General features: G+C 43.5%; 5 protein-coding genes across 13 annotated transcripts in view; 3 read left to right on the forward strand and 2 right to left on the reverse strand.

Annotated features, from left to right (window-relative positions):
- The first annotated feature begins 281 nt into the window (after positions 1-281).
- On the forward strand, positions 282-17,270 carry LOC112257490 (exportin-7). Its single transcript, XM_024431088.2, has 25 exons — positions 282-470; positions 1,611-1,644; positions 2,967-3,113; positions 3,484-3,577; positions 3,672-3,753; positions 3,882-3,966; positions 4,059-4,127; positions 4,264-4,368; positions 4,466-4,631; positions 5,415-5,488; positions 5,570-5,689; positions 5,841-5,987; positions 6,180-6,352; positions 6,425-6,618; positions 6,744-6,849; positions 11,361-11,496; positions 13,925-13,998; positions 14,079-14,159; positions 14,273-14,336; positions 14,460-14,568; positions 14,938-15,133; positions 15,358-15,465; positions 16,584-16,666; positions 16,791-17,005; positions 17,124-17,270. The coding sequence occupies exons 1-25, from the start codon at positions 439-441 to the stop codon at positions 17,268-17,270; spliced, it is 2,841 nt and encodes a 946-aa protein (XP_024286856.2). The 5' UTR covers positions 282-438.
- Positions 17,271-17,323: 53 nt separating this feature from the next.
- LOC121847145 (exportin-7-like) lies at positions 17,324-25,075 on the forward strand. The gene is made up of 6 exons (XM_042326648.1): positions 17,324-17,329; positions 22,522-22,586; positions 22,678-22,770; positions 22,869-22,973; positions 23,161-23,288; positions 23,363-25,075. Exons 2-6 carry the CDS (start codon positions 22,527-22,529, stop codon positions 23,454-23,456), a joined length of 480 nt encoding a protein of 159 aa, XP_042182582.1. The 5' UTR covers positions 17,324-17,329; positions 22,522-22,526; the 3' UTR covers positions 23,457-25,075.
- A 1,375-nt stretch (positions 25,076-26,450) lies between these two features.
- LOC112257492 (protein PBDC1) lies at positions 26,451-30,024 on the reverse strand. Of its 2 annotated transcripts, XM_024431101.2 has the most exons (6): positions 29,887-30,024; positions 28,251-28,316; positions 28,082-28,141; positions 27,817-27,957; positions 27,594-27,705; positions 26,454-27,451 (listed from the first exon to the last, which is right to left on the reverse strand). In XM_024431101.2, exons 1-6 carry the CDS (start codon positions 29,914-29,916, stop codon positions 27,360-27,362), a joined length of 501 nt encoding a protein of 166 aa, XP_024286869.1. In that variant the 5' UTR covers positions 29,917-30,024; the 3' UTR covers positions 26,454-27,359. The 2 variants fall into 2 exon arrangements, with proteins under 2 accessions (XP_024286870.1, XP_024286869.1); XM_024431102.2 differs by lacking the exon at positions 28,082-28,141 and having other exon boundaries at positions 26,451-27,451.
- A 134-nt stretch (positions 30,025-30,158) lies between these two features.
- On the forward strand, positions 30,159-57,543 carry LOC112257491 (dematin). Of its 6 annotated transcripts, XM_024431098.2 has the most exons (15): positions 30,172-30,290; positions 40,954-40,979; positions 41,932-42,012; positions 42,106-42,150; positions 42,324-42,420; positions 42,525-42,569; positions 42,696-42,830; positions 46,638-46,741; positions 46,889-47,000; positions 47,072-47,112; positions 47,187-47,232; positions 53,158-53,165; positions 53,426-53,491; positions 53,580-53,660; positions 56,476-57,543. In XM_024431098.2, the coding sequence occupies exons 2-15, from the start codon at positions 40,971-40,973 to the stop codon at positions 56,587-56,589; spliced, it is 984 nt and encodes a 327-aa protein (XP_024286866.1). In that variant the 5' UTR covers positions 30,172-30,290; positions 40,954-40,970; the 3' UTR covers positions 56,590-57,543. The 6 variants fall into 6 exon arrangements, 5 of the variants coding, with proteins under 5 accessions (XP_024286864.1, XP_024286865.1, XP_024286866.1 ...); XR_002954584.2 differs by lacking the exon at positions 53,158-53,165; XM_024431096.2 differs by lacking the exon at positions 53,158-53,165 and having other exon boundaries at positions 30,159-30,290; positions 40,948-40,979; positions 47,072-47,232.
- Positions 57,544-64,684: 7,141 nt separating this feature from the next.
- Positions 64,685-70,125, reverse strand: part of LOC112257493 (serine/threonine-protein phosphatase 2B catalytic subunit gamma isoform-like) — a 12,381-nt gene continuing 6,940 nt past the window's right edge. Inside the window, exons 2-13 of one of the 3 annotated variants that reach the window (XM_042326650.1) lie at positions 69,082-69,279; positions 68,857-68,981; positions 68,459-68,570; positions 68,170-68,315; positions 67,771-67,988; positions 67,600-67,694; positions 67,371-67,496; positions 67,188-67,265; positions 66,621-66,705; positions 66,324-66,421; positions 65,459-65,485; positions 64,685-64,958 (exon numbers count right to left, since the gene is read on the reverse strand). In XM_042326650.1, the coding sequence (XP_042182584.1) occupies positions 64,801-64,958; positions 65,459-65,485; positions 66,324-66,421; positions 66,621-66,705; positions 67,188-67,265; positions 67,371-67,496; positions 67,600-67,694; positions 67,771-67,988; positions 68,170-68,315; positions 68,459-68,570; positions 68,857-68,981; positions 69,082-69,279 (1,466 nt within the window). In that variant the 3' untranslated portion in view covers positions 64,685-64,800. Of the gene's footprint in view, positions 64,968-65,458; positions 65,486-66,323; positions 66,422-66,620; positions 66,706-67,187; positions 67,266-67,370; positions 67,497-67,599; positions 67,695-67,770; positions 67,989-68,169; positions 68,316-68,458; positions 68,571-68,856; positions 68,982-69,081; positions 69,280-70,125 lie in introns of all 3 variants that reach the window. The other 2 variants (XM_042326649.1, XM_042326651.1) reach the window with 2 other exon arrangements.

Here is a 70,125-nt window from a genome sequence, read left to right on the forward strand (position 1 = left end):
GACACGTGACATCCTGGCAACTTTGATTTAAAAAAAACACTATATCCGAGTTGTGCAGGTTGTTCACATTACTATCTGCCCTCTCAATGACTAGACTGGTCCCGACTGCATTCCATTTGTTAATACATTTATTTACATTGTTAGAGCGGCCCCTTGAGTATCTGGTCAATATAATGGATAATCTGTTATTAAACCCATTCCAGAACAGAAACTAGCAAAATTAAGCAGTTTCCCTTTAAGAGCCATGTAAACAAAGAGCGGATTTGCTTTATATTAGAGGTATTTTATTTTACGCACTTTTTATTATGTGAAGTTGAGCGGGGTTCTAAAGGGATTTCCAGCGATTGCGCGAGCGTAAATGCTTTCTGAATGTGAAAATCTGCGCTCATTCACTTTGTCAGGGGGAGTGAGATAGTTCAATGGGAGTGAGAGAGGAGCATGAATGGAGCAAAATGGCGGATCATGTGCAGGTAACCACAGCTATATGTTTTTGTAATATATCAATCCTCAATAAGCCTTTGAATGAGCTGTAATATATATTTCGATGCGTTATTTAATATATAGAGAGTGAATACATCCATAAAGCGGTCATGGTACAGGTTATGTGCGATATGTGTAGCTAGGATGCGAGCTGCAGTGTTGACTTGTGGCCTGTCATCGTGTAGCTTTCGCCGTTTAAAGATGCGGACCGAAAACAAAACATTGGTGTTTATGAAACATGGCTAACTGCTAACTAGCTAGGACTGTTTCTACTGGGCGAATGTATTGATTGTAGCAGCTATCCACATTGTCATTGTGTTTTATCTCATGCCTTTTATACGAAGTAAAGAACACCTTTAACATATATGTTCAATTTTGTCGGCCTATCTGTTAGCTAGGAGAGGATGGGGAAAATGCAAGCCAGTTAGTTGACAGTAGCTAACTAGCTAGCACTAATTAATTGGTTAGCAACTCTCATACTTCATCCTTCGCGTCCTGAACGAAATCCGGTCTAATGTCAAATGTAATGATTGATTATGCTTTGCTTGCTTGATCAGACCTTTCAAATGCACCGCTAATTGTAATTTACCACGCCAGGTTAGCTCTTGCTAGTTTACAGGTATAGCAACACGACATTCTCCCGCGCGACCCTCTTAGTTTTTTGTGTGAGCTGACATGTAGTTAGCTTGGAACCTGGCTCGTGGACGGTGTTATTATCCTTATTATACACCACCGTGCATATTTTGCAACGAAAACAAGAATGTGCCACTCCGAAACGGACACGCCTAGCAAGTTAACTAGATAACGTTATCTGGCATGGAGCATAACACATTTATAACTAGGTATCATTCTATCTGAGAATATAGCTACCATTAGCTAGCTAATCAGCTGACAATTAACTTTGCCAAACAACTAGCTTCGTCTTTCCAGCCAATGTGCTAAAGTAAGATAGCTTAGCTGGGATGCTGGCTGTCACGTGTGCACATTTTTGTACAACTGACTGACATTAGCTAGCTACTGTTAACTAGCTAGCACTTGCAGCTAACTGTCATATCAAGCAGACGATAGATTAACAGTAACTATATCTGCCTCAAGCTTTCTGTAACTAACGTTACTGTTTGTGTTTATAGCAACTTGGCACTGAAAGTGTCGGCGTCTGCTGATGTGAGTAGGTAGCTGGCTAATTGTTATTTTGCTAAGTTGATTAAATGAAGCCTTCACCCCACCCAGGTGGCTAATTCTGTGCATTATATACATTATTTTAGAGATGCTTGGTGTCAGTATTTTTTATTTTTTACGTTAGCTCAGCAGGCTGGTGATGAGAGAGCCAGTTAGATATTTAGTTTATTAATAATAACTACAGATGTACGCGCACTGAGGCAGCGCTTCCTGGTCAGGGTGCCTGACCGTGTGACGTAACTGTCTGTTATTGCAAAGTCATCATGGACAGTACGGGACACACACAACAGGCTCCAGACACACACATTCTGTGCTGGTCTGCTCAGAACATTCGTTCTTGCCAATGTTCTCATCAACCATCAGCATGACATGATGATCTAGCTAGCTAGCCCACTCAAATCCTTAGTCAGGTGTACTGCACAGCACCAGGACTGTTGTAGTAGTAATATTAGTAGGTGTGTGTGTGTGGGGCACACTGAGTCAGGCTCAGCAGCAGCAGTGTTGGGGTATTGAGCTCTTATCTATGTCTAGCAGTCCTCTTCTCCCTAGCCATGTGCCATCCAACGCCCTCCCTAGACTAGTACATCCTGTACTATATCAGTAGCTAGCATCAGACTGGCTCCGGGATTCTGCTGACTTGTCCTTTAAACAATATGATGTTGGTCAGGCTAGCTGGGGTGTGCATGCATGAGTGGTTATGTAGTTCTTTACAACAATGGTGTTAGTAATGCTAGCTGAGGTGAATAGTCTGCTGCATTGTTACTGGTGGATTTAGTGTCCGTTAGCTGGATGGATTTAGTTTGTGAGTTAGTTAAACCTTATTATGTTAGTGTTGTGTATTGGGGTAAGTTAACTATCTGTGTGGTTTCCGGTCCCACCCACTCCCTAAAGCTGTAAAGGCTGCCTAGGGGAGGGCGGCTCATAATAATGGCTGAATGGCAGTCAATGGAATGGTATGAAACACGTGGTTTCCATACAGCCTCCACTGCCCTATAGCCACTACGTCGGTCTTTGTCTGGCAGGTGTTTAGCCCCGGTGTTTCTATCTAACAAGGGTCATGTTCAATAGGGTGCTACTGAATGTTTATTTTGGTAAACTTTCTTGTCTTTAAAAAAAAATTGCATGAAGCATGTCTATTTTACGAAATAGGCTATAATCTTATTTCTGTCTGAACGCTCTAGAACGTTGTGCCATACTGATTGCTCACAGCCCAATACAACTGTCTACACCTGTATCTTGGCTGTTGATGAGGGATGTTTTTTGCTGCTCTACTCACTTAGGTCTCTCTCTCCTGTATGTGTGAGTAGAGCCTAGCCCAGCTAGAGATCCTGTGTAAGCAGCTGTACGAGACAACAGAGACTGGGGTGAGGTTGCAAGCAGAGAAAGCTCTGGTGGAGTTCACTAACAGCCCCGACTGTCTCAGCAAGTGTCAGCTACTACTGGAGAGAGGCAGCGTGAGTAGTACACACACATACTAACATTATATCAATAAGCTGTTGATATTTACCATATTACCTGATAAAAAAGGGTGGCAGGAAGCCTAGCAGTTGAAAGCTTTGGGCCATTAACCAAAAGGTCGCTGGTTCGAATCCCTGAGCCGACAAGGTGAAAAATCGTTTGATGTGCCCTAGAGCAAGGCACTTAACCCTAACTGCTCCTGTAAGTAGTTCTGGATAAGAGCGTCTGCTAAATGATTAAAATGTAAAAATGACTGACAATGTTTACTGTATGACTTGCTTTTTTAGCTCAGCTGATGTTTTGTCTCTATCTCTGTCTATGCTTGTATTCCCATCTTCCTCTCTTTCTCTCTCTCCCTCTCTCCAGTCTTCCTACTCTCAACTTCTTGCAGCTACCTGTCTGTCTAAACTGGTTTCGCGCACCAACAACCCTCTTCCCTTGGAGCAGCGCATCGATATCCGTAAGACTCACTCACACACATCCCACCAGTCTATATTCATGCTGTACAAGTTAGTTCATAAGGCTCGTGTGTGTGTGTGTGTGCATGCATGCAGGGAACTATGTACTGAACTATCTGGCGACGCGGCCGAAGTTGGCAGAGTTTGTTACCCAGGCTCTGATCCAGCTGTACTCCAGGTAAACCTCTCTCCGCTCCTCTCTCCTCCTCTCTTCATCCCTCTCTCCTCCATGTTAGTGATTCTCTCCCTTGTTTTTGTCTCCTCCAGGATCATCAAGCTATGTGTTTTTGTGTGTGTGTGTTTCAGGATTACCAAGCTTGGCTGGTTCGACTGTCAGAAAGACGACTATGTCTTCAGAAACGTCATCGCAGACGTCACACGCTTCCTACAGGTACAAACGTGTGTGTGTGTAGCCAATATAATTTGTTTTCTTGAAGTAGGTAGTGGACTGATCAAATCTACCTTTCTTTATCTGTCTGTCAGCAGGACAGTGTAGAACATTGCATCATAGGAGTCACCATCCTATCCCAACTGACCAATGAGATCAACCAGGTACTCTACCTCTCCTCCCTCTTTCCTCTACTCCACATCTCCCTCCTCTCCTCTTACATCCCCTTCTCCCCTCTAATCTGAAGTGGTGGTTGTGTTGTTGTGTGTGTTAAATATGTGTTTGATGTTGTGTGTACAGGCAGATACCAGCCATCCTCTGACCAAACACAGGAAGATTGCGTCATCGTTCAGAGACTCGTCCCTCTTTGACATATTCACCCTGTCTTGCAATCTCCTCAAACAGGTTTGTGTGTGTGTGAGAGGGATTGTATTAATGTGTTGACATACCTATTGACATCCATTTCCAGTCGTTCTTGTGAACTTAATGTGTGTGTGTCTAGGCGTCGGGTAAGAACCTCAACCTGAATGATGAGAGTCAGCATGGTCTACTGATGCAGCTACTGAAGCTCAGTCACAACTGTCTGAACTATGACTTCATCGGAACGTCTACAGACGAGTCCTCTGATGACCTCTGCACTGTTCAGATCCCCACTTCCTGGAGATCAGGTAACACATTCTGTCAATTCTGTAAAATATCAGTACTGCGTCACCTATTACTGGTGTTGGGGGTAATGCGTTACGTAATCAGATTCCTTTTATGAGTAGCGGAGTAAAGTAACATATTACCTTTTCAAATCGCAAGCGTTGTTTTCAGAGTCATATCTCTACCGGCTGCGTGTTTTCCATGATCTGATCTCGACTTGTTTCCTCATTTAATTATCGAGCGAACGGAGAAAGGCTGAAGAAATGTAGTAAAGTATTGAGGGAGCACATCTGATCTTTGCCATTTATCATTTCTGGGATAGCAAAGCCTATAGAAGGTTTTCCCATCTAGTGGCGAGTGTGCCCTCTATACATCTCTGTCAGTGTACGTGCGGTCTATAAACAGAACTTGTGGCTCAAGAGCGATTTTGAATGAAAAGATAGGAAATCTGTACAGATGTTTGGCTTACAGTACATATGGCTAATTAAGCAGCTCATATGATAGTGCAGCACTTGTAGACTAGCACAGGAAAGCATCGCCACAGATGAAAGGAGACTCGAGTGATCAAACCTGAGTTAATAAGTAGCCTGTCTTTGGTAGAGCGCACCCGGTTGGCTTTGCTCCCTCCGATATTCAAACAACTGGTGAGAGTTTTTCAATGAAAGTAACTAGTAGTAGAACACATTACTTTCCAAACAAAGTAATATTGTAAAGTAACTAGAAATGTGTATTTATTTTTCAAGTAACTAATCCCAACACTACCTATTACTGTGTACTAACCTAATCTGTCTCTCTCTTTCTCTCAGCGTTTTTGGATTCCTCCACTCTCCAGCTCTTTTTTGATTTGTATCATTCCATCCCTCCCTCCCTCTCCCCGTTGGTGAGTAAAGCTGAGTGTGTGGCTTGTATGTTCACTTCAGTACAGGATGGGTGTAGTGTTTAATGCTCTGTGTGTGTGTAGGTGTTGTCGTGTTTAGTCCAGATTGCATCAGTGAGGAGGTCTCTGTTCAACAACGCAGAGCGAGCCAAGTTCCTCTCTCACCTGGTGGATGGAGTTAAGAGGATACTAGAGAACCCACAGGTAACACACACACACTATTACATGTTACAAGACTCTTAAATTCTGTTATTCCTTCAAATTTGGTCCCCCCTTTATTTTGGGGGAAATCATATTTTATATGGTAACACGTTTTATGCTACAAGTAACTAACAATGCTGTCTTTGTGTTCCAGAGCCTCTCAGACCCTAACAACTACCATGAGTTTTGTCGTCTGTTGGCGCGACTGAAAAGTAACTACCAGCTGGGAGAGCTGGTCAAAGTAGAAAACTACCCAGAAGTCATCAGGCTTATAGCCAACTTCACTGTCACCAGTCTACAGGTACGATGTGTCTGTCTCTGTGTGTAAGACCCTGAAGGCAGATTGGTGCGTGTCTTGGTAAAGAGACATTTCATAAATAGTCCTTCTTAAATCTGCCCTTCTATACCTCTCAATGATCTTGTTAGATGTTAACGTTCTGCCGAAAACCTTGTTCTCCTTACTGAGATAACTTTTATATTATGTGTGTTGCAGCACTGGGAGTTTGCCCCTAACTCTGTCCACTACCTGTTGAGCCTGTGGCAGCGTCTGGCAGCGTCTGTCCCTTACGTTAAAGCCACCGAGCCTCACCTGCTAGAGACATACACACCTGAAGTCACCAAGGCCTACATCACCTCACGCCTCGAGTCTGTCTGCATCATACTCAGGTAACACACACAGACACACACACTCTCACAGATTAATTATGAAACGTTGAAATCATTTTCACGTCTGTGAAGGGATGGGTTAGAGGACCCTCTAGATGATGCAGGGTTAGTCCAGCAGCAGTTAGACCAGCTCTCCACCATCGGTCGCTGTGAATACGAGAAGACCTGTGCCCTATTGGTCCAGCTCTTCGACCAATCAGCACAGACCTACCAGGAACTACTGCAGTCTACCAACTCTAGTACCATCGACATCACTGTCCAGGAGGGTACGTCTCTTTCCCTCTCAATCAATCAATGAAGTACGGCAAAATATAGCTTTTAACAACACATGTTTTTGTTACCAGGGAGGTTGTTATAGTTGGTTTATATAATTACATTTCTATATCTATAGGGAGGTTAACATGGTTGGTGTATATAATCGGGGCGGTCATTGGAGGAAGAGTGTCCTTCGCCTCTACAGATGAACAAGACGCCATGGACGGAGAACTAGTCTGTCGGTAAGTCCACACACAAGTAACCTCACCCTAACCAATACCACTACCTATTAGGCTAGTGGCCAATCCTCAAAAAGGGCTTTAGTTTTTGAGATACACATACCCTAGGTATAACAAAGCACAATGTTTTTCCATATCTCTAATGTCTCCCATACAGGGCATTTGGAAAGTATTCAGACCACTTCACTTTTCCACATTTTGTTACATTTTAGAATAAGGTTATAATGTATTACATTGATGAGAGAATTCTACGCACAATACCCCATAATGACAAAGTGAAAACAGTTTTTTTTAGAAATGTTTGCAAAAAATAAATTAAATACATTGTTTATATACAGTTGAAGTCAGAAGTTTACATACACCATAGCCAAATACATTTAAACTCAGTTTTTCACAATTCCTGACATTTAATCCCAGTAAAAAGTCCCTGTCTTAGGTCAGTTAGGATCACCACTTTATTTTAAGAATGTGAAATGTCAGAATAACAGTAGAGAGAATGATTTATTTCAGCTTTCATTTCTTTCTTCACATTCCCAGTGGGTCAGAAGTTTACATACACTCAATTCCTATTTGGTAGCATTGCCTTTAAATAGTTTGACTTGGGTCAAATATTTCGGGTAGCCTTCCACAAGCTTCCCACAATAAGTCGGGTGAATGTTAGGCCCATTCCTCCAGACAGAGCTGGTGTAATTGAGTCAGGTTTGTGGGCCTCCATTTGCGACCAAGCTTTAACTTCCTGACAGATTTCTTGAGATGTTGCATCTACATAATTTTCATCCCTCATGATGCCATCTATTTTGTGAAGTACACCAGTCCCTCCTGCAGCAAAGCACCCCCACAACATGATGCTGCCACCCCTGTGCTTCACGGTTGGGATGGTGTTCTTCGGCTTGCAAGCCTCCCCCTTTTCCTCCAAACATTACGATGATCATAATGGCCAAACAGTTCTGTTTTTCTTTCATCAGACCAGAGGACATTTCTACAAAAAGTACGATCTTTGTCCCCATGTGCAGTTGCAAACCGTAGTCTGGCTTTTTTATGGCGGTTTTGGAGCAGTGGCTTCTTCCTTGCTGAGCGGCCTTTCAGGTTTCAGAAGAAAGTTATTTGTTTCTGGCCATTTTGAGCCTGTAATCGAACCCACATGCCGATTAGAGGTCGACCGATTATGATTTTTCTATGCCGGTACCGATACCGATTATTGAAGGACCAATATAACATTTTTTTAAATTTTATTTATTTGTAGAAATTACATTTACAACAATACTGAATAAACATTGAACACTTATTTTAATATAATAAATAAATAATCTAACATGTTAAATTTGGTTTAAATAATGCTAAAACAGTGTTTGTAGAAGAAAGTAAAAGTGCAAGATGTGCCATGTAAAAAAAGCTCATGTTTAGGTTCCTTGCTCAGAACCTGAGAACATATGAAAGCTGGTGGTTCCTTTTAACACGAGTCTTCAATATTCCCAGTTAAGAAGTTTTAGGTTGTAGTTATAATTCTTATAATAACTTTCTCTCTATACAGATTGTATTTCATATACCTTTGACTATTGGATGTTCTTATTGGCACTTTAGTATTACCAGCCTAATCTCGGGAGTTGATAGGCTTGAAGTCATAAACAGCACTGTGAATCAAGCATTGTTAAGAACTGCTGGCAAACGCAGTAAAGTACTGTTTGAATGAATGCTTACGAGCCTGCTGCTGCCTACCACTGCTCAGCCAGACTGCTCTATCAAATATCAAATCATAGACTTGATTATAATAAACACACAGAAATACGAGCCTTTGGTCTTTAATATGACGAAACGTTTATTCTTTCAGTGAAATACGGAACCGTTCCGTATTTTATAGAACGGGTGGCAACCATAAGTCTAAATATTGCTGTTACATTGCACAACCTTCAATGTTATGTCATAATTATGGAACATTTTGGCAAATTAATTGCGGCCTTTGTTAGGAAGAAATGGTCTTCAAACGGTTTGCAACGAGCCAGGCGGCCCAAACTGCTGCATATACCCTGACTCTGCTTGCACTGAACGCAGGAGAAGTGACACAATTTCCCTAGTTAATATTGCCTGCTAACATGCATTTATTTGAACTAAATATGCAGGTAAAAAAAAATATACTTCTGTGTATTGATTTTAAGAAAGGCATTGATGTTGATGGTTAGGTACATTTGTGCAACGATTGTGCTTTTTTCCGCGAATGCGCTTTTGTGAAATCATCACCCGTTTGTTGAAGTAGGCTGTAATTCCATGATCAATTAACAGGTACCGTATTGATTTTATGCAACGCAGGAAAAGCTAGGTAACTACACATGGTTGTTGATATTACTAGGTTAACTTGTGATTATGTGAAGATAAGTTTAATGCTAGCTAGCAACTTACCATGGCTCCTTGCAGCCACAAGGTCCTTTTGACACTGCACTCACGTAACAGATGGTCAGCCTGCTACGCAGTTTCCTAGTGGATTCCAATGTAATCGGCCATAATTGGCATCCAAAAAGGGCTGATTACCGATTTGTTATGAAAACTTGAAATCTGCCCTGACTGGCTGTGCCGATAAATCGGTCGACCTCTAGTACCCATGTTCAAAATCAATTACGTAGCCCGCCATTGCAACTGAAATGTCTCCGTTCAAATACGCCTCGTAGGCACAGTTTTTTTTTTTTTGCTCTTTAAGAAACACAGAATCCAGTGTTCTGATCAAAGTTCCCATTCCATCATCCTGGGTCAAATCCTCCACGAATATTTCCAGTGCTGTATGTCTTGCTCTTCCGTCGAGCAATAATACCACTGCAAGTGCTTGCTTTTTCTTGTCCAGATTGGTAACCCGTGTCCAGATTCCAAGTACATTTTTCCAACTCTCATTTATTAGCCATCTTCTGAAAACAATGTGATCTCCAAATGACACAACTAGGTTCCAGTTTAGCAGTTTACTTCACATCATCGCTGTATTACGCTCTGGCCCGGTCCAACAGAGACTAAAACTTCTTCGCAGGTGCACTTCTAACCGGGGGAAAGGACCGTAATAACAGAAATATAGGGCTACTTAAAGCTACTTAACTCATGCATTGGTCTGAGAAGCTGCAATAATCACAAGATGCCTATAAGGACATAAGCCATTTATGGCAAACAAGGCTCCTTAGGATGGTGTAACTTGCTTTATGTGATCATTTATGGTGGCTGGGAATTGAATGTGAGATGGTGGTCTTTGTGCACCAGCTCAGGAATCAACTTCAAAATGAAATGTGTGTGGAGCTGTGCTATGTCCCTCAACCAACGCTTCTTTTTAATAGTCTATGACCTAGCTACACTCTAACGTCTAAGTAACCTGAGGTCACCCTCACAGGTTCTGTCACTCTCCATCTCCTGCTGGGCATGCCCCAGTACATAATCAATGCCAACCACACACTTAATATTGGCCAAATTATCATCCAACCTGACTTCCAATGGAATATAAAGCAATACGTAGGACGTGATCTGCAGGGCTTTTTACCACATTAAGCATAAAGAACAGGCCACCCACAGGCCAGTTAATTGTTGGAAAGCTCTAAAGGTTTTTGACATCCCTTTTACAGACATTACAAGTATAAGTGTTGTACACAATTCTGAAAAAATGCCTCTCATTTACAAAATTTGAATTTATAGGTGATTTTAACATCCATTAAATGTTATAATGGAAGCCATACTGGATTTTGTATGCCATATCAGATTTGAGGCAAAATATAAAGATAATCTGTGATGCCCCCCTGACTTAAATGCAAGACTACTGGCTAAAGATACAAAATTCTTTAAGGATCGTTGGTGGGACCCCCCCCTGTATGTACGGCAGACAATTGACTATTTGTATTCAACATTTTAGCAACTTGCAATATTGGGTTATGTGGCCCAAGTTGACTGAGAACACATTCTCATTTACAGCATCGACCTGGGGAATAGTTACACTCTGAATTTAGAGGGTGTGTTACAATATCTATCCAATTTAACCACTATCACAGTAAAATATTTGGACAAGCATCCATTTCATATATAGTAGACCCTAGAAGTATGGAAAACATGGTTGTGTTTTGTTATACCTCGGGTAGGGGCATCGCCACATTTTTGGGGCCTTGCCACGAGCCTAAGACATTGAGTGCGCAAAACATTATGAACACTGTCCTAATATTGAGTTGTACCCTCAGAACAGCCTCAGTTATTTTCTTGCCCATTCATCCTCTGAATGGCACACATACACAGTCCGTGTCTCAAGTTTAAAAATCATTCTCCCTTTAAACTACACTGATTTGAAGTGTATTTAACAAGGGACATCAATAAAGGATAATAGCTTTCAACTGGTCCGTCTGTCATGGAAAGAGCAGGTGTTCCTAATGTTTTGTACACTCAGTGTACATGTCCCATTGTAAATGTACCTCAGGATACAGCAGCAGATAAGTCAATAGTGTGCCTCGGGACGCTTTAAAAAATATTTTGTGTCAATCGTGTGTGTGTGCATGTGTGTGTGTCAGAGTGCTCCAGTTGATGAACCTAACAGATTCGCGGCTGGCCCAGGCGGGTAATGAGCGGTTGGAGTTGGCCATGCTCAGCTTCTTTGAACAGTTCAGGAAAATTTACATCGGAGACCAGGTGCAAAAGTCCTCCAAGGTAAATACTTTTACCACACACACACAGAGAGAGTTATGTTTCAGACCTCAAACATGATTTAATGTTGATGAGTCCACATGTCATACTGTCTTGTTTAGATCCACAGCTATCTCTATCTCTCTCCGTTCCTCTCTAAGCATGACTGTCTCTCTTTCTCTCACTCTCTATTCCTCTCTTAGCAAGACTAACTGTTAATATCTCAATTCAAAGGGGTTTATTGGCATGAGACACATATGTTTACATTGCCAAAGCAAGTGAAATAGATAATAAACAAAAGTTAAATAAACAATACAAAATGAACAGTAAACATTACACTCACAAAAGTTCCAAAGGAATAGAGACATTTCAAATGTCATATTATGGCTATGTAGTGTTGTAACGATGTGCAAATAGTTAAAGTACAAAAGAGAAAATAAATTAACATAAATATAGGTTGTATTTACCATGGTGTTTTGATTTTTTTCGAATTCTTTGGATCTGTGTAATCTGAGGGAAATATGTGTCTCTAATATGGTCATACATTTGGCAGGAGGTTAGGAAGTGCAGCTCAGTTTCCACATTTTGTGGGCAGTGTGCACAAAGCCTATCTTCTCTTGAGAGCCAGGTCTGCCTACGGCGGCCTTTCTCAATAGCAAGGCTATGCTCTCTTCCTTCCTCTCATGACTGACTCCATCTCTCTCCATTCCGTTCTCTGCCTGTAACTAGTGGGAGTTATGTTATATTTTAACTAGTAGCTCTTCTGTCTGAGGGTGTGTTAGTGCTGACACACAGCCTTGGACTGACTGACTGACTGAGTGTGCTTTCTTTGTGCTGGGCAGAGGCTGCGAAATGTGAACAGCCCAGATAAGTAGTGACAGTCGAGAGCAGCCCTTCCCCAACGTGTCTGTTTGGTTTGGTCTTAAAGTTATCCTCCCCTATCCCTTCTTAGTGACATGGTCAGTTTTACTGTTAACATGGTGAATAATGTAGGCGGAATCATCGCTAACCAAATTCTCCATGGAAGTGGGGTGGAGGCAGGGGAGTACTAGAATAATGAATATAAAGTGGGGTGGAGGCAGGATGAGAACAAGAATAATTAATGTGGGCTGGAGGCAGGGGAGTACTAGAATAATGAATATAAAGTGAGGGGGAGGCAGGATGAGAACAAGAATAATTAATGTGGGCTGGAGGCAGGGGAGTACTAGAATAATGAATATAAAGTGAGGGGAGGCAGGATGAGAACAAGAATAATTAATGTGGGCTGGAGGCAGGGGAGTACTAGAATAATGAATATAAAGTGGGGGAGGCAGGATGAGAACAATAATAATTAATGTGGGGTGGAGGCAGGATGAGAACAAGAATAATTAATGTGGGGTGGAGGCAGGGGAGTACTAGAATAATGAATATAAAGTGGGGTGGAGGCAGGATGAGAACAAGAATAATTAATGTGGGCTGGAGGCAGGGGCGTACTAGAATAATGAATATAAAGTGGGGTGGAGGCAGGATGAGAACAAGAATAATTAATGTGGGCTGGAGGCAGGGGAGTACTAGAATAATGAATATAAAGTGAGGGGGAGGCAGGATGAGAACAATAATAATTAATGTGGAGTGGAGGCAGGATGAGAACAAGAATAATTAATGTGGGCTGGAGGCAGGGGAGTACTAGAATAATGAATATAAAGTGAGGGGGAGGCAGGATGAGAACAATAATAATTAATGTGGGGTGGAGGCAGGGGAGAACAAGAATAATTAATGTGGGGTGGAGGCAGGGGAATACTAGAATAATGAATATAAAGTGAGGGGGAGGCAGGATGAGAACAAGAATAATTAATGTGGGGTGGAGGCAGGGGAGTACTAGAATAATGAATATAAAGTGGGGTGGAGGCGGGAGAAGTTCTAGAATAGTTATTATGAGGAGTTTTGTAGGCGGGAGGAGTTCTAGAATAATTAATATAAAGTGGTGTGGAGGCGGGAGGAGTTCTAGAATAATTCATATGATGAAGGTTCTGGAATGTCTCATTTCAGGTTGTGTATGTGTGAGATGGACCGTATGAGTCTGAGGTGTCAGTATAAATAACACCCCAGACCTGCAGGAGATACACATCCCCCTATGACACCCGCTACCCTAACCCCCCGATACTAAGGCAAACCATCCTCAGCTCTGCTCAACTTAACACTATCACACAGACTCTCTTGATCTCACTCACTCTCTTCCTCACACACTACTTTACCTCAGAGCTCAGGTTTTGGCGGAATGTACAGCCATGTTCGGGAGATGAGAGCAGAGCTGATTGGTGTGTGTTTGTCTTTAACCCTGTGGAGATGACTAGTGCTACGCTGCTGGCAGCTGTTACTGTTTGTGATTATATCATAGTTGTCCTACTGTGTAGTTGCTCTCTCTCCAGGGGATCTTCCAATGGTTAATGGCGTGTGTCTGTGTGTGTCACAGCTGTACCGGCGGCTGTCAGAGGTTCTGGGGCTGAATGATGAGACCATGGTACTCAGCGTCTTCATTGGAAAAATGTGAGTTTCAACACTTCCTGTGTTAGTACTACTGCTGGTTCTATGAACTAACCACTGATTAATACCATTTGTGATTGCAGCATCACCAACCTGAAGTACTGGGGCCAGTGTGAACCAATCACTTCCAAGACACTTCAGTTACTCAATGACCTCTCTATAGGATATCCTTTTGCGTGCGTGCGTGCGTGTGTGAGAGAAGGGGGGGTGTGTATATTTGGTATTCTGTTATATTCCAGCTCCTGTGTTGTCTCTTTGACGGTGTGTGTGTGTGTACGTACAGCAGTGTGAGGAAGTTGGTGAAACTCAGCGCTGTTCAGTTCATGCTGAACAACCACACAGTAAGTACCCTGACCTTTGATTTCTCACCCTGACCACTAAGACTAACCTCCTGAATCTCAATGTATGCTTTTTCATCCAGTTCTTTTCCCATAATGCCCTTATCCTTTCTCCAATGATGTTAGAGCGAGCACTTTTCCTTCCTGGGCGTGAACAACCAATCAAACCTCAGCGACATGAGGTGTCGCACCACGTTCTACACCGCACTGGGACGCCTGCTGATGGTCGACCTAGGTAGACACACACACACACACGTCTACACGATTATCAGTAATGATCTTATTTGGATAATTACAAACTTTTCATTTTTTCACCTAGGGCTATGATGATACCAGTATCATTTTTTTTCCATGGCAAAAATGAAAACACGAAGCATACCAAACTCGTTGGTCCTTTAAAAACCTGTTGTATGTAAAATATTGTGTGCTATAGCTTGGAAAAATGTATCAATGCGACTCTGGATGACAAGATAATGATGTTTGTTTCCAACATTAGGGCTGTTTTCCTAAAGAAATGAAATCCACTTCGTGTGTTGTAACCCTTGCCATGATACTGGTATCGTCCCAGCCCTACTTTAACCTTTTTTTCATCTTGTGTGTGTAGGTGAGGATGAGGACCAGTTTGAACAATTCATGCTTCCCCTAACGGCGGCGTTTGAAGCAGTGGCTCAGATGTTCAGCACCAACACATTCAACGAGCAGGAGGCGAAGAGGACGTTGGTAGGACTGGTCAGAGACCTGAGAGGTATCGCCTTTGCCTTCAACGCCAAGACCAGCTTTATGATGCTCTTCGACTGGATGTATCCTTTACTGACCCCTGATCTCTGACCCCTGACCTTTACGGACCAGGGGCCTGCTTAGGAGATTGAAAGGTTAAAGAACGTTCAGATAGAAATCGTTGTGTAGAAGAGATATGACTGTGTCATAGAATAGGAAATCACTGTAGAGTTGTGAATTGCAAGTAGTGTTGTCCTTCACTTGAAGTCTCATTGGCGCACAGTGTTGTTCTTAACCCCTCCCCCAGCTACCCAGCCTACATGCCCATCCTGCAGAGAGCTATAGAGCTCTGGTACCATGTACCAGCATGCACCACTCCTGTCCTAAAGCTCATGGCCGAGCTAGTCCACAACAGGTACATAAACATGCATACAGTCAGAACCCTGACACTTCTCCCTCGACCTCTAACCCCTGACTTCTAACCCTTTGTAGGGATTAACACCAATTTCCTGAACCAAGTGCCTTCCTGATTACCAAGATACTTTCAAAAAAAAATGTATCTCGAACAATAATATAACATTTCTATACCGCACTAATGCAAAAACAGAAAATATGCAGTGCTAGAAAGCTGCATTATTTAGGCTAGTCCCCAATAGAAAACGTCTACATGGCTTTCTATTATTTACACTGCTACACACGACTTCTCCACGCAGTCATTTCCGTCCCAGGTTTCTCCTCTACAGTTTGTTCATTCAAATTACTTCCCAAACTTCAGCTGTGTTGCCCAACAGAGGATCCAAAATATAAACTACGGCTGCTCACTGCTAACAAAACACCTAATACATTGTGTCTGCAAAATTGCTCAAGGAAATTCACATTCGCAATATTGTTCCAAATTGTTACACTAACAAAAGCAAGGGCACTGGCTTGACTAGAAGGTCAGATTCACATGAAATTGATCGGCAGCTGTCCATGGTGCGGATTCTACACCGTTTGCTCGTCTGTCACAGGGAAAATATCCAATGCTGCGCTAATCAGTCACCACATAAGTGAGTTTTCATAGTAAAAACAGCCATAATCTTTCCAAATTCCCCTGATAGCCAGACAGCTACTCTGCAAGGGGAGAGGAGAGAGCCAACAAGCTGGGTGTCATCTTTCAGTCAATGGTAAAACGACCCTGTCATTTTCACTAGCTATAATAACCTAATTTTATTAGTCAAGCAAACCATTTTTCTTAGGCCTACGTTAACTATAGGTTACATAAACAAAATAGTGTGACGACTTTGAGAGAACTTTGAGTTGATTCCATTACAACAAATACAACAAGAAACCGTTAGATACCTGCAAGTGTTTCTCAATTTATAGTGATAGAATTATAGCCATTCCACACTTGCTGGTATTAAATGCTTTTAGATAGCATTTCTGGTTGGACGGATCTCTGGATACCTGGGAAAGGCTTGCAATTTTATCAGGATGGAAAATTGGTAAATTTGAGGAAAATATGAATCCTTAACTCTGTGTCTGTGTTTCCAGGTCACAGAGGTTACAATTTGACGTGTCATCACCCAACGGAATCCTGCTGTTCAGAGAAACCAGCAAGATGATCACCACCTATGGTACTACACTCAAGTGTCCTATTGCCACAGTTGCTGTGCACTCACTGGAGAATTGTAATTGGTTGGTCAGCCACATATTTTTTTATATATTAATTTCCTTGGTTCTCCCTCTCCCCTTCTCCAGGTAACCGTATCCTGACCATTGGGGAGGTGCCTAAGGACCAGATGTACAGTGTGAAGCTGAAGGGTGTCAGTGTGTGTTTCTCCATGCTCAAGGCTGTGCTCTCTGGGAACTATGTCAACTTCGGGGTGTTCCGTCTCTATGGAGATGACGCACTAGACAACGCACTACAGACCTTCATCAAACTGCTGCTGTCCATACCACACAGCGACCTGCTGGTACACACACTCCTCTCCATCCCTCACAACGAAGTACTTCCCTGAACATTCTAAATATATCTGACAATGGCAGTTTCAGCACACTTAATCTCCTTCTATTTCTCCCTCCTCACTCCAGGACTATCCCAAGTTGAGCCAGTCGTTCTACAGTCTGTTGGAGGTGTTGACTCAGGATCACATGAACTTCATTGCTTCTCTAGAGCCGCATGTCGAGCCGTCATCTATCTGTGCACTGGGTAATGTATATACATGCACCGTGAAATGACATACTGTCATCTATCTCATACACACACTGCACCAGGAAATGACTTTACACTGCACTGGGTAATGTATATACATACACACACTGCACCGTGAAATGATACATTCACAGTATACCACTGCACTGGGTAATGTATATACATACACACACTGCACCAGGAAATGATACATTTACAGTATACCACTGCACTGGGTAATGTATATACATACACACACTGCACCGTGAAATGATACATTCACAGTATACCACTGCACTGGGTAATGTATATACATACACACACTGCACCAGGAAATGATACATTTACAGTATGCCACTGCACTGGGTAATGTATATACATACACACACTGCACCGGGAAATGATACATTCACAGTATACCACTGCACTGGGTAATGTATATACATACACACACTGCACCGGGAAATGATACATTTACAGTATACCACTGCATACACACACTGCACCGGTGATACATTTACAGTATACCACTGCACTGGGTAATGTATATACATACACACACTGCACCGGGAAATGATACATTTACAGTATACCACTGCACTGGGTAATGTATATACATACACACACTGCACTGGGAAATGATACATTCACAGTATACCACTGCACTGGGTAATGTATATACATACACACACTGCACCGGGAAATGATACATACACACACTGCACCGGGAAATGATACATTCACAGTATACCACTGCACTGGGTAATGTATATACGGTTGAAGTCGGGAGTTTACATACACTTAGGTTGGAGTCATTAAAACTCGTTTTTCAACCACTCCACAAATTTCTTGTTAACAAACTATAGTTTTGGCAAGTCGGTTAGGACATCTACTTTGTGCATGACGCAAGTCATTTTTCCAACAATTGTTTATTAACAATAGTTTATTATTTCACTTGTAATTCACTGTATCACAATTCTAGTGGGTCAGAAGTTTACATACACTAAGTTGACTGTGCCTTTAAACAGCTTAAAAAATTCCAGAAAATTATCACCTGGCTTTAGAAGCTTCTGATAGGATAATTGACATAACTTGAGTCAATTGGAGTTGTACCTGTGGATGTATTTCAAGGCCTACCTTCAAACTCAGTGCCTCTTTGCTTGACATCATGGGAAAATCAAAAGAAATCAGCCAAGACCTGGTTCATCCTTGGGAGCAATTTCCAAATGCCTGAAGGTACCACGTTCAGCTGTACAAACAATAGTACGCAAGTATAAATACCATGGGACCACGCAGCCGTCATACCGCTCAGGAAGGAGATGCATTCTGTCTCCTAGAGATGAACGTACTTTGGTGCGAAAAGTGCAAATCAATCCCAGAACAACAGCAAAGGACCATGTGAAGATGCTGGAGGAAAAAGGTACAAAAGTATCTACATCCTCAGTAAAACGAGTCTTATATCAACATAACCTAAAAGGCCGTTCAGCAAGGAGAAGCCACTGCTCCAAAACCTCCATAAAAAAGCCAGATGACGTTTTGCAATTGCACATGGGGACAAAGATCATACTTTTTGGAGAAATGTCCTCTGGTCTGATGAAACAAAAATAGAACTGTTTGGCCATAATGACCATCGTTATGTTTGGAGGAAAAAGGGGGAAGCTTGCAAGCTGAAAAACACCATCCCTACCGTGATGCATGGGGGTGGCAGCATCATGTTGTGGGGGTGCTTTGCTGTAGGAGGGACTGGTGCACTTTACAAAATAGATGGCATCATGAGGGATGAAAATGATGTGGATGCAACATCTCAAGACATCAATCAGGAAGTTAAAGCTTGGTCGCAAATGGGTCTTCCAAATGAACAATGACCCCAAGTATACAAAATGGCTTAAGGACAACAAAGTCAAGGTATTGGAGTGGCCATCGCTAAGCCCTGACCTCAATCCCATAGAAAATCTGTGGGCAGAACTGAAAAAGCATGTGCGAGCAAGGAGGCCTACAAACCTGACTCAGTTACACCAACTCTATCAGGAGGAATGGGCCAACATTCACCTAACTTATTGTGGGAAGCTTGTGGAAGGCTACCCAAAACGTTTGACCCAAGTTAAACAATTTAAAGGCAATGCTACCAAATACTAATTGAGTGTAAACTTCTGACCCACTGGGAATGTGATGAAAGAAATGAAAGCTGAAATAAATCATTCTCTCTACTATTATTCTGACATTTCACATTCTAAAAATAAAGGGGTGATCCTAACTGACCTAAAACAGGGAATTTTTACTAGGATATAATGTCAGGAATTGTGAAAAACTGAGTTTAAATGTATTTGGCTGAGGTGTATGTAAACTTCCAACTTCAGCTGTACATACACACACTGCACCGGGAAATGGTACATATACAGAATACCACTGCACCGGGTGATATATACAGTGACTTCAGAAAATGTTCACACCCCTTGACTTCTGTTGTTACAAAGTGAGATTAAAACGTATTTAATTGTCATTTTTCATCAACGATCTACACACAGGATTCATGTTAGAATTTTTCTTCAACTTTGACATCTACATTTTTTTAATGAAAAGTAAAATGCTGATATATCTTGATTAGGTTCAACCCCCTGAGTTCATACATGTTAGAATCACATTTGGCAGCAATTACAGCTGTGAGGCTTTCTGGGTAAGTCTCTTAAGAGCTTTACACACCTGGATTGTACAGTATTATCACATTTTTATTATTTTAAAATTCTTCCATCTCTTTTTAGTTGGTTGATCATTACCAGACAACCATTTTCAGGCCTTGCCATTAGATTGTCAAGCTGATTTAAGTCAAAGCTGTTACTAGGCCATTCGGGAACATTTAATATCATCTTGGTAAGCAACTCCAGTGTAGATTTGGCTTTGTTTTAGGTTATTGTCCTGCTGAGGTTGAATTTGTTTGAAATTTACTGCTCGACTGAGAAACCTTATAGATAATTGTATGTGTTGCGTATAATCAGCTGTCCTCCAAGGCAAAGGGTGGCTACTTTGAAGAATCTGAAATATAAATATATTTAGATTTAACACTTTGGTTACTACATGATTCTTTCCATATGTGTTATTTCATAGTTTTGATGTCTTCTATTATTCTACAATGTAGAAAATAGTACTAATAAAGAAAAACCCTGGAATCAGTAGGTGTGTCCAGACTTTTGACTGGTACTGTATGTAACATTCTATTGATTTCAAGAATTTTGTATAATTTTAATTAGAACAATTTTAGGTTTTGAATCCGGCGTCGTTTTGCGTATAAGTTCATAAACCATGTAATCGGTACATCGAAATCTCTTAACTATTTTTCAATCTATATGGCACAGCTGTCAATTTCTTTGTCCTTAAATGAAACTGGTATACTTATAAAAAATTTTTTTAAAGTTATTCATCACCATTTTCTTTAACCAATGTTGGTCTTTAATGCAGGGCCGACAGACAAGTTCCTTACTTTTTCCCCCTTCCACTTGCCTCTTCCATTTTTGCAGTAATGCTGCAAATTTGGGTAGAGCAGACATTTCCATATATTTTTGTTAGCTGCATGTTTGACAACTCCACTAGTCCTATTTATGATATAATTTACAAAGATTTGTACTTTTTTGTCAATTAGTGTATTTACGTTTAACCACTGTTGTATTATTTGTTCTGTCTTTTCTGGTGGATTACACTGAAATTGCAACCAACTTTCTATGGCTTGTTTTAAAAATAGCGATGTTTTGGCGATTTTAATTTTCAAATAACTTGAGTGAGAGGTTGTAATCTGAATAAAGGGAAAAAGGCCGTTCTTGAACATGGCGTGAGACATTCTTACTAATCTGCTAGGGAACCAGTTGGAATTTGAGTTTAACTTTTGTATGACTGACACCCTTTAGTGAGAGGTTTGATGCTTTAATATTTAGTCATTTTTGCCCTCCAAATTCATATTAATTATATAAATAAGCCTGTTTAATGTTGTGTGGCTTGCCATTCCAAATACAATGGAATATGTTTTGCTCATATAATTTAAAAAACAGGTCGCTAGGTGTAGGCAAAAACATACGCAAATAGGTAATATGTGATATGACTAAAGAGTTAATCAGCGTGAGTATTCTACAAATAGATAGGTATTTATTTTCCTTTCTATGGCAGCAAGATCTTAACTATTTTTGCTAACTTTCTATTAAAATGTATTGTACCGAGATCATTTATTTCTTTTGGATATGTATACTGAGTATGTACACATCACCATCAGACCATTTTATTGGTAAACTACACAGTAATGTAAAAGTTGTATCTTTTTGTGACCCAATACATAATATAGTACACTTATCAAACTTTGGTTGTAATCCAGAGAGGTTAGAAAAGTATCTTGATCCTCTATTAGGCTGTGGAGTGATCCAAATTGTGGATTTAAAAGAAAACGTGAATCATCGGTGTATAATGACACCTTTTTGTTTTTAAACCCTGTATTTCTAATCCCTTGATATTATTGTTGGATCTGATTTTAATAGCTAACATTTCGATGGCCATAATATATAGATATGCCGATAGTGGACAACGTTGTTTTACTTCTCATGACAGATTAATAATTTCTGAGAAGTAGCCATTATTTACTATTTTACACCTAGGGTTACTATACATAACTAACCCATTTTTATAAGAGATTCTCCAAAATTGAAATATTCTGGGCAATTATATATAAACTCCAGTCGTACTTTCTCAAAAGACTTTTCAAAGTCCGCTATGAAAACCAGGCCTGGTTTCCCTGATATTTCATAGTATTCTATTATTTCCAGTAGTTGTCTTATATTATCTCCAATGTATCGTCCATGTAAAAAACCTGTCTGATTCGGTAATGTATGTGCCAATTATTTGATGGTCCGACTGCATTCTGTCCCCTATCAACACATTTCTTTTGACTTGATGACCTGGGTGGGGGCACCCCACCGACTAGGTACAAGGTCATCAAGGTACTCATTAGCAGCTTTGAGAAATTCTTTGTATATTATGCTCACCCATCAGGGGGCTCTGGCTTTGAAGGACCAATACTGCCAGGCAGGCTCAGAATCTTGAGGGGGCGGTGCTGCTCTAGAAGGTCTTTGACTGCATTTATCTTTCTGTTTTGGCTGCTTATAGGCTACTTACAGTAGGCCCATAAAACAGATAAGGACTTCTCCTTAGTGTATGGGTCTCTCAGGTGGCTGTATAGGGTTGTGGACTGTTCCATCATGATTGGACAATAAATAAACAGACTATATTTAGAATTTATTTTAAAATGACTAACGTGTGTTGTAGATACTATGGTGTGTACTGGGTGTTGTTCCAGTCTGGACCATATCGCCACCTACCTGTTCAAACAGGTAACCTCTCCCTCTGTTCATCTGTAATCTATTCATATCACCTTATACATGTATGTACATATAGTGATGCTAATGTATTGTTTCTGTTTAGCTGTCTCGCTCCACTAAGAAACGGCCTGTTGCTATGGCAACAGACGAACGCTTCCTACACATCATGCAGCAACACCCAGAGATGATCCAACAGGTACACACACACACCGATCTCACTCTCTCTCACACACACGCTCTCGCTCACGCACTCTCACACACACTCACTAATCATTCTGTGTGTTTGTCCTACAGATGCTGTCCACAGTGTTGAACATCATCATCTTTGAGGACTGCAGGAACCAGTGGTCCATGTCCAGACCTCTACTGGGCCTCATCCTGCTCAATGAGAAGGTACAGGTACACAACCACACACCCATTATCCAACCATTCCCTGGAAGACGTGGCAATTGTTGCTGAGTGAACTATCCTGGCTAAAAAATAAATTTAAAAAACACACCAGCCTCGTCCTGTGTGTCTCCATTCCTGCAGTATTTTGCCGATCAGAGAACATTATTTTTTTGTGCGCTTTTGTGTGTGTGTGTAGTATTTTGCAGACCTGAGGAACAGCATTGTGAACAGCCAGCCTCCAGAAAAGCAGCAGGCCATGCATCTGTGCTTTGAGAACCTGATGGAGGGGATAGAACGCAATCTGCTAACCAAGAACAGAGACAGGTACACACAATTCCATTGACTGTGTGTGCGCTCACTTTGTGTGTTTTTTTAACTGTGTATATTCATCTGTGCAGGTTCACCCAGAACCTCTCGGTGTTCCGGAGGGAGGTGAATGACAGCATGAAAAACTCTTCATACGGAGTCAACACCAATGACATGATGAGCTGACATTCCACACACGCACACCTGCTCCACACAGAGCAGCTTCCCAAAACTCAACTCCCTCCACGCCTCCTCTCGCCCCCTCTTCCTCTCCACTCCTCTTCTCACCCCCCTTCCTCTCATCTCTCCCCCCTCTTCCTCTCCCTTGTGGTTCCATCCTCCTTTTTATAGAAGCCTATATAAATATACAGATCTATTTTAAAGCCAGTCTGTAGAGGTCACCCTGCTACTCGCTGGGAGGAGAGGGGAAGTGGAGGATGAGGATGGAGGGAGGGAGGGAGGATATCTCTACACACTTTGGAGGGAGTGAATCTGAGGGGGAGGATGAGTGGGGGGGATGAAGGTGAAAAGGGAGAAGCCGGTAAATGTAGTTCTCTGCTTCTGCCTGCCTTGTATAGAAACACAACAAATCAAGTGTACATTTTTTTTCATAACATTTTGAACAATGTTTATATTGATTGAATTTAAAACACAAAATGAGAAACGTGTGATTGAACTTTTTACAGTGTAGTGAGTCAGTGCACCTGTCTGTGTGTGGGGGAAAAAAACTTTCTACAGGGGATGAGAGGAGCAAGAAAGTAGAGCGCACTAGAGCTGTGATGGGGTAGAGACAAAGAGAGTGAGAAACTGTCCATTTTGCACATTTTCCTCTGGCCCTCTGATTTGAGTGATGTAAATACCCACCACTGTTACTCCCTAGGCACTGCCCCTAGACACCACCTTTAGCCCCTAGACACCACCTTTACTCTCTATGCACTGTCCAAAGCTCCTAGACACCACCTTTACCTCCTAGACACTACCTTTATCCCCTAGACACCACCTTTAGCCCTTAGACATTTTGCCTAGAAAATAATTGCTTGTTCAAATAGAATTGGTTAGGTGTGGGGCAGGGTTATGGGAGTAGATTTGGGTTAAGGTCATGCTCCACTTTACCCTCTGGTAGGCTGGTTGGAGCTGACACTAACCTCAGGGGAGTCTGTTGGGTTAGGGGAGAGTGAAGTGTCTCAGCATGCTAGCTAGTGTGTAGGGGTCACAGATCTGATAACAGAAAGGAGCGTGGCTGCAGTCTATCTCTGGAGTATGTGTGACTCAGAGAGAGAGAGAGTGTGTGTGTGTGTGTGTGTGTGTGTGTGCGTGCGCGTGTGTGGCCTCGTGGTGCTGTAAAGGAGCGGTGCGCTCCAGACAGAACCTTCCAGGACATTCTAGAACGTTCAGCTCTCGTTTTCGAGCTCCCTGAAGGATAGTTTATTTCTAATTGAGAAACTAAAGAAGAATGCAACCTTTGGTAGAACATAGAGCTGTGTATTACAGGGAAATGGGTGGTAAGAAAAAGACAAAACTGTGTATTAAAGAGGAGATGTGGGTTCAGAGTTCATTAGCAACTTGTGCTACTCTACAGGTGTTGCTGCTAACTGTTTGTGACAACTAGCTCATCTCTAACAATGTTGATTTGACTTCCTGGTTTATTGTTTTGGTTCCCTAAAGTGAGTGTGTGTGTTGGATCGGTACCTTGGTTCTCTGATGTGAGTGTGTGTTGGATCGGTAGTTTGGTTGAGTTGTGTGGATGTCTGCTACATATTATAGTGTCAGCATTGTGACTGCAAATAAACGTTATTTGGTTTGTATACCGTGCTGTCACTGTTTTACTGCACAACATGGGTCATGTCTTTAGTGTGTGGTGAAGACTAGCAAGGTATTGTCTTCATAAGGATTTATCTGAAACACAGGCTACAGGTTGATTTGACATCCATTTATTCAGATTCAGGTATAAAAAAAATATATACACATACATACAGTTGAAGTCGAAAGTTTACATACACTTAGGTTGGAGTCATTAAAACTCGTTTTCAACCACTCCACAAATGTATTGTTAATAAACTATAGTTTTGACAAGTCTGTTAGGAAATCTACTTTGTCATTTTTCCAACAATTGATTACAGAAAGATTATTTCACTTATAATTCACTGAATCACAATTCCAGTGGGTCAGAAGTTAACTGTGCCTTTAAACAGCTTGGAGAATTGCAAAAAATTATGTCATGGCTTTAGAAGCTTCTGATACATCAATTGGAGGTGTACCTGTGGATGTATTGCAAGGCCTACCTTCAAACTCAGTGCCTCTGCTTGACATTGTGGGAAAATCAAAAGAAATCAACCAAGATTTAAGAAAAAAAAATTGTGGACCTCCACAAGTCTGGTTCATCCTTGGGCGCTATTTCCAAATGCCTGAAGGTACTATTTTCATCAGTACAAACAATAGTACGCACATAAAAACACCATGGGTCCACGCAGCTGTCATACCGCTCAGGAAGGAGACGTGTTCTGTCTCCTAGAGATGAACGTACTTTGGTGCGAAAAGTAATTAAAACTAGTTTTTCAACCACTCCACACATTTCTTGTTAACAAACTATAATTTTGGCAAGTGGGTTAGGACATCTACTTTGTGCATGACACAAGTAACCTTTCCAACAATTGTTTGCAATTCACTATCACAATTCCAGTGGGTCAGAAGTTTACATACACTAAGTTGACTGTGCCTTTAAACAGCTTGGAAAATTACAGAAAATTATGTCATGGCTTTAGAAGCTTCTGATAGGCTTATTAACATCATTTGAGTCAATTAGAGCTGTACCTGTGGATGTATTTCAAGGTACCATGTTCATCTGTACAAACAATAGTACGCAAGTATAAACACCATGGGACCATGCAGCCGTCATACTGCTCAGGAAGGAGACGTGTTCTGTCTCCTAGAGATTAACGTACTTTGGTGCGAAAAGTGCAACTCACTTTTCGCACCAAAGTACGAAAAATTCACCCAAGCTTGTGGAAGGCTACCCGAAATGTTTGACCCAAGTTAAACAATTTAAAGGCAATGCTACCGAATACTAATTGAGTGTATGTAAACTTCTGACCCACTGGGAATGTGATGAAAGAAATAAAAGCTGAAAGTCATTGTCTACTATTATTCTGACATTTCTCATTCTTAAAATAAAGTGGTGATCCTAACTGACCCAAGACAGGGGATTTTTAATAGGATTAAATGTCAGGAATTGTGAAAAACTGAGTTTAAATGTATTTGGCTAAGGTGTATGTAAACGTCTTTCAAATGGCACCGTATTCTCTATAGTGAACCACTTATGACCAGAGTTCTGACTAGCAGTTGTGCACCAAATTAGAAATAGGGTGTTCTTTCAGATTTACCCAGTGTAACCGACTGCATTTGGTGTCTACCTTCAGACTCGCCTCGTCATATATATATATACCATTTGAAAGACGTTTACAACTGTGTACAAGGACATACGCAATCCCAGAAGTGCTTGGCACAAATAAGAGGAAAGCTAATTACATATAGCTACGATGCTCAGTTTAGACATGAGTACACACACACACTTGTGGGATGTGTGTGTGTGTGGAGGGAGGAGGGGTGGACTTCTGGGCCATGTTCAGTAAGCAAATGTTGCAGATAGAAATACTGTGAATTGTTTGTTGTACATATTTATCTTAACGTGCCCTGGGGTGTATTACACAGATTGTTGCAAAACGTTATTCCAAACGGGAAAAGGGTTTCTATTGTAAAAATTCAGGTAGGTCCCTCCATGTTTAGATTTGGTTCTTAAATGTTTTCTGTTGCAAGACGTAAAGAATATACCCCTGCTGAACATGCCCCTGGTCGAGTTTCCAGTAGACCACCTATTTTGTCAACAAGGTGGGTGACCAGAGGAAAAGTTTGTAAGGAGATGGTGTGTCAAGCATTGGGAATGTTTACACTAGTAACCAGGGCTGTTAAAACCTCTGTGTTAAAGGTGGTGGTGGTAGGGTTTATAAAGGGTGTTTGCCTGGTACACAGGGCTGACAACTTTCTCTGTTACTGGGTTAGAGGTTATAGCAGGTTGGGTAATAGGGTATGGGTTTACGAAGGCTGCTTTTTAGCCTGGAAAACAGGGGTGTTGAATCCTTCTCTGTTCCTAGCGATCTCGATGGCAAAGAACTGGATCCTGGTGGCTGCAGGGACAATAAGGTCATTGTTAAATACGCATGATAACTAAAAATCCTGGAGAATATTCATTTAAAAAAGACAGAAGGCCCGCACACTTATGCTCCTAATTAGTGACAACATTTATTGTGTAATAGTGACTGACGATACCAAATATGGTGTTTTCCTCTGTGTAGTCCTTCACACAGTCAAGTCGTAGCAGAGTCCCGTAGTTAAAGTCCTCCACCACTCCGTCAAACTGGTTACAGAATGGACGCCACTTCTATTGATGCCAATACAGAGATGAGGTTAGTTTCTCTCACACACACACTCACTCACTCTTCCTCTGTCCCTCTTTGTATCTCTGACTCCTGTAACACACGTTGTCCTCTACCTCTTTGGCCTCTGCCGTTTTGAGCATGTCTGGGTCCAAGTTCTTAATGTTGAGGTCTGAGAAGGATTCTTTGAAGGATGTATAGATCCGGTCATCCACCGTGGTCAACTTCAGATTACTGGGGTCTACCGACGAGATCAGCTACAGTACACACACATTATTAGCTAGAGGGGAGAGGACTAGATCAGTGCAAAGTGCAATGTGGCTGCTAGTATTGATAATATGCTCCAACTGGTGCAGGTACTTGTGAGTAAGAGAGACTCACATTGAAGTAGATTTCTGCATGATTGTAAGCCTTCATCGCCCACATCACTTCCAGTTGAGGCTAAGACACATGCACCCACACACAGGTTAGCTAACTGACACTACAATTATACTGTGTTGAGTTTGTCAGAGGATGGAAAACCTCAATAGACCGTGTGTTGGCAACTCACATCGTTCCCATAAGACTCAGCTGGTAGAGACAGAGCCTGTGCGGCTGCTGTAGCTCCCTCGACACCCTGAATAACATGATATAACAGAATCATTATCATTACAGTATTACAATTGCTCCTTTACACTAGCTTTGGGACACAACACAGGAGTCTGTATTGGTTGGAGTCCCTGAGATGTGAATCGTTCTGGTGGGTGGCAATGAAAAATAACCCAACCAAAATATAGCTGGCTACACTAAAAAATAATGTCCTGTCAACGAAAGCATATAATCTCTAGGAACTCGATTTACCAGACGTAAAGTGAAATGTGACCCTCAATATTAAATAAAGGTCTGAATCCAACTTTTGTCCGAACTACACCAAGTATGTGGTTTAATGGCAGCCCGCTGTCTAACAGGAATAAAAGTTTGATTCAGACATTTATTTGATAGCGAGGGACACATTTCACTTTACATCTGGTAAATCGAGTTCCTAGAGATGATATGCGTTTGTTAACAGGCATTTACTTTTTGGTGTAGCTGGCTATATTTTGGTAGGGTTATTTTCCATCGCCACCCACCAGAACGATTCACAACTCAGGGAGTACAACCAATACAGACTCCTGTCATAATACCCATAAAACTTAGCAGTCAAACAAGGACATGGTTCTAATTGTTTTTCCATGATTCATTTTCCCCAGAGGATTTTAGCGTGTTTCGTGTTAGGCTTACCCTAGCGTGATGTTTTGTTAACTGTAAATTGTTCTAGGTAGGACAATATAGTCGCCTGTATTTGACATGCTAATTATCTGCTAATGTGGCTGTTATAAAGAACCATGATCTGGGTGAGACTGCAGATTCGAGGCAGAGGTTAGAATCTCTAGATTAACCATATAATGTTAGCTAAATGTAGTAATTAGATTTGCAATATTTCTTAAAATTGATAATTCTGTAAACTGTCTAGTGCAAGTTTTAATGTGACAATACCTGTTAGCAAAGGTGTCCGCTAGAGATGATATGTAGGAGTTTGCAGAAATGTGTAGTTTTGCATGGTCTACTTCGATGCTAATTAGCGTTTTCGAATAAGAGTAAATAGAGCCATATATATATATATGTGTGTGTGTGTCACCTTGTCCGAGAGATATACATGGTTATCAAAACGTCACGCCAGGGTAAGCCTACACGAAACTCAGCCCTTATTTTAGGTGTTCCCTATAGGAAAAGTGAATGGCGGAAAAACGATTGAAACCATTTCCCTGTTTGACCACTAGGTTTTATGGGTATGATCACACCGCCACTCTATATTGTGGTAGGTATTTTCCATCGCCACGGACCAGAACGATTCACAACTCGGGGTAGTCCTACCAATACAGACTGCTGATGTTGTGTCCCAAAGCTACTTCACAGTTCACATCCTAAATAATACGACGAAATGTTGTCATTGGCATTATCAATTCAATATGACTGTTATAGCTGAAGTCTAATAATGGTATTAAAACATGTTCAATTCAATCAATGTTGTTCCCGTTTTAGGAAGAGGCATTACTACAAATAAAAATGCAGCATATACTTTAAGAATTAATATACAGCTACAATCTACCGGTATATGACATGTACATTAAATTCAAATACAGTTATTCAACCGTATGGATTCTCACCAGAGAAGCAAGTCCATTTCCCGACGCCATAGCTGTAAACCCCTGACCCGATTACGTCATATCGTTCTGCTTAAAGGGCCCACGCCTTGTCTCCTTTCCTACATCTGCTGTGACATCTGGGACTGTTTAAAGCTGTTAACCCATGTTGCTTCTTATCCACTTGTTGTCAGTTAGGCTAGGAGAGGGAAGGAGCTGGGGGGAGAGGAGAGTAAAAGAGAGGAGGAGAAGAGAGAGAAGAGAGGACGCACTCACACCCTCCCACCAGTCTCCTCGATATCTAGGAGCGCGCTTAAACTGACAGGCTCACGCCCATGGCACAGGACTGATGGGATTTCGGAATGCTCGATCTGTTCGCGCCACTAGCTGGAGTGTTATTTCGTTGATGACGGCGGATTGATTGGCAGGTAAGATTAGATCATTTGATTCCATTGTATTATTAGTTACGTTTATAAAGACATTACACTTGACTAAGGACTGTTGTAGTCTAGGTGGGTCTGAGTGGTAAGGTCGTCTGGGAAGGGTTAATAATAACCTATATCATTTTGTCATGGGGTCTATTCAGCACCTTTCATGTAAACAATTCAATATATTGTCTTCCAGACCGCCTCTCATTCCCCGTCGTGCGAATTTATCGATGAAAGGCCGCATGGCGTGCTTATTATAAGCCTACTGGATAGGGAGGATATAATATGATAGGCCATTACAGTATGTGACGTAGTACTAATAGTCTATAGCCGATATGAGATTATGTTCATCTGTTGCGTCGATGTTTATCTATTATGAGGCTATATTGTAACAAAAAAGTTTTATCATAACAATAAAGCAAATATGACTCCATGAAAGCCACACCAATAACCGTTAGCCAGACAAGCCAAGGTGCATAGGCCATCAGGCAATTCTGACAAAAGCCAGATGGGCTGCACCATTATTTTGGTGTGGGCTGATCAGAAATTGACACACACACACATTTTTTAAATATTCAGTACTCATTCTAGGGTTTTTCTTTATTTGTACTATTTTCTACATTGCAGAATAATAGTGAAGCCATCAAAACTATGAAATATCAAATATGGAATCATGTAGCAACCAAAAAAGTGTTAAACAAATCTAAATATATTTTATACTTGAGATTCTTAAAACTAGCCTCTCTTTGCCTTGATGACAGCTTTGCACACTCTTGGCAGTCTCAATCAGCTTCATGAGGTAGGCACCTGGAATGCATTTCAATTAACAGGTGTGCGTTGTTAATTGGTGCTATTTCTTTCCTTAATGCGTTTGAGCCAATCAGTTGTGTTGTGAAAAAGTAGGGGTGGTAAACAGAAGATAGCTCTATTTGATAAAAGACCAAGTCCATATTATGGCAAGAACAGCTCAAATAAGAGAAGACAGTCATTACTTTAAGACATAAAGGTCAGCCAATGCAGAACTTTGAAAGTTTCATCAAGTGCAGTCGCAAAAACCAAAAAGCGCTATGATGAAACTGGCTCTCATGAGGACCGCCACAGGAAAGGAAAGACCCAGAGTTATATCTGCTGCAGAGAATAAGTTCATTAGAGTTACCAGCCTCAGAAATTGCAGCCCAAATAAATGATTCACAGAGTTAAAGTAACAGACACATCTCAACATCAACTGTTCAGAGGAGACTGCGTTCATGGTCAAATTGCTGCAAAGAAACCCCACCAAAGGACACCAATAAGATGAAGAGACTTGCTTGCGCCAAGAAACGCAAGCAATGGACTTTAGACTGGTGGAAATCTATCCTTTGGTCTGATGAGTCCAAATTTGAGATTTTTGGTTCTAACCGCCGTGTCTTTGTGAGACGCAGAGTAGGTGAGGGGATGATCTCCGCATGGGGGTGTTTTTTTGGTGATTTATTTAGAATTCAAGGCACACTTAACCAGCATGGTTACCACAGCATTCTGCAGCAGTACGCCATCCCACCTGGTTTGAGCTTAGTGGGACTATCATTTGTTTTTCAAAAGGACAATGACCCAACACACCTCCAGGCTGTGTAAGGGCTATTTGACCAAGAAGGAGAGTGATGGAGTGCTGCATCAGATGACCTGGCCTTCACAATCATCCAACTTCAACCCAATTGAGATGGTTTGGGATGAGTTGGACCGCAGAGTGAAGGAAAAGCAGCCAACAAGCGTATGTGGGAAATCCTTCAAGACTGTTGGAAAAGAATTCCAGGTGAAGCTGGTTGAGAGAATGCCAAGAGTGTGCAAAGCTGTCATCAAGGCAAAGGTTGGCTACTTTGAAGAATCTAAAATATCTACAAGTTGTTTTTTTTAGGACATTCAATTTACTGTTGGATGGCTACTAGCAGTGGGTATTATATTTAAGGTTAGCGATCTAGTTGATGTGTTTTAAGTTTCCACTCCCTCATGTGTTGAACTCCAAATTAATTAGCCTATGAAATTAGTGAACATAAAGATGTATGTAATTAATCTCTCTGGAGTCCTATTTCTACAGTAAAATATAACAAGTATAGTCTAATTGTCAACCCTAACAGAATTCATGTCAATCACTGGATTAGGTTGAACAAAATAGAGAAAGAGAGAGAGACCGCATTAACTGCCGTGGGATATGTGCCAAAAGCAACCTTGGGAAAATCCTCTGCATTATCATTAACAGCAGACTCATACATTTCCACAGTGAAAACAATGTATTGAGCAAATGTCAAATTGGCTTTTTACCAAATTCCCGTACAAAAGGCCATGTATTCACCTTGCACACCCTAATTGACAAAGAAACAAATCAAAACAAAGGCAAAGTCTTCTCATGCTTTTGTTGATTTCCAAAAAAGCTTTTAACTCAGTTTGGCATGAGGGTCTGCTATCCAAATTGATTTAAAGCTGTGTTTGGTGAAAAACATATCACATTGTAAAATCCATGTGCACAAACAATAAGTGTGTGGTTAAAATTGGCAAAAAACACATTTCTTTCCATCGGGCTGTGGGGTGAGACAGGGATGCAGCTTGAGTCCCACCCTCTTCAACATGTATATCAACGAAGTGGCGAGGGCACTAGAACGGTCTGCAGGACCCAGCCTCACCCTACTAGAATCTGAAGTCAAATGTCTGCCGTTTGCTGATGATCTGGTGCTGTCCCAAAGGCCTACAGCAGCACCTAGAGCTTTTGCACAGATTCTGTCATCTATGCCATCAAAACTAACATAAAATTTGACATACCAATTAGGATCTGGCTAAAAATACTTCAGTTATCAGAATCAGTTATAGAACCCATTGCCCTTTATGGTTGTGAGGGCTGGGGTCTGCTCACCAACCAAGAATTAACTAAAAGGGACAAACACCAAATTGAGACCTCATGCAGAATTATGCAAAAATATATTCTGTGTACAACGTAAAACACCCAAAAATTGCATGAAGAGCAGAATTGGTCCGATACCCGCTAATTGTCATAATCCAGAAAAGAGCTGTTAAATTCTAAAAACACCTAAAAGGAAGCGATGCCCAAACCTTCCAGAATAAAGCCATCACCTACAGCGAGATTATCCTGGACAAGAGTCCCAAAAGCAATGCAAACACAATGCATATAGTCCGGGTAACCATTTGGTTACCCGTTCAGGAGACTTATGGCTTGGGGGTAAAAACTGTTGAGAAGCCTTTTTGTACTAGACTTGGCACTCTGGTGTCGCTTGCCATGCGGTAGTAGAGAGAACAGTCTATGACTGGGGTGGCTGGGGGTTTGACCATTTTTAGGGCCTTCCTCTGACACCGCCTGGTGTGGAGGTCCTGGATGTACTGCCTGGTGTAGAGGTCCTGGATTGCCCCAGTGATGTACTGGGCCGTACGCACTACCCTCTGAAGTGCCTTGTGGTCGGAGGCCGAGCAATTGCCGTACCAGGCAGTGATGCAACCAGTCAGGATGCTCTCGATGTTGCAGCTGTAGAACCTTTTGAGGATCTCAGGACTCATGCCAAATCTTTTTAGTTTCCTGAGAGGGAATAGGCTTTATCGTGCCCTCTTCACGACTGTCTTGGTGTGTTTGGACCATTCTAGTTTGTTGTTGATGTGGACACCAAGGAACTTGAAGCTCTCAACCTGCTCCACTACAGCCCTGTCGATGAGAATGGGGGCATGCTCTGTGCTCCTTTTCCTGTAGTCCACAATCATGTCCTTAGTCTTGGTTACGTTGAGGGATAGGTTGTTATTCTGGCACCACCCGGCCAGTTCTCTGAACCTCTCCCTATAGGCTGTCTCATCATTGTCGGTGATCAGGCCTATCACTGTTGTGTCGTCTGCAAACTTAATGATAGTGTTGGAGTCGTTCCTGGCCATGCAGTCGTGGGTGAACAGAGAGTACAGGAGGGGACTGAGCACGCACCCCTGAGGAGCTCCAGTGTTGAGGATCAGCGTGGCAGATGTGTTGTTACCTACCCTCACTACCTGGGGGTGGCCCGTCAGGAAGTCCAGGATCCAGTTGCAGAGGGAGGTGTTTAGTCCCAGGTTCCTTAGCTTAGTGATGAGCTTTGAGGTTACTATGGTGTTGAATGCTGAGCTGTAGTCAATGAATAGCATTCTCACATAAGTGTTCCTTTTGTCCAGGTGGGAAAGGGCAGTGTGGAGTGCAATAGAGATTGCATCATCTGTGGATCTGTTTGGGCGGTATGCAAATTGGAGTGGGTCTAGGGTTTCTGGGTTAATAGTGTTGATGTGAGCCCTGACCAACCTTTCAAAGCACTTCATGGCTACGGATGTGAGTGCTACAGGTCTAGTCATTTAGTCAGGTTGTCTTTGTGTTCCACATAATCTGCCATGGTTCACCACCCCAACAGGGCAGAAAACACACACACACACCCTGCGCTCTCACGGCCACTGCAACTGGGCCTTTTGCCCTCTCGTCACAGTTTTAGCAGGGAACCAATCCCTCCCAGAATTGATCCCCTAGGACTTACCCGTCGCAGGTTCCAGCCTGCGCGGGCTTACCTTCCGGGACTCACCCTATTCTTATAGTAGTCACATGAACTATCCCAACCAGAATTTAACCCATAGGACTTACCACACAGGTACTAGCCTGCTCGAGTTTACCTTCCGGGACTTACCCTATACTTATAGTACTAGCAGGAACCAACCTACTAGGGATTTACCCCCTAGGACTTACCCTACAGGTACCAGCCTGTACGAGTTTACCTTCCGGTATTTACCATTTACCATAAAGCTACGACCGGTCGTTATACAATGGGCCAACTGAATTAAACTCAGGCTCTCTACATATCCTACAATGTTCAGCCTACGATTCTCATCTCCCCAAGATGTCAAAATGAGTAGAAACAGATATAGGAACTAGCCTACCTTGTTTGTTGCCAGCTCTGCTCCACTGATCTGGACTCTTTGGTTTGACTACAAATCATGGTGAATCATGCCTACAACGCCAACTGTTAGGTTCTTATTTTTCAGAGTAAATAACTCACAGACACTAGAGAAGCTTTTTTTTTTAATAAAAAAAATAAAAAATGTATACCCCTTTTTCTCCCCAATTTCGTGGTGTCCAATTGTTAGTAGCTACTATCTTGTCTCATCGCTACAACTCCCGTACGGGCTCGGGAGAGACGAAGGTTGAAAGTCATGCGTACTCCGATACACAACCCAACCAAGCCGCACTGCTTCTTAACACAGCGCGCATCCAACCCGGAAGCCAGCCGCAACAATGTGTCGGAGGAAACACTGTACATCTGGCAACCATTGGTTAGCGCGCACTGCGCCCGGCCCACAGAAGTCACTGGTGCACGATGAGACAAGGACATCCCTACCGACCAAGCCCTCCCTAACCCGGACGACGCTAGGCCAATTGTGCGTCGCCCCATGGACCTCCCGGTCGCGGTCGGTTACAACAGAGCCTGGTCGCGAACCCAGAGTCTCTGATGGCACAGCTGGCGCTGCAGTACAGCGCCCTTAGCCACTGCGCCACCCGGGAGGCCAACACTAGAGAAGCTTAACCAAGTTTAATTCTTCCCAAAGGGTCGACACAGCTGTATTCAGACAAAAAACATTACTCACCATCACAAGTATGTATACCCCACTTGGGACACTCCTCCTTCTCTCCAATCCTTACATCTTATGGTTCCACAGGAAGAGGGTAATAAGGTAATAAACCCCTATTACTCCCTTCAGGGGATCTGACCTGACCTGACCTCAACCCCTTCTTCGCCTAATCCATAGATGTCCATCCGCTCCCCTCTAGCAATCCTGTGATCTCCTCCCGTCCACCAATCACATTCCAAAGCCATCTGTCTTTCTACAGAAAACCATTAACTTCTGACATAAAACCCAGTCTTTTTCACTCCTTATATTCTATGCTTCTGATCTATAATTTATTTAATATCTAAATGTTCAATGTTTATCTTGAATCCAACAGTATCAAAATGTGGAAAAAGTCCAGGGGTCTGAATACTTTCCGAATACACACCACCACATTCCACCACACACACACACACACACACACACACACCATACACACACTAACTACCTTACAGACACTAATCACCACACACACACACAACCACACACTTCCACCAACCACCATATACACACACACACAGACTCACCACCGCACACACACTCACCACCACACACACACACACACACACCACACGCACCACTCACACCACACACTAACCACCACCACACACACTAACCACCACACACACACATACACACTAACCACCACACACACACACACACACACTAATCACCACACACACACACTAACCACACACTAACCACCACCTACACACACTAACCACCATATACGCACGCACGCACACACAGACTCACCACCGCACACACACTCACCACCACACACACGCACACACACTCACCACCATACACGCACACACTCACCACCACACACACACACACTAACCACCACCACACACACTAACCACCACACACACACATACACACTAACCACCACACACACACACACACACACTAACCACCACACACACACACACACACACACTAACCACCACACACACACACACACACACACTGACCAACACACACTAACCACCACACACACTAACCAGCATACACCCACCCACCACTTATGCTGCTGCCATACTGTTTACTACTACTATTATTATTATTATTATTTATCCTGCTACCAGTCACTTTCTCCAAATCCCAGCCTACATGAACATATCTACCTCAAATACTCCAGTATTTCTGCACACTGTAAATTAATCCTGTATATAGCTTCCTCTATTATTTCTAATTTCTTGTGTTTTTAAATTCCTTTATTTTCTTAGTCAGGGCAGGCTAGTTAAGCATTTCACTGTACTTGTGCATGTGACAAATAACATTTGAACAGATTTCTATAGGTATAAGCAAGGTGGAGCTATTAGCCTTCTATTACACTCTAGACTAGACCCCATCTATATTTTACTCTAGCGTCTGTGTCCTGTCTGCTACCGATAGATCACCTAACCCAGGAACTTCTTTCAGAGAAACAGATCCCAGTAGATCAATATGAATCGACTCACACTGCTGGCAGAGAGCTCAGAGCTGCCACACGCTGCTGGTTATACACTGTAACTGTGTGTGTCGCTATGCTCTGGATAATGTAAATTACAAACATGTGTGTGTGTGTCTTAGAACGGCGAAAGGAGGGACTGGGTGCGAAAGACGGACACAGAGAAAGAGAGAAGGCCTCTCCAAGGGGATGTTCCCTAGTGGGGGGACTGTAACCGTGGTGATGGCTGGCTGGGCGTCAGCCTGACAGGCTGGACTGATAAACAATTCAGTTAGAGAGAAAAATAGATGGGGAGGAGGCAGGAGAGGGGAGGGAGGTCGGCGCCTGGGAGGGCTACTGAATCATTATGGAATGGACTGGTTTACGAAATCTGGCAAACGAGTGCACTTTAGGGAGAAGGTGGGGAGAAGCAACCTAGCCAGGGGGAGGGGAGAGGAAGAGAGGGAGGGTAAGAGGGGGGAGGAAGAGAGAAGAAAGGGAGGAAGTGGGAAGAGGGAGCAAGGAGGGGAGGAAGAAGAGGGAGGAGGGAGAGAAAGAGAGGACAGGGAGGGGGAAGAGGGAGCAGGGAGAGGAAGAAAGGGAGGAGGGGGAAGGGGGAAGAAAGGGAGGAGGAAGGGGGAGGCAGAAGAGGGAGGTTGGAGGGAGAGGGAGGAAGAGAGGAAGAAGGGGAGAGGAGGAGGGGAGGAAGTGAAGAAGGGGGAGGAAGGGAGGAAGTGAAGAGGGAGAGGGGAAAGGGAGGATGGGGAAGGAGGAAGAGTGAGAGGAAGGGGGAGGGAGAGGAAGGAGGAGGGGAAGGAAGAGGAGAGGAGGGAGGGGGAGGCAGAAGAGGGAGGGGGAGGGGGAGGAAAAAGAGGGTGGGGGAGGAAGAGAGGGGGAGAGAGAAGGAAGAGGAGAAGGGGGGCAGAAGAGAGAGGCAGGGAGGGAGAGGGAGGGGAGTGAGGGAGAGGAAGAGAGGGAGGAGAGAGGAGGAGAGGGATGAGAGAGGAGAGGAGAGAGAGGGGGGGGGAGAGGAAGAGGGGGGGGGAGAGGAAAAAGAGGGGGAGGAAGTAGAGGGTGGTGGAGGAAGAGAGAGGCAGGGAGGAAGAGAGGGGGAGGAAGAAGAGCGAGGAGGAGAAGGGAGGGGGCAGAAGAGAGAGGCAGGGAGGAGAGAGGGAGGGGGAGAGGAGGGGGAGAGGAAGAGAGAAGAGGGGGAGGGAGAAGAGGAAAAAGAGGGTGGGGAGAGGAAGAGGGAGAAGGAGGAGAGGAGGGAGGGAGGGAGGAAGAGGGGGAGGGAGGGGGAGAGGAAAAAGAGGGGGAGGGAGAAGAGGAAGAAGAGGGGGAGGTAGAAGAGGGGAGAGGAAGAGAGGGATGAGGGAGGGAGGGGGAGGTAGAAGAAGGAGGCAGGAGAGGAAGAGGGGAAGGAAGAAAAGGGAGGGAGAGGAGAGGAGGGGAGGGGAGGGGAGGAAGAAAATAGAGGGGAAAAGGAGTCAGAGAGAGGAAGAGGGGGAGAGGAAAAAGAGGGTGGGGAGAGGAAGAAGAGGGACGAGGGAGAAGGAAGAAGAAGGAAGTGAGGGAGGCCTCTGACTTCATGGGGACTCCTTTAACCCTCCTCTATTCTCTCTCCCTTTCTCTCTTTCTTTAAAACCCTAATGATAGTCTTAACTCTCACTTGTTTAAAGACTTTCTTTTCATCACATGTTGTGATTTATTAGGATCCCCATTAGCCGACGCAAATAGCGACAGCTAGTCTTAGTGTGGTCCGACACAACAAAAAAGACATTAAAGATAAGCTCACATGCTTTATTTGTTTTTTGAAATCAGGTTTGCTGTTCACTTGCCTTATATAAGATAGAAGGGAGTTCCGTGCATTCGTGTATGTGTGTCACACACCATGTAGGGTGACTATTGAAGCTGTTTTTATATTATTATTTGTTGTACTTTTTTACCCCGCTTTCTCCCGATATCCAATTGGTAGTTTGTCTTGTCCCATCACTGCAACACCCGCATGGACTCGGGAGAGATCGAAGGTCGAGAGCCATGCATCCTCCAAAACACCACCATCCCCAAACCGCACTGCACCAATGTGTCAGAGGAAACACCGTACAGCTGGCAACCAAAGTCAGTGTGCACTGTGCACGGCCCGACACAAGGAGTCGCTAGTGCGCGATGGGACAAGGACATCCCTGCCAGCCAAACCCTCCCCTAACCCAGATGATGCTGGTCCAATTGTGCACTGGCTCATGGGTCTCCCGGTCGCGGCCGGCTGCGACACAGCCTGGGATCGAACCCGGGTCTGTAGTGATGCAGTGCCTTAGACCACTGCGCCACTTGGTAGGCCCTGAAGGCAGTGTTTTTGTGCTGTGTGACATGAGCTCGGTTTCCATCCAATTGGTTACAAATTTTCATGCAAATATTTTTAAATCCACAAAGAAAATCTGCGCATTTTCCCACCAGTGGTGTTTCCACCAAACTGACTTGTTGCGGAGACCAATCAGTGCGTGATGACGTAGTGCACACAAAATGTTCTTTATCGCTTAAGTTTTCATGTACCGAATAAAAATCTTGTTTCCGTCACATTTTCAACTATACCGGTAGTTTTGTCACAAAAGCTGTTGTGTTAAATAGCAAATGTGCCTTGTCTGGTCTTGGCACTTGTGCTCTAGCCAACAGCTCACAGATACAGTGTGGGTAGGCTAGTCTTCATAATAAGATTATTATGGATGAGAGTGAGAATATATTTATTTGTCAAATGGCAGTCAAGCATCGATCATGTCACCGGAGTAAGACCCTCAATATTTATTGGAAAGGAGCATCAAGCTCATCACCTTGCACTTTCACCACCATTGAAAGTTCATAAATGATTTAATCTGTAGCCTCATAAACTGCATGGTTTCCTGAGTTGTAGTGGGAGGACCACACACCATATCATTGCGTAACTCCAAGTTTACTTGGATATGATGGTTTTTATATCAATATTTGCGCTTAAAGTCCTTTCCACCGCCATGTCTCGCATAATTAATTTTACAGACAAAAAAAATCCCACCGTGTTGAACGAACAAATTATCTTTCGGCATTTATAAAAAAGTTTCCTTCACAGCTGTCCTGATTTCTTTTTAATCTGTGACTTTACCCTCATAAAAACTGTGGATGGAAACGTGGTTATTGTGAGTTGGTTAGTGTCAGTGTGATGTTGTGAGGAGCATGTGGACACAGTTTAGTGGCAACAATATCCTCCGTCAGAAAGACAGGCTTTATGAACCTTGTTCCTTATCTACATCACTGTTCTACTTCTGAGTTGTTTCTCTCTCTCTCTCTCTCTCTCTCTCTCTCTCGCTCTGCCTCTCTCTGCCCCTCTCTCTCTCTCTCTCTCTCTCTCTCTCTCTCTCTCTCCTCCTCTCTCTCTCTCTCTCACTGCCTCTCTCTGCCTCTCTCTCTCTCTCTCTCTCTGCCTCTCTCTGCCTCTCTCTCTCTCTCTCACTCTCTCTGCCTCTCTCTGCCTCTCTCTTTCCCTCTCTCTCTCTCTCTCTCTCTCTCTCTCTCTCTCTCTCTCTCTCTGCCTCTCTCTCTGCCATCTGGTTTAAGCCACAGGAAGGATTTCCACCATCATGCAGAAGGTAAAACACACAAACATACATACAGGGCCTTCAGAAAGTATTCACACCCCTTGACCTTTTCCACATTTTGTTGTGTTACCTGAAATTAAAATGGATGAAATTGAGATTTTGTGTCACTGGCCTACACACGATACCCCATAATGTCAAAGTAGAATTTTTACAAGTTAATTAAAGTCTAAATATGTTCAGGAGTAAACATGTGAGAATAACATAATAAGTTGCATGGACTCACTCTGTGTGCAATAATAGTTTTTATCATGATTTTTGAATGACTACCTCATCTCTGTACCCCACACATACACTTATCTGTAAGGTCCCTCAGTCGAGCAGTGAATATCAAACACAGATTCAACCACAAAGACCAGGGAGGTTTTCAAATTCCTCACAAATGAGGGCACCTATTGGTAGATGGGTAAACATTTTAAAAAGCAGACATTGAATATCCCTTTGAGCAAGGTGAAGTTATTAATTACACTTTGGATGGTGTATCAATACACCCAGTCACTACAAAGATACAGGCGTCCTTCCTAAGTTAGTTGCCGGAGAGGAAGGCCAATGGTGACTTTAAAACAGATTTGAATGGCTGTGATAGGAGAAAACTGAGGATGGATCAACAACATTGTAGTTACTCCACAATACTAACCCAATTGACAGAGTGAAAAGAAGAAAGCTTGTACAGAATAAAAATATTCCAAAACATGTAATACAGCAAAAAATACTGGGTACCACCCTCCATATTTTCAAGCATGGTGGTAGCTGCATCATGTTATGGGTATGCTTGTAATCATTAAGGACTGGGAGTTTTTCAGAATAAAAAAGAGCTAAGCACATGCAAAATCCTAGAGAGAAAATCAAGTGCACCTATAAGCCTACCGCTGGCCAATCAGATAGCTCAGATGTGTATGTGGAGCGTGCTTGCTTGTGATTCACCACAGGCTGTGCTATTCTGTAGGTGGAGAGACCAGATCTCATGACCTACCAACCTCACCTCACCTACTCACCACTAGACGCAGTGCGTACGCCCCGTAGAGAGGTACACACACAATTCATGTTACAGTAAGTAACTCATAAAGGCTGTTTAGGAAGAGAATTGTGATGTGACTGCGTTCTCCTCTTCTATCCCCAGAGATCCCTCTCTCCTCCCTCCATCTCTCCTCCTCCCTCTCCTGAGGTAAGACACTTCTTCAGACCTCTCTCCTTTCCTGATATCCCCTGTCTCCCCCTCCCTTTATTTCTCTGTGTTGCGCTGTGTAGGTGTTTCTCTTCATCCAGTTACCCAGCAGCACTAACTCTCTCCCTTTCTCTCCATATATTTCTCTCTCCTCTCTCTATTCTCTCTCTCAGCTGAAGGTGTGTAGGGAGGATGGAGGGTCTCCAGGAGGCTCCACAATGCAGCTCCGAAAGACATCCATTCCCCTACAGCAGCATTTCCACAGGCCAGGTACACACACATGCATGTATGCACACACAAACACACACACACACGTGCACCAACACACACACACACACACACACACACTTTTCTAATTCTGTGTTTTATTTCAGATAATGGTGCCAACATCTACATGAAGCTGCCTAATTTTAAACAGGGTACTGTATATTTGTGTGTGGGTTTGGCTTTGAGGCTTTGAGATTTGTGTAAGCCTGTGTGTGTGTGTGTGTGTGTGTGTGTGTGTGTGTGTGTGTGTGTGTAATTCTTTCTCTCCCTGTCTGTAGAGGTCAGCAAGCAGAAGGTAATGGGCAGCATTATCCAGTCGTCTAAGTTCCCAGCAGCTCAGAAACCAGACCCCAACCTGCCCTCAAAGATAGAGACAGAGTACTGGCCCTGTCCTCCCTCACTGGCTGCTATGGGTAAGATCCACGCACCCACATACATGTTTGTTTTACTATCCTTGTGGGGACCAGACAATTGATTCCTATTCAAAATCATATTTTTCCTAACTTCTAACCCTTAACCTATACCTAACCCCAAACACCTAACCCTATGGAATGAGTTTACCACCCCTGATGTCAATTGAAGATTTATACTCAGTTGTTACTCACACAGTTTTCAAGATTCTGCCCTCAATGCATAGTCTCCAATAAAGTAACATCCTATGATGCTCCTCACCACCACAGATCTGTCAGGTGGGGTGGGGTGTGTGTTATCCCTGAGTAATACCTGTGTGATTAATTCAAACCAAGTACTGCTGCAAAACCTGTTGATAAAAGTTGTGTATTGCATTTAATGCTTTGAAGGTAGTGAATAGAACGTTTTCCTGCAGATTTTGTCTGACCCCAGTGACGAGAGTATGGGCACAACTGCAAAAATCACTGAAGCTGGAGACTCACATCTCCCTCACTAGATCTACGCACCAGCTGTCAGAGCAGCTCACAGATCACTACACCTGAACATAGCCCATCTGTAAACAGGCCATCCAACTACCTCATCCCCATACTGTATTTATTTATTTATCTTGCCTCTTTGCATCACTACTTGCACATTCATCTTCTGCACATCTACCATTCCAGTGTTTAACCGTTCCGCTAGCGGAACCCCTCGACAACATTCCGCTGAAAAGTCAGCGCTCGAAATTCAAAAATATATTTTTTTAAATATGTAACTTTCACACATTAACAAGTCCAATACAGCAAATGAAAGATAAACTTCTTGTTAATCTACCCATCGTGTCCGATTTCAAAAAGGCTTTACAGCGAAAGCACAACATATGATTATGTTAGGTCAGAGCCAGATGGTCAGATGCAAAGTCACAAAAACACACAGCCATTTTTCCAGCCAAAGATAGGAGTCACAAAAAGCAGAAATATAGATCAAATGAATCACTAACCTTTGATGATCTTCATCAGATCACACTCATAGGACTTCATGTTACACAATACATGTATGTTTTGTTCGATAATGTGCATATTTATATCCAAAAATCTCAGGCAACATTGGCGCGTTACGTGCAGTAATGTTTTGATTCCAAAACATCCGGTGATTTTGCAGATAGCCACATCAAATCCCAGAAATACTCATAATAAACATTGATAAAAGATACAAGTGTTATTCACAGAATTAAAGATAGACTTCTCCTTAATGCAACCGCTGTGTCAGATTTTTTAAAAACTTTACGGAAAAAGCATAATCTGAGTACGGCGCTCAGAACCCAAAACAGCAAAAGAAATTCCATTGTCTGTAGAAAAGCTCTGGAATGAGAGCTAACTCTGTCGGGACCGCGCGTCACGAGCCTGAGACACTCTGCCAGACACCTGACTCATTCAGCTCCCATTCCCCCCTCCTTTATAGCAGAAGCCTGAAACAAGTTTCTAAAGGCGGTTGACATCTCGTGGAAGCCTTAGGAAGTGCAACTTCACACCATAGACACTGTGTAGGCCAAGCTTTGAAAAACTACAAACCTCAGATTTCCCACTTCCTGTTTGGATTTTTCTCAGGTTTTCACCTGCCATATGAGTTCTGTTATACTCACAGACATCATTCAAACTTTTTTAGAAACTTCAGAGTGTTTTCTATCCAATACTACTAATAATATGCATCTATTAGCATCTGGGACCGAGTAGGAGGCAGTTTACTCTGGGCACGCATTTCATCCAAAAGTGAAAATGCTGCCCCCTATCCCAAACAGGTTTTAATTGCTATATTGTAATTACTTCGTCACCATGGCCTATTTATTGCCTTACCTCATTTGCACTCACTGTATATAGACTTTTCTTCTTTCTACTGTATTATTGACTGTATGTTTGTTTATTCCATGTGTAACTCTGTGTTGTTGTATGTGTTGAACTGCTGTGCTTTATCTTGGCCAGGTCGCAGTTGTAAATGAGAACTTGTTCTCAACTACCTTACCTGGTTAAATAAAGATGGAATAAAAAAAAATATATATATATATTTAAACAAATTGGCCTGCATGGCTAATAATATATGCCATGAACTTTACAGTTTGTAGTAGGCCTATGATATTTTCATCCTTAGGAAGAAGCAGGCTTCCGGGTCATTTAGATGACCTCTTTCTGCACATTGTTTTTCCTATTTAGCTGTGAGTGAATGTCAGAGACGTGAAAGCAATTTACTGTATGTTAAAAAGTCATGTCCATTTTAGCTTATTTCTTGTAACAACCATCATACATTGTTCCTAAACTGTCATGGTCAAAACATATTGATACAACATTAGCTAAGATGGAGAGAAGTCTGTCCATAATAAAGCGCTACTCTACCTTCTTAACAACACTATCTACAAGGCAGGTTCTACAGGCCCTAGTTTTGTCGCACGTGGACTACTGTAATTGGCTCCGAACAGGACAGCATGGCTGGCCCTTGGATGTACACAGAGAGCTAACATTAATAATATGCATGTCAATCTCTCCTTGTTCAAAGTGGAGGAGAGATAGACTTCATCACTACCTGTATTTGTGAGAGGTATCGACATGTTGTATGCACCGAGCTGTCTGTTTGAACTACTGGCACACAGCTCAGACACCCATGCATACCCCACAAGACATGCCACCAGAGGTCTCTTCACAGTCCCCAAGTCAAGAACAGACTATGGGAGGTGCACAGTACTACATAGAGCCATGACTACATGGAACTCTATTCCACATCCGGTAACAGTAGAATCCGATTTTTATTTATTTATAAAAATGCACCTTATAAAAACCAGTTTTTGCTTTGTCATTATGGGGTATTGTGTGTAGATTGATGAGGGGAAAAAACTGTAATACATTTTAGAATAAGGCTGTAATGTAACAAAATGTGGAAAAAGTCAAGGGGTCTGAATACTTCCCGAAGGCACTGTATAAGTATATTTGCCAGGGCATATTTTTTAAAATTATAAATCTGATTTATTTCACATGATACATTATACAGTGCCATGGTTAAACACTCATTTCACGCCACTTTGAAACCGAAGTTACTTTTTCGTAACAGGTTAGGAGAACTTACAGAGCAGGTTAGTAGAATTAACGTATCCGGTTAGGATAATTAACGTAGCAGGAATAGGAGACTGAGGTTAGGAAAAGGGTTAGGGTTAGCAAAAAGGCTCTCCTAACCTGCTACGAAAATCCCTTTTTATCGAAGTGGCATGAAAAGAGTGTCCCAGCTAGCTTGCTGTGTTTTTAGCCAGGCTAATCTAGAGGCAAAAGAAACGCACACATATTTAGGCGAGGTGCTGGCTAGCGGAGTAGAACACTTGAATAATTAAAAGAGAGCCACACACTCTAGGAGCTCAGATGCAATCATTTAACAACCAAGGTTTCGACAGACAAGCTGTCTTCATCAGGGTATAGCCAGGCTGGCAGCTAGCTACTACTAGCAAGGGAAGGCGGCAACACTTCACAAAATGAAATGACAGAAATAAAAAACTTTGCTATCGCCCCCTTATGAATGGGACCTGTGAGGATATCATGTTACCAAAAGATGTCTGCTGTTCCAAAATTCCCACTCCACGCACATGAACGGAGTGAAGCTTGTAGTAAGTAGCCTTAAGCCTCAAATAGCCTTTTTCCTTGTGGGGTCCAGCGAAATGTCCCCACAAATTTCCTTGCTTTACCATCCTTGTGAGGACTTCCGGTCCCTACAAGGATAGAAAAACCAAACACACACACACGTGATTGGATAGGTAGAAGTAGTGTGTGGTCTGACCTCTCCTGTTGTTGCCACAGAGATCGAGTGGAGGAAGAGGAAGGAGGAAGAGGAAGAGGGGAAGGATGAGTTTGAAGTCCTGACTAGTGACGCCAAGACACTACAGGAGCAGGAGCTCCACAAGGTAACTCTTGACATGGATTCCTTCTTCGTAATGTATTACATAAGTGCTTATTCAGTATATACAGTATATTATCATAGGAAGTTTTACCGTCTTCACTAATCAATATTTATCGATTGATGGTGTGTTTGTGTGTGGCGTGTGTGCCAGATCAAGTCTAACCTGGGCAGGCTGATCCTGAAGGAGGAGCAGGAGAAGGCTCTACTTGACATTGGCCGCAGGAAGACGCAGTCACTGCCAGACAGAACACACATGCACACAAGTAAGTTACAGTCCATTATGTGTGTGTGTGTGGTAGAACCTGATTCTGATTGGTTGCTCTGATGTCTTCAGGTTTCTCCTTGAAGGTGTCCTCCAGCTCAGGTCTGACCAGGGTGAGTGTACAGTGTGTTTGCATGTGTTGCAGTAAGTGTGTGCGGGAGAATTTATATATGTTACCTCTGTGCAGATGCAGTCTGCAGAGTTCACTACAGATGGAAATCAAGGCAAAACAGGTAGGCTACATTTATCATGTATTACAAAAACAGTTGTAGTAGTGAAGTAGAACCTACACAATCAGTTTCACCAAATTACGATTTTGTGTCACTGGTCACATACAATACCCCATGTCTACCTCATCTCTGTACCCCACACATATAATTATTTGTAAGGACCCTCAGTCAAACAGTGAATTCATAACAAAAATTCAACCACAAAGACCAGAGAGGTTTTCCAATGCCTCGCAAAGAAGAGCACCTATGGTAAGACTTGAAAATGGCTGTCTAGCAATGATCAACAACCAACTTGACAGAGCATGAAGAATTTTATAAATGATAATTATTGATTGATTCACAAAATTTGTCATTATGGAGTATTGTGTGTAGATGGGTGAAAAAATCAATTGAATCCATTTTGAATTCAGGCTGAAACAACAAAATGCACATACAGTGCATTCGGAAAGTATTCTGACCCCTTGACTTTTTCCACATTTTGTTATGTTACAGCCTTATTCTAAAATTGATTAAATACAATATTTTCCTAATCCAATCTATACACAATACCCCATAATGACAAAGTGAAAACAAGTTTTTAGAAAATGTTTCTAATTTATAAAAAATATAAAACCTTGTCTTATGTACGTAAGTATTCCAACCCTTTGCTATGAGACTTGAAATTGAGCTCAGGTGCATCCTGTTTCTATTGGTCGTCCTTGATGTTTCCACAACTTGATTGGAGTCCACCTGTGGTAAATTCAATTGATTGGACATGATTTGGAAAGTCACACATCTGTTTATATAAGGTCCCACAGTTGAAAGTGCATGTCAGACCAAACCCCAAGCCATGAGGTCGAAGGAATTGTCCGTAGAAATCCAAGACAGGACTGTGTCGAGGCATAGGTCTGGGGAAGGGTACCAAAACATTTATGCAGCATTGAAGCTCCCTAAGAACACAGTGGCCTCCATCATTCTTAAATGGAAGATGTTTGGAACCACCAAGACTTTTCCTATAGTTGGCCCCTCGGCCAAACTGAGCAATCGGGGGAGAAGGGCCTTGGTCAGGGAGGTAACGAAGAACTCTTAATGGTCAATGACAGAGCTCCAGAGTTCCTCTGTGGAGATGGGATAACCTTCCAGAAGGACAACCATCTCTGCAGTACTCCAACAATCAGGCCTTTATGGTAGAGTGGCCAGACAGAAGCCACTTCTCAGTCAAATGCACATGAAAGCCTGCTTGGAGTTTGCCAAAAGTCACCCAAAAGAAACAAGATTATCTGGTCTGATGAAACCAAGATTGAACTCTATGGCCTGAATGCAAAGTGTCACTGCTTTAGGAAACCTGACACCATCTCTACGGTTAAGCGTGGTGGTGGCGTTTTTCAGCGGTGGGACTGGGAGACTAGTCAGGATCAAGGAAAAGATGAACAGAGCAAAGTACAGAGAGATCCTTGATGAAAACTTGCTCCAGAGTGCTCAGGACCTCAGAATGGGGCAATGGTTCACCTTCCAACAAGACCATGACCCTAAGTACACAGCCAAGACAATGCAGGAGTGGCTTCGGGACCAGTCTCTGAATGTCCTTGAGTGGCCCAGCCAGAGCCTGGACTTGAACCCGATTGAAAATCTCTGGAGAGACCTGAAAATAGCTGTGCAGTGACTCGCCCAATCCAACCTGATAGAGCTTGAGAGGACCTGCAGAGAAGAATGGGAGAAACTCCCCAAATACAGGTGTGACAAGCTTGTAGCGTCATACCCAAGAAGACTCGAGGCTGTAATCGCTGAGGAGCTTCATCAAAGTACTGAATAAAGGGGCGGCAGGTAGCCTAGTGGTTAGAGCGTTGGACTAGTAACCGAAAGGTTGCAAGATCAAATCCCCGAGCTGACAAGGTAAACATCTATTGTTCTGCCCCTGAACAAGGCAGTTAACCCACTGTTCCTAGGGCATCATTGAACATAAGAATTTGTTCTTAACTGTCTTGCCTAGTTAAATAAAGGGGGAAAAAAGGTTCTGAATACTTACATAAATGTAATTTTTCCGTTTTTTTATTTTTAATAAATGTGAAAAAAATTCTAAACCTATTTTTGCTTGTCATTATGGGGTATTGTGTGTACAGTCGTGGCCAAAAGTTTGTGAAAATTAATATTTGTGTCATTCTCAAAAGTCTGCTGCCTCAGTTTGTATGATGGCAATTTGCATATACTCCAGAATGTTATGAAGAGTGATCAGATGAATTGCAATTAATTGCAAAGTCCCTCTTTGCCATGCAAATGAACTGAATCCCCAAAAAACATTTCCACTGCATTTCAGCCCCGCCACAAAAGGACCAGCTGACATCATGTCAGTGATTCTCTAATACAGGTGTGAGTGTTGACGAGGACAAGGCTGGAGATCACTCTGTCATGCTGATTGAGTTTGAATAACAGACTGGAAGCTTCAAAAGGAGTTTGGTGCTTGGAATCATTGTTCTTCCTCTGTCAAACATGGTTACCTGCAAGGAAACACGTGCCGTCATCATTGCTTTGCACAAAAATGGCTTCACAGGCAAGGAGAGTAAGTAAGATTGCCAGTAAGATTGCACCTAAATCAACCATTTATCTGAACATCAAGAACTTCAAGGAGAGCAGTTCAATTGTTGTGAAGAAGGCTTCAGGGCGCCCAAGAAAGTCCAGCAAGCGACAGGACCGTCTCCTAAAGTTGATTCAGATGCGGGATCGGGGCACCACCAGTACAGAGCTTGCTCAGGAATAGCAGGCAGGTGTGAGTGCATCAGCACGCACAGTGAGGCGAAGACTTTTGGAGGATGGCCTGGTGTCAAGAAGGGCAGCAAAGAAGCCACTTCTCTCCAGGATAAACATCAGTGACAGACTGATATTCTGCACAAGGTTCAGGGATTGGACTGCTGAGGACTGGGGTAAAGTCATTTTCTCTGATGAATCCCCTTTCCGATTGTTTGGAGCATCTGGAAAAAGCTTGTCCGGAGAAGACAAGGTGAGCGCTACCATCAGTCCTGTGTCATGCCAACAGTAAAGCATTCTGAGCCCATTCATGTGTGGGGGTTGCTTCTCAGCCAAGGGAGTGGGCTCACTCACAATTTTGCCTAAGAACACAGCCATGAATAAATAATGGTACCAACACATCCTCCGAGAGCAACTTCTCCCAACCATCCAGGAACAGTTTGATGATGAACAATGCCTTTTCCAGCATGATGGCGCATCTTGCCATAATGCAAAAGTGATAACTAAGTGGCTCGGAGAACAAAATATCGATATTTTGGGTCCATGGTCAGGAAACTCCCCAGACCTTAATCCCATTGAGAACTTGTGGTCAATCCTCAAGAGGTGGGTGGACAAACGAAAACCCACAAATTCTGACAAACTCCAAGCATTGATTATGCAAGAATGGGCTGCCATCAGTCAGGATGTGGCCCAGAAGTTAATTGACAGCATGCCAGGGCAGATTGCAGAGGTCTTGAAAAAGAAGGGTCAACACTGCAAATATTGACTCTTTGCATCAACTTCATGTAATTTTCAGTAAAAGCCTTTGACACTTATGAAATGCTTGTAATTATACTTCAGTATTCCATAGTAACATCTGACAAAAATATCTAAAGACACTGAGGCAGCAAACTTTGTGAAAATGTATATTTGTGTCATTCTCAAAACTTTTGGCCATACCTGTAGATTGATAAGGGGGGCTATTTAATCAATTTTAGAATAAGGCTGTAACGCAAGAACATGTGGAAAAAGTCAAGGGTTCTGAATGTTTTCTGAATGCACTGCATATATACAGTACCAGTCAAAAGTTTGGACACACCTACTCATTCAAGTGTTTTCTTTATTTTTACTATTTTCTACATTGTAGAATAATTGTGAAGACATCAAAACTATGAATTAACACATAAGGAATCATGTAGTAACCAAAAAGTGTTAAACAAATCAAAATATATTTTATATTTGAGATTCTTCAAAGTAGCCACCCTTTGCCTTGATGACAGCTTTGCACACTCTTGGCATTCTCTCAACCTGCTTCATGAGGAATGCTTTTCCAACAGTCTTGAAGGACTTCCCACATATGCTGAGCGCTTGTTGGCTGCTTTTCCCTCACTCTGCGGTCCAAACCATCTCAATTGGGTTGAGGTCAGGTGATTGTGGAGGCCAGGTCATCTGATGCAGCACTCCATCACTCTCCTTCTTGGTCAAATAGCCCTTACACAGCCTGTAGATGTGTTTTGGGTCATTGTCCTGTTGAAAAACAAATGGTAGACGCAAAATAAACGCGAACTAGATGGAATGGCGTATCGCTGCCGAATGCTATAGTAGCCATGCTGGTTAAGTGTGCCTTGATTTCTAAATAAATCACGACAGTGTCACCAGCAAAGCACCCCCACACCATCACACCTCCTCCTCCATTCTTCACGGTAGCAACCACACATGCTGAGATCATCCGTTCACCTACTCTGTGTCTCACAATGCCATGGCGGTTGGAACCAAAAATCTCTGAATTTGGACACATCAGACTAAAGGACAGATTTCCACCTGTCTAATGTCCATTGCTTGTGTTTCTTTGCCCAAGCAAGAGTCTTCCTTTTTATTGGTGTCCTTATGTTGTGATTTATTTGCAGCAATTCAACCATGAAGACCTGATTCACTCAGTCACCTCTGAACAGTTGATGTTGAGATGTGTCTGTTACTTGAACTCTGTGAAGCATTTATTTGGAGTTAACTCTAATGAACGTATCCTCTGTAGCAGATGTAACTCTGGGTCTTCCTTTCTTGTGGCGGTCCTCATGAGAGCCAGTTTCATCAAAGCGCTTTTTGGTTTTTGCACCTGAAGAGACTTTCAAAACTCTTGAAATGTTCTGTATTGACTGAACTTTTGACCCACTGGGATGTCTTAAAGTAATGATGGACTGTTGTTTCTCTTTGCTTATTTGAGCTGTTCTTGCCATAATATGGACTTGGTCTTTTACCAAATCGGTCTATCTTCTGTATACCACCCCTACCTTGTCACAACACAGCTGATTGGGTCAAACGCATTAAGAAGGAAAGAAATTCCACAAATTAACTTTGAACAAGGCACACCTGTTAATTTAAATGTATTCTAGGTGACTACCTCATGAAGCTGGTTGAGAGAATGCCAAACGTGTGCAAAGCTGTCATCAAGGCAAAGAATGGCTACTTTGAAGAATCTCAAATATAAAATATATTTTGCTTTAACACTTTTTTTTGTTTACTACATGATTCCATATGTGTTATTTCAGTTTGTCTTCACTATTGTTCTACAATGTAGAAAATAGTCCAAATAAAGAAAAACCCTAGAATGAGTTGGTGTGTCAACTTTTGACTGGTTCTGTATATACCGGTACACACAGTGGCCAGTTGCCTCCAGAACAGCCTAAATTCTGTGGGTAATGGATTCTACAAGGTGTGGCGTTCAAATTATGCTCAGTTGGTATTAAGGGACCTAACGTGTGCCAGGAAAACATTCCCCACACCATTACACCACCGCCACCAGCCTGTTCTGTTGACACCAGGCAGGATGGGGCTATGGACTCATGTCCTGACTCTGCCATCAGAATGTTTTTCCACTCCTTAATTGTCCAGTGAATGTGATCGCATGCCCACTGGAGACGCTTCTTCTTGTTTTTAGCTTATAGGAGTAAAACCTGGTGTGGTCGTCAGCTGCAGGAGCCCATCTGTGACAAGGAATGAGGAGTTGTGTACTGTGTCGTTATTTGCCCCAATGCCTGTATGCCTGCTTTATATAGCAAGCTACAGCCATGTAACTCACTGTCTGTAGGAGTGAACTATTTTCGTGAACAGGGTACCTAATAAACTGGCCACTGAGTGTATATTAAAGTGTATATCTACAGCCTTTTATATGTTGAATATAAGTATGTAATTATCTTCTTTTCTCTTGTCTCTCCCTGTTGTGTTGTGCAGCTGAACAGGTAAGGGTGTTGTTATGCCAGGATATATTCTGATCAGCACCAGATCTGCTTTAATATCTAATTGAGCCCACATCTGTAGCCTTGACATGCGATCTCCACGAAAGCGATAACATTGCCTTTTAAAAAGCTGTGTTGTCTACAAGCGTGGTCAGGCTGAATCCCGGCCTTATTTTCATACCGACTCTTCCCTCTGCTCAAGTCATATCTATCTACCTCCAAGCCATTTTGATTACACAAATGGCGTGTGTGTGTGTGTCTAGAAAGGAGAGGCACCGCGGGAAAGGATGGACAGAGGAAAGTCACTGCCAAGTATGCTGGAGCAGAAGGTGAGCACTGGTGAATACTCACCACGCATTCATGCACACAGGCAAAAATATATATAAAGACTCAGCCAGAACTGTGTGTTCTCCTCAGATCTACCCATATGAAATGCTCATAGTCACACATAGAGGGCGCTGCAATCTGCCGCCAGGCGTGGACCGTACCAGACTGGAGGTGTGTGTGCGTGTACATATGTGTGTTATTACTCAAATGTACAGTCGAAGTCAGAAGTTTACATACACTTAGGTTGGAGTAATTAAAACTAGTTTTTCAACCACTCCACACATTTCTTGTTAACAAACTATAATTTTGGCAAGTGGGTTAGGACATCTACTTTGTGCATGACACAAGTAACCTTTCCAACAATTGTTTGCAATTCACTGTATCACAATTCCAGTGGGTCAGAAGTTTACATACACTAAGTTGACTGTGCCTTTAAACAGCTTGGAAAATTACAGAAAATGATGTCATGGCTTTAGAAGCTTCTGATAGGCTTATTAACATCATTTGAGTCACTTAGAGCTGTACCTGTGGATGTATTTCAAGGTACCACGTTCATCTGTACAAACAATAGTACGCAAGTATAAACACCATGGGACCATGCAGCCGTCATACTGCTCAGTAAGGAGACGTGTTCTGTCTCCTAGAGATGAACGTACTTTGGTGAAAAAAGTGCAAATCAATCGCCGAACAACAGCAAAGGACCTTGTGAAGATGCTGGAGGAAACCAGTACAAAAGTATCTATATCCGCAGTAAAACGAGTCCTATATCGACATAACCTGAAAGGCCGCTCAGCAAGGAAGAAGCCACTGCTCCAAAACCGCCATTAAAAAAAGCTACAGACTACAGTTTGCAACTGCACATGGGGACAAAGATTGTACTTTTTGGAGAAATGTCCTCTGGTCTGATGAAACAAAAATAGAACTGTTTGGCCATAATGACCATCGTTATATTTGGAGGAAAAAGGGGGAGGCTTGCAAGCTGAAGAATACCATCCCAACCATGAAGCACGGGGGTGGCAGCATCATGTTGTGGGGGTGCTTTGCTGCAGGAGGGACTGGTGCACTTCACAAAATAGATGGCATCATGGGGGATGAAAATTATGTGGATATATTGAAGCAACATCTCAAGACATCAGTTGTCTTAAAGCTTGTTCGCAAATGGGTCTTCCAAATGGACAATGACCCAAGTGTAAGAGTATATACTTTACGTCCGTCCCCTCCCCCCGACCTGGGCGCGAACCTGGGACGCTCTGCACACGTCAACAGTCACCCTCGAAGCATCGTTACCCATCGCTCCACAAAAGCCGCGGCCCTTGCAGAGCAAGGGGAACCACTACTTCAAGGTCTCAGAGCAGGTGACGTCACCGATTGAAACGCCACTAGCGTGCACCACCGCTAACTAGCTAGCCATTTCACATCGGCTACACTCACCCCCCTATTGACCTCCCCCTCTTTCCGCAGCAACCAGTGATCTGGGTCAACAGCATCAATATAACAGTATAAACTTTACGTCCGTCCCCTCACCCCAACCTGCTCTGCACACGTCAACAGTCACTCTCGAAGCATCGTTACCCATCGCTCCACAAAAGCCGCGGCCCTTGCAGAGCAATGGGACCACTACTTCAAGGTCTCAGAGCAAGTGACGTCACCGATTGAAACGCCACTAGCGCACACCACCGCTAACTAGCTAGCCATTTCACATCGGCTACACAAGCATACTCCCAAAGTTGTGGCAAAATGGCTTAAGGACAACAAAGTCAAGGTATTGGAGTGGCCATCACAAAGCCTTGACATTGCTAGAGTTGCGTAAATTCTAATCTGGTATCAGGATAAATATGACAATGAGTCACCGATTGTATACTATGTATTTTTTATTAGCTAAGCAATAAATGGCAAATGCAACTTTCGTCTTTACGGGCTCACTGTAATACCACGCAGGGCAGAACATGGAACTGACAGGATGTAAGTAAACAGTGTTCTTATACTGTGATAGTTCCAACCCGTCTGTTGGTCTATCACAGTAGAGGCTGGGCGTGGTTTAGACTTGCTCAGCCTATCGCAGGCGCTCAGGCTGGTTCCCGCCTCTTGGCGCTTCTTGGAGTCCTCCCTCCGTCGATGTATAGATTCTTACTGTTCTGGTATCGCAGCCTAGTTATAACAGTTGCTCAGTTCCTGCTATTGTGTTCAGTATTTTTCTATCTCAGTTAAACCTCGTAATGACCACCCCTCCCTATACCTGATTAACCACAACTTTGTAAGATACAGCAAGTCACACCATGTTCTCAATATTGTCACATACAAACACAAGGACAAAGCATCTGCTGGGCTGTTATCTACAGTTTTGCAACATGCAGGTCACACCATGTTACTCAGTTCTTGTCACACACACAAACAGGCAAGTAGATGTAGCAAGCAGTTGTTTAATCTCATGATGATGCTCAAGTGCACAAATGCAGATACTTCACACAGCCAACATCAGATAATATTTAACCATATATATGGTAATGGCTATAATGTAAAACACAGAATCCCACAACCTCAATCCCATAGAAAATGTGTGCTAGCAAGGAGGCCTACAGACCTGACTCGGTTACACCAGCTCTGTCAGGAGGAATGGGCCAAATTCACCCAACTTATTGTGGGAAGCTTGTGGAAAACTACCCACAACGTTAAACAATTTAAGGCAATGCTACCAAATACTAATTGAGTGTATGTAAACTTCTGACTCACTGGGAATGTGATGAAAGAAATAAAAGCTGAAATAAATCACTCTCTACTATTATTCTGACATTTCACGTTCTTAAAATAAAGTGGTGATCCTAACTGACCTAAGACAGGGACTTTTTACTAGGATTAAATGTCAGTAATTGTGAAAAACTGAGTTTAAATGTATTTGGCTAAGGTGTATGTAAACTTCCGACTTCAACTGTATGTGTGTATCTGTGTGTTTGCCTGTGTTACTAAGTGTGTGCATCTTTCTCCTCAGAGACACCTGTCTCCTGAGGACTTTGAGCGTCTGTTCGGAATGCCCATCGCCGAGTTCGACCGTCTGTCACTATGGAAACGAAATCATTTGAAAAAGAATGTTAAACTTTTCTAGCAGAAAGTGACCTTATCCTTCACAGAAAACAGGAACCGCTCCACTGCCTCACGAAGAATACCCCACAACACCAAACTATCATATCCTAACTAACCATAAAAATGTCACATCCTAACTAGTCCTATATCACTGTAGCCATATTCTTCCTGTATGTTCCCGTCGTATCCTCTATTCAATCAGATCCGCTTTTGACGACATCTGCATAGCGGTTGTTTTGGAGGTGTCAGAGGTAGAAGAACTGCACGAGAGCTGTCAAATCCACAAGCGCCTCCTGGCATTCTACCTAAAGCGGACATTGCCATTGGTTGCACAGAGTTGCATTAAGAGAAATACCATGTAGCCTTGTTTACAAGTTGGAACACTGGAATGTGAGATGTAATCTACACCTCCATTAGGATGATAGAAACCATCATCATTTAGTTTAGTGATTTTCAATTTGAGCGTCATTATTTCTATATGGCCTATATTCTGACGGGTGCGGCTGCGTGACATTGATCAAGAGCAGCTGATCACATTTTGACAGCTCCAACTTAGTTATACCTCCAAAACATCAGCTATGCGAGTGTCTGCTGTTGCCGGTTAATGCTGGATCTGATTGAATCTGGGCCCTAGTCTCACTGGCTTTGATATAGAGCATCAGTACAGAGACAAGCCTGACCCAAGTCTTACCCCTAATCCTAACCGACCTGATCATAAGCATTGAGAATCTCCTAGTATCTACTGCCTCCCCACCACATACACACACACACAGATGTACATACTGTACACACACTATCTAGCCACACAATAATTATCACTGCTTTTAATACATTTAGAAATGTGAAAATATTATAATTTTGATAGTAAATCTACAGTGCATTCGGTAAGTATTCAGACCTTCTCTTTTTTCCACTTTGTTACATTACAGCCTTGTTCTTAAATGGATTTTTTTTAAACATATGTTTACATACAGTGGGGAGAACAAGGATTTGATACACTGACGATTTTGCAGGTTTTCCTACTTACAAAGAGTGCAGAGGTCTGTAATTTTTATCATAGGTAGTACACTTCAACTGTGAGAGACGGAATCTAAAACCAAAATCCAGATAATCACATTGTATGATTTTTAAGTAATTAATTTGCATTTTATTGTAGGATATAAGTGTTTGATACATCAGAAAAGCAGAACTTAATATTTGGTACAGAAACCTTTGTTTGCAATTACAGAGATCATACGTTTCCTGTAGTTCTTGACCAGGTTTGCACACACTGCAACAGGGATTTTGGCCCACTCCTCCATACAGACCTTCTCCAGATCCTTCAGGTTTCGGGGCTGTCGCTGGGCAATACGGACTTTCAGCTCCCTCCAAAGATTTTCTATTGGGTTCAGGTCTGGATACTGGCTAGGCCACTCCAGGACCTTGAGATGCTTCTTACAGAGCCACTCCTTAGTTGCCCTGGCTGTGTGTTTCGGGTTGTTGTCATGCTGGAAGACCCAGCCACGACCCATCTTCAATGCTCTTACTGAGGGAAGGAGGTTGTTGGCCAAGATCTCGGGATACATGGCCCCATCCATCCTCCCCTCAATATGGTGCAGTCGTCCTGTCCCCTTTGCAGAAAAGCATCCCCAAAGAATGATGTTTCCACCTCCATGCTTCATGGTTTGGATGGTGTTCTTGGGGTTGTACTCATCCTTCTTCTACCTCCAAACACGGCAAGTTGAGTTTAGACCAAAATGCTATATTTTTGTCTCATCAGACCACATCACCTTCTCCCATTCCTCCTCTGGATCATCTAGATGGTCATTGGCAAACTTCAGATGGGCCTGGACATGCACTGGCTTGAGCAGGGGGACCTTGCGTGCGCTGCAGGATTTTAATCCATGACGGCGTAGTGTGTTACTAATGGTTTTCTTTGAGACTGTGGTCCCAGCTCTCTTCAGGTCATTGACCAGGTCCTGCCGTGTAGTTCTGGGCTGATCCCTCACCTTTCTCATGATCATTGATGCCCCACGAGGTGAGATCTTGCAGGGAGCCCCAGACCGAGGGTGATTGACCGTCATGTTGAACTTCTTCCATTTTCTAATAATTGCACCAACAGTTGTTGCCTTCTCACCAAGCTGCTTGCCTATTGTCCTGTAGCCCATCCCAGCCCAGTCTACAATTTTATCCCTGAAGTCCTTACACAGCTCCCTGGTCTTGGCCATTGTGGAGAGGTTGGAGTCTGTTTGATTGAGTGTGTGGACAGGTGTCTTTTATACAGGTAGCAAGTTCAAACAGGTGCAGTTAATAGAGGTAATGAGTGGAGAACAGGAGGGCTTCTTAAAGAAAAACCAAAAGGTCTGTGAGAGCAGGAATTCTTACTGGTTGGTAGGTGATCAAATACTTATGTCATGCAATAAAATGCAAATTAATTACTTAAAAATCATACAATGTGATTTTCTGGATTTTTGTTTTAGATTCCATCTCTTACAGTTGAAGTGTACCTATGATAAAAAAATTACAGACCTCTACATGCTTTGTAAGTAGGAAAACCTGCAAAATCGTCAGTGTATCAAATCCTTGTTCTCCCCACTGTAAGTATTCAGACCCTTTACTCAGTGTTTTGTTGAAGCACCTTTGGCAGTGATTATAGCCTTGAGTCTTCTTGGGTATGACGCAACAAGCTTGGCACACCTGTATTTGGGGAGTTTCTCCCATTCTTCTCTGCAGATCCTCTCAAGTTCTTGTCAGGTTCAATGCACAGCTATTTTCAGGTCTCTCCAGAGATGTTCAATCGGTTTCAAGTCCAGGCTCTGGCTTTGCTACTCAAGGACATTCAGAGACTGGTCCCGAAGCCAAGACAATGCAGGAGTGGCTATGTGCTTATGGTCGTTGTCCTGTTGGAAGGTGGACCTTCGCCCCAGTATGAGGCCCTGAGCACTCTGGAGCAAGTTTTCATCAAGGATCTCTCTGTACTTTGCTCTGTTCATCTTTCTCTTGACCTTGACTAGTCTCCCAGTCCCTGCTGCTGAAAAACATCCCCACAGCATGATGCTGTCACCACCTTGCTTCACTGTTGGGATGGTATTGGCCAGGTGATGAGCAATTCCTGGTTTCCTCCAGACGTGTTACATGGCATTGAGGCCAAAGCATTGGTTTCATCAGACCAGAGAATCTTGTTTCTCATGGTCAGAGTCCTTTAGGTGCCTTTCGGCAAACTCCAAGTGGGCTGTCGTGTGCCTTTTTTTGAGGAGTGGCTTCTGTCTGGCCACTCTACCAGAAAGGTCTGATTTGTGGAGTGCTGCAGAGATTGTTGTCCTTTTGGAAGGTTCTCCCATTTCCACAGAGGGACTCTGGAGCTCTGTCAGTGACCATCGGGTTCTTGGTCACCTCCCTGACCAAGGCCCTTCTCCTCTGATTACTCAGTATGTCTGGGCGGCCAGCTCTAGGAAGAGTGGTGGTGGTTCCAAACTTCTTCCATTTAAGAATGATGGAGGCCACTGTGTTCTTGGGAACCTTTAATGCTGCAGATATGATTTGGTACTCTTCCCCAGATCTGTGCCTCAACACAATCCTGTCTCGGAGCTCCGAGGACAATTTCTTCGACCTCATGGCTTGGTTTTTGCTCTGACATGCACCATCAACTGTGGGACCTTATATAGACAGGTGTGTGCCTTTCCAAATCATGTCCAATCAATTGAATTTACCACAGGTGGACTCCAATAAAGTTGTAGAAACATCTCAAGTAAAATCAATGGAAACAGGTTGCACCTAAGCTCAATTTTGGGTCTCATAGCAAATGGTGTAAATAAGGTATTTATGTTTTTTATTTTTAATAAATTGGCAACATTTCTAAAAACCCGTTTTTGCTTTGTCGTTATGGGGTATTGTGTGTAGATTGAGGGGGGAAAAACAATTTAATACGTCTGTAATGTAACAAAATGTGGAGAAAGTCAAGGGGTCTGAATACTTTCCGGATGCACTGTATGTTCAAACTTCACATTATCACTGTGATTTGTTTTTACATGATTGATCGACCATGGTTCATCTTTTATAGAAATGTTGTTGTGTATTAGTACAGCTTTTTATTCACGTTAATATATTTCCTGGTGTGAACCCATGACTGAGGTTGACAAATATTATTGTATTAATCTGAAAATTATTCTCTCAAAACAGAACAGCGTTATTTGAACAGCGTTATTTTTTTCTTTTCGTGGTTATTCTAAGATCGTAGAAAAGGTTCTGAGACCAGTAGGACATTCCTGGCATGAAGAACACCAGAAATGATTACCATTCTAAATCCCACCCAGAACAAGACCCGTAATCCATACCTCCCAACCCTAGTGTATATGCTGAATTTGGAAAATGAATAAAATAAGTGTTGTATTATTTGTTTTAATTACATTTTACATATAACAACCAATCTAGCTGTATAGAAAACACTGTCCTTTGTCATTCAACAAATTCTACAAGGTAAAAGGTGTTTCTTTTCAGTTTATTGAATGGATACAGCTACATAAATCAGAGGCCTCGCAGTACAAATACTTGGCCAAACAAAGTTTTGAAATTCAGCTATTATGAAAAACCTTGATTAAACGATCTCTGTACATTCTGTGAGATATGTTGAGGAGCTGGAACAGAAGTCAGAAACAAGACGAGGCGTCAACCCCATTCTCTATTGACCCTCAATACCTCCACCCATGCAAACACACACACTCCAAACAACCATCTTCCACACACTCTCAAACACCTTTCATTCATACCTCTCCCTCATACACGATCTAGCTTGTGCTTCTCCACTGTTAACAGACTGTCTTCAGAGAGAGAAAACTAATCTCTCCCTCCCACATCCCTCGCTGATCTAGGTATGAAGCCTAATTCTATTTTTCGTAAAAATAAAACAAAAACAGTCAATCACATTGAGAGACGGGAACATTTATAATGTACATATAATATAAATGTCAATACTCTTGTCACACTGTCATTGGCATTAGAAAGGATGGATTTAATGCAATGGTGGTTCAAACGGATCTCTTTTTTTATTCAAGTGCTCTTGCTTGCTCTTTTTGGGTGGGACACAGACACAGCGAAGGTACTTTATATATCTTAGGCACCATAGCCTAGGTACATTATATACTATATATCTTAGGCATCATAGCCTAGGTACTTTATATACTATATATCTTAGGCACCATAGCCTAGGTACATTATATACTATATATCTTAGGCACCATAGCCTAGGTACTTTATATCTTAGTAATGTTGTCTAATATATAAAGTACCAAGGCAAAGACCTTTATATGAGTTGCAGCGTAGGTCTTCCTTTGCCAAGCACACAAATAGGTAAAAAGGTGGTGTGACTATTATCCCAATTATCAACTCAAAATTACAAAATGGATTTGCCTTTTATTTAATACGGCAGTGATGCCCCAGCCTAGGGACAGTCAATAAAGAAATGTACATTGTAGATTGAGTCGTCATGTATCATTTATAGAAATGTACAATGTAGATTAAATCATGTGTCATTTGTTCAGATCCACTGTTAGACTCCAATGACATTAGATTCATTCTAGATGATGAAATAAATAAACATGATGCTAGGACTGATTCTCTGGAGGCCAAGTAACAAAGACCCATCCTTACTGCCCCTCAGAGGGAGGGAGAAGAGGAGAGCAGGAAAAGAGGGGGACACGGAGGGAGTAGGATAGGGAGGGAGGGATACGGAGAGCGGGAGGTATACAGAGGGAGGGGAGGGAGGGAGGGACACAGAGAGCGGGGAGGGATACAGAGAGCGGGGGAGGGAGGGATACAGAGAGCGGGAGGGAGGGATGGATACAGAGAGAGGGAGGGAGGGATGGATACAGAGAGAGGGAGGGAGGGATGGATACAGAGAGAGGGAGGCATGGATACAGAGGGAGGGATGGATACAGAGAAGAGCGGGAGGGATACAGAGGGAGGGGGAGGGAGGGAGGGACACAGAGGGGGGGAGGGAGGGATACAGAGAGCGGGAGGGAGGGATACAGAGAGCGGGAGGGAGGGAGGGATACAGAGAGCGGGAGGGAGGGAGGGATACAGAGAGCGGGAGGGAGGGAGGGATACAGAGAGCGGGAGGGAGCGAGGGAGGGAGGGATGGATACAGAGCGAGGAGGGAGGGAGGGATGGATACAGAGCGAGGGAGGGAGGGGAGGGATGGATACAGAGCGAGGAGGGAGGGAGGGAGGGATGGATACAGAGCGAGGGAGGGAGGGAGGGATGGATACAGAGGAGGGAGGGAGGGAGGGATGGATACAGAGCGAGGGAGGGAGGGAGGGATGGATACAGAGGGAGGGAGGGAGGGATGGATACAGAGGGGAGGGAGGGAGGGATGGATACAGAGGGAGGGAGGGATGGATACAGAGGGAGGGAGGGAGGGATGGATACAGAGGGAGGGAGGGAGGGATGGATACAGAGGGAGGGAGGGAGGGATGGATACAGAGGGAGGGAGGGAGGGATGGATACAGAGGGAGGGAGGGAGGGATGGATACAGAGGGAGGGAGGGAGGGATGGATACAGAGGGAGGGAGGCATGGATACAGAGGGAGGGAGGGAGGGATGGATACAGGGAGGGAGGGAGGGATGGATACAGAGGGAGGGAGGGAGGGAGGGATGGATACAGAGGGAGGGATGGATGGATACAGAGGGAGGGAGGGAGGGAGGGATGGATACAGAGGGAGGGAGGGATGGATACAGAGGGAGGGAGGGAGGGAGGATGGATACAGAGGGAGGGAGGGATGGATACAGAGCGAGGGAGGGAGGGAGGGAGGGATGGATACAGAGGAGGGAGGGAGGGAGGGATGGATACAGAGGGAGGGAGGGAGGGAGGGATGGATACAGAGGGGGGGAGGGATGGATGGATACAGAACGGGAGGGAGGGAGGGAGGGATGGATACAGAACGAGGGAGGGAGGGATGGATGGATACAGAGCGAGGGAGGGAGGGAGGGATGGATACAGAGCGAGGAGGGAGGGAGGGATGGATACAGAGCGAGGGAGGGAGGGAGGGATGGATACAGAGCGGGAGGAGGGATGGTTACAGAGGAGGGAGGGAGGGATGGATACAGAGAGCGGGAGGTAGGGATGGTTACAGAGCGAGGGAGGGAGGGATGGATACAGAGGCGGGAGGTAGGGATGGTTACAGAGGCGAGGGAGGGAGGGAGGGATGGATACAGAGCGGGAGGGAGGGATGGATACAGAGGAGGGAGGGAGGGATGGATACAGAACGAGGGAGGGAGGGAGGGATGGATGGATACAGAGCGAGGGAGGGAGGGAGGGATGGATACAGAGAGCGGGAGGTAGGGATGGTTACAGAGCGAGGGAGGGAGGGATGGATACAGAGAGCGGGGAGGGAGGGATGGATACAGAGCGAGGGAGGGAGGGATGGATACAGAGAGCGGGAGGGAGGGATGGATACAGAGCGAGGGAGGGAGGGATGGATACAGAGCGAGGGAGGGAGGGATGGATACAGAGAGCGGGAGGATAGGGATGGTTACAGAGCGAGGGAGGGAGGGATGGATACAGAGCGGGAGGGAGGGATGGATACAGAGAGGGGAGGTAGGGATGGATACAGAGCGAGGGAGGGAGGGATGGATACAGAGAGCGGGAGGTAGGGATGGATACAGAGCGAGGGAGGGAGGATGGATACAGAGAGGGGAGGTAGGGATGGTTACAGAGCGAGGGAGGGAGGGATGGATACAGAGCGAGGGAGGGAGGGATGGATACAGAGAGCGGGAGGTAGGGATGGATACAGAGCGAGGGAGGGAGGGATGGATACAGAGAGCGGGAGGTAGGGATGGATACAGAGCGAGGGAGGGAGGGATGGATACAGAGAGCGGGAGGTAGGGATGGTTACAGAGCGAGGGAGGGAGGGATGGATACAGAGAGCGGGAGGGAGGGATGGATACAGAGGCGGGAGGGAGGGATGGATACAGAGAGCGGGAGGTAGGGATGGATACAGAGCGAGGGAGGGAGGGATGGATACAGAGAGCGGGAGGTAGGGATGGTTACAGAGCGAGGGAGGGAGGGATGGATACAGAGAGCGGGAGGTAGGGATGGATACAGAGCGAGGGAGGGAGGGAGGGATGGATACAGAGCGAGGGAGGGAGGTAGGGATGGTTACAGAGCGAGGGAGGGAGGGATGGATACAGAGCGAGGGAGGGAGGGATGGATACAGAGCGAGGGAGGGAGGGATGGATACAGAGAGAGGTGGGCCAGATGCCTAGGCCTGTGTGTTTGTCCCGTTCTTGTTAGGTGGGCCACTGGCTGGGAGGTTGTTGGGAGGGGGAGGAGCATCTTGGCGAGGGGGCATCCGTTCATTGACCCTGTCCAGACCTCGGGCCTCCTCAAAGGACTGGATCTTATGCTGCGGGTTGAACCCTTGGATAGCTGGAGAGAGATGTGGAGTTTAGCATCAGTGCAGGATACAGCACAATACAGGGGGTTTGGTCTGACTCTTAGTAAGGGAGGTATGGGGGTGAAGAGGAAGATTTAGGATCTAATCTAAAGTCTAGTAGGTACTAGGTAGTGGTTGGTAGGGGTAATAGAAGTATAGTCTAATATGGTCATGTTTAGTCTAATACATAAATGTAGTCTGACATTGTAGACTTGAGGGGTTTGGTTGTTAGAGGTAAAACACTTACTTCAAAAACATCAAGGCAGCATGGGCAAACAGAGAAAAGGAGATTGAGACCAGGTGGAGGAGAGGCAGTGGAGCGAAGTCTCAGACATTTGGTAAATGGCATAAATAGTCTGATACTTTAAAACTTCATGGTATGTCCTCTTAACTTAGTAATATGTATATAAACAACAATAATACACTCAAATTTTGGGGAGGGAGGAAGAGAGATGGAGACAGAGATGAGAAATGACTTGCGTACCTCGTGCCTCTTCTGCCTGTACGGTAGCTGTGTAAGCGTGAGTAGTAGAGCCATGCCCAAAACATACAGAGAGAGAGTTAACATTACCAACAGGCCCAGATCAGTGAGTTGAACATCTATAGTCAGTGAGTTGTTATCAATTCATTCAGAGTGGTAAACATCTATAGTCAGTGAGTTATCAATTTATTTATTCAGTGTTAAACATCTATAGTCAGTGAGTTATCAATTTATTTATTCAGAGTGTTAAACATCTATAGTCAGTGAGTTATCAATTTATTTATTCAGTGTTAAACATCTATTGTCAGTGAGTTGTTATCAATGCAGTCAGTCATACGATCATTCAACCCCAACCTCCCCAGCCCACTTCCCTCTGAAACGTGACACAGGAGTTACACATGACTGTGATTAGTGTAGAAAGGGGAATGTTCTGGGTTTAAGAGATTGATCAAGGTTTAAAGAGAATTCTGCAGGTTAGAGAATATGGATTAGGGATAGGTGAGTGAGAGAGAGTCAGGGAGTGTGTGTGTGTGTGTGTGTGTGTGAGAGCCAGGGAGTGTGTGTGTGTGTGAGAGCCAGGGAGTGTGTGTGTGTGAGAGCCAGGGAGTGTGTGTGTGTGTGAGCCAGGGAGTGTGTGTGTGTGTGAGCCAGGGAGTGTGTGTGTGTGTGTGTGTGTGTGTGTGTGTGTGTGTGTGTGTGTGAGAGCCAGGGAGTGTGTGTGTGTGTGTGTGAGAGAGTCAGGGAGCCCGAGAGAGGGAGGGTTAAGTCTGTTGGTGGGTTTGAGTGCAGGGAAAGGATAAAACAATTCTCTCATGATGCAATAGTAGTTCAGGTGAGAGTGTGTGTGCGTGTAGGTGTGCATACGTACCGCTCTCCAGGGTCTGCCGTCCTCCAGACAGAACTCCCACAGGCAAGGCCCCAGTGGGGGTCAGCCCCTTCAGCTGTAACACACTCTCATTCTCCTCTCTGTCAACACACACATTCAGTTTCCAGAGTCAACAGCATGGTTGTTACAAGCGGGGCACATTACAAAGAGTGGACTGGAAGCTGAACATAACCAAGTCCAGATAGAATCTGTATGCAGGTCTTCTCATCAATGCCTTTACAGTGGTTGATTACATTTAATCAATGAAACCAGAGAGAGTCAAACATGCGTGTACTGTACCTGAGCACAGAAAAGACACGGGCCATCTTCCCGATCGCGCGGATCTTATTCCTGATTACCTCCTTCCTCACAGCAGAAGTTCCAGCTGAGAGGGAGAGAAAGGTAGAGGGAGAGAAAGCGAGAGAGAGGGAAAGAGGATTGAGAGAAAGAAGGTAGGGGAGAGGGAGAAAGAAGGGGGAGGTAAGAGACTTGTGAAACATAACACACCGTCCGTGTTCGAGAGCATCCAAAACCGTGACGTATGATGGGTAAATGGATTTTTAGATCAGTCAGTCAACTTTAAAGTCTGCTGCAATGTCGAACGCGCCCACACACACAGCTCAGCTGATACTCAGCTGCCATGTGGCAACAATAGAGGCGTTGATAAATATCTGTTGTTGGATCCGTTAGGGGAGTGAACTCTATCACCTCTCTTCACGTCTATTTTTGCTACACTGCACTTCAGTCAAAAACAACTTCACTTCCTTAAAGGTTTCATTTCCTCTTTGAAGAAACACGTTGCAACTATATCATCATTTTCATACATGGAAAGTCAATATGAAAGAGTTAAGTGTCTGTGTCTCTTACCCTCGCAGGTGTCGTCTCCTTCCGACATGAGCTCGTCATCAGAGCAGATGTTGAGCACGTTAACCAGCATCTCTGTCACTGTAGGAACACACACACATTATCTCACACAGAGGTCCGTTTTGCAAAGGTAACAAGAAGCCCAAAGTTACTACACACCGTTATAACACACACATATACACTCACCCTTCTCGCCGACGAAGGGCAGAGACCAGGTGAAGACGTCCATGAAGTTGGGCAGCCAGTAGGGGTGGGGGGAGCAGTTGAACTGCCTGATGTTCATCACGTTGTTCTCATACTTCAGCACCGCCGCTACAAGAACACACACACACACACACACGATCTACCCTGTGTTGCCATGGATTCTACCTTGTTGTCATGGTTTCTAACGTGGGTAACCTTTGTGTTTGTTTACCTTTGTTGTTGTACACGTCCAGGTAATTCGGAGCAGAGAATATCGTGATCAGAGAAGGAAAACCCGTCGTCTGGCTTTTCCTGTACATTCTATACCTGGAATACACAGTTTATATCACAAAACAGTATCATACTACTATTATTATGAATTAATATTATTAATAATACTCACCCAGCGTCCTGGGCTTCATGTGCTCTTATTACTGACAGCAGATTATTGTTCATCAGAAAGTCACATACTGCTGGGTAACTGTAGAAGTAGGAGCAGCCTCGAACTGAGTTATGAGCAAAGTGTTCTTGGGTCTTCTCAGAGCCGTAGTCTTCTCCAGGGTCTGACCACAGCAGGTCACACATGGGTCCGAACGCAGGGGGCTCCTTAAACCGGTCCAGCTGGTCAACACAGAGTTAAACACAGTGAATCTACAGGGTTAATCCGGTTAAACAGTTAAATAACGCTGGGTGCTCCTTATACCAGTCAAAACACTTAATACCATTGTCAGCTTAACCAGTGAAAACAATTAATAGAGAGTTAATCCAAAGCAGGTCAGGGGTTAGAGGTCAGGGGTCATACCTTGCGTATGTCGTCCAAGCAGGTGATTTCGGGGCTCAGGCCTCCGTGGACACACAGGAACTGCTGGTTGAGGAGCGCAGCCAGGGGAAGGCAATCAAACGCCTCCATACACGCATCATACACACGCTCAGAGTACTTTATCTTACCTAGAACACAACAGAGAGGGCATTATTATTACTATAAGACATACACACACAGACACGCACCCACCCACAGAAACCCAGACACGCACCCACCCACAGAAACCCAGACCCCCCCCCCCAGACACTAAATACACAGCACCACTCACACTCCTGTTTAAAGGTGAAGTACTCTGTGAGATGCCGGCACTCATGGTTTCCTCTGAGTAGGAACAGAGTGGTGGGGTGGTTGATCTTCAGAGTCCACAGGAACAACACACACTGAAGAGAACGAGAGTGAGTTCCATCTCATGTTGCTAACACTAGCTACCATCACGACAGCTAGAATGAAGGACAATATATATGTAATATCATTAGAATACACTGGCTTAATCAGAACCTAAGAGGGACACAAAACCCAATTGTGTGTGGGGTGGGGTTCGACGATAACTGGGTACTGTGCTGCTGACTATTTAAAGATGTGCTCCTAAGCCCTGCAACTCAAGACCGGGTTACAGGCCACGGCTCTTAATGTTAGATGAAACAGCAGATGTAGAATCACACGGACCTCGATGCTGAAGTATCCTCGATCAACATAGTCCCCCAGGAACAGGTAGCGGGTGCTGCTGGGCGAGCCGCCCACCTCAAACAGCTTCATCAGGTCAAAGAACTGGCCATGGACATCCCCACACACTGCAACACACACACACACACACACACACACACACACACACACGAGTTAGAAGTCTGTCTGTCAGAGAATGTTTGGGGTTAGTAACAGGTCAGAGGTTACCTGTTATAGGTGCTTCCACCTCCAGCATGCATTTCTCTTGTCGCAGGATGTTGGCTCCATCAGTGATGATGCGAAGAGCTGCTTCCTCCTCCAGACGGCCCTCCTTAACAAGATGGGTCTTGAGCACCTCAACACTGGGCTTCCCGTCTACATACAGGTCCTTTACCGTCAGCTTGGAGCCAGGGGGGTAGGGCACCGCTACAAAGCAATACAACATTATTATAAAGAATATACACTACAAACACTAATTAACTAATGAATCTACCAAACACCAGGACACACCCTCTAGCAGCTCTACTGGTTCATTAAAACCCAGGACACACCATCTGGAGGTCTCAGGATGCCAATCCTTCCACATTAAAATGTGGTGGGTCTTGTCTAGAGATAGACAGTGTGTGTGTGTTGCATGGCTGAGTGACTGGGTAAAAATACAGTGTCATATTTGCAAGAGGTCTGGCAGGAATCAGGAAGATCAGATTTGACTGGCAAAAAAACATCTGTATCGGTCTCCCTCCCTCTGGGCTATATTAAGTCCTAGTCACATAAATAGTCTACCATTCATTCATCAGAACCCCCTATTTTATATTACCGTCGGTGTGGTGCCAGTTTTTGCATCCATAATTCCCTCTGAAAATAGATAAAATACACTATATTTCCAAAAGTATGCGGACACCTGCTCATCGAACATCTCATTACAAAATCATGGGCATTAATATGGAGTTGGTCCCCCTTTTGCTGCTATAAAAGCATCCACTTTTCTGGGAAGGCATTCCACTAGATGTTGGAACATTGCTGCATGGACTTGCTTCCATTCAGCCACAAGAGCATTAATGAGGTTGGGCACTGATGATGGGGGATTAGGGCTGGCTCGCACTCAGCGTTCCAATTCAAGTTTCCAGTTTAAATGGAGCATGAACAAGTGAAATGATTTTCTTGCAAACTTAAAACCTAACAATGCAATAATCAATAACAATGTTTTACTAGAAAACACATGTGAAATAAGAATAAATATGAAATACACAAAGTAAGCAAGCATACTATACA

The sequence above is a fragment of the Oncorhynchus tshawytscha genome, linkage group LG09, assembly GCF_018296145.1.
Source record: "Oncorhynchus tshawytscha isolate Ot180627B linkage group LG09, Otsh_v2.0, whole genome shotgun sequence".
In the NCBI taxonomy this organism is placed as follows: domain Eukaryota; kingdom Metazoa; phylum Chordata; class Actinopteri; order Salmoniformes; family Salmonidae; genus Oncorhynchus; species Oncorhynchus tshawytscha.

Bases quoted from the DNA above. Each gene is read 5' to 3' on its own strand.
- LOC112257491 (XM_024431096.2), top strand. The intron at 42,013-42,105 runs GTACACACACAA...TTCTATCCCCAG, and splicing joins TGCGTACGCCCCGTAGAGAG to AGATCCCTCTCTCCTCCCTC. The intron at 42,831-46,637 runs GTAAGATCCACG...TTGTTGCCACAG, and splicing joins TCCCTCACTGGCTGCTATGG to AGATCGAGTGGAGGAAGAGG.
- LOC112257490 (XM_024431088.2), top strand. From the start codon at position 439: ATGAATGGAGCAAAATGGCGGATCATGTGCAG. The intron at 4,369-4,465 runs GTTTGTGTGTGT...GTGTGTGTCTAG, and splicing joins CTTGCAATCTCCTCAAACAG to GCGTCGGGTAAGAACCTCAA. The intron at 16,667-16,790 runs GTACTACACTCA...CCCCTTCTCCAG, and splicing joins CAAGATGATCACCACCTATG to GTAACCGTATCCTGACCATT.
- LOC112257492 (XM_024431101.2), bottom strand. From the start codon at position 29,916: ATGGCGTCGGGAAATGGACTTGCTTCTCTG. The intron at 28,317-29,886 runs GTGAGAATCCAT...CATGTTATTCAG, and splicing joins GAAATGGACTTGCTTCTCTG to GGTGTCGAGGGAGCTACAGC. The intron at 27,958-28,081 runs GTGAGTCTCTCT...TGTGTACTGTAG, and splicing joins ATGCAGAAATCTACTTCAAT to CTGATCTCGTCGGTAGACCC.
- LOC121847145 (XM_042326648.1), top strand. From the start codon at position 22,527: ATGGTGTGTACTGGGTGTTGTTCCAGTCTGGACCATATCGCCACCTAC. The intron at 22,587-22,677 runs GTAACCTCTCCC...GTTTCTGTTTAG, and splicing joins CCACCTACCTGTTCAAACAG to CTGTCTCGCTCCACTAAGAA. The intron at 22,771-22,868 runs GTACACACACAC...TTTGTCCTACAG, and splicing joins ACCCAGAGATGATCCAACAG to ATGCTGTCCACAGTGTTGAA.